We start from the raw sequence: 72,089 nt of genomic DNA on the forward strand, positions 1-72,089 counted from the left end.
GACATGTTGTGATAATGTAGAAGTAAATCTATGATATTCAGGGAGGAGATGGGGCCACATGTAACCTAGACTTGAAGTAGGGAGGTGGGTTTATCATAGGGAATTTTACACTCTATGATATTCAGGGAGGAGGTGGGGTCACATGTAACCTAGACTTGAAGTAGGGAGGTGGGTTTATCATAGGGAATTTTACACTCTATGATATTCAGGGAGGAGGTGGGGTCACATGTAACCTAGACTCAAGTAGGGAGATGGGTTTATCATAGGGAAGTGTATACTCTATGGTAATCAGGGAGAAGGTGGGGGTCACATGTAACCTAGACTCAAAGAACAAAGTGGGGCATATCACAGGGAAGTTTACACTCACATTTCTTACATCATTGATAAAACTACAGTAGATGTATGTGGTTTTCATGCCAAATGTTGCCTAATTATTGGATATTAAGTACACATGTTATGGTATTGGGCTGAACACAAATGTAACTCTCTGATAACGAAATGTTTGTGCTTGAGGACACTAAAGTTTGGCATTTTTTGCTCAAAATGGAATGGATCAATTTTGATGTGTCAAATTTTGGTAGTTATCCATCCTTTGTGTTAAATTTTGGCACTTGTAGTTATATAATTGAGCTGTTAGTTTATTGTGCTTATGATAGGTTGTTACATATCAATTTCCAATTTTAGATAAGTAAATCCATACAAACATAAAGTATCCCAGTAACCCAGATACAGCTGTAATACACAGTAGAGAGGAAGTTGAAGACAAGAGGACCTGATAAAAAATTCAATTAAAATATGGTTTGTCACTGGTTTTAACAAAAAAATCTAAAAATAGATTTGGAAGTCATGCCATGTACATAGATGTACACATTGTTGAAAAGCTTGTGGCAAATTGACAGGATTTGATCATTGATAGCCTTTAATTGAAAAGGTTTTTATTGAGAACTTAGCAGTGTTATATAAACTAAGCTTCCATAAAGTCTTTGTATTTTTGTCTCACCTGGCTGTACAGGAAAAACATAAGTCACTGCTATACTTACCTTGTATATATATCGATCAATAGACTTACACTTGAGCACTGATATAACAATGAATATTATAAAATAGGAAATTTTATGACATATAGTTGAAAACATACCAGTATTGATGCATGATTTATCAAGTGTTTTAGACTTGATCCAAAGTTATAATATTCCAGCACAAATAACAAGTTAGTAATTAGTATGAGGAGGGAATTTGACACTAACAGTTGACACATTTTTACTGGACGTCTAAACCAGGAAGTTATACAATGTTGTTGCAACAACTTCTTCCATGAAATTTTGGAGTGTTTAATTTTGGTTCATTCACCAAAGTGGCAAAATGAACCAAAAAATCAAAATATCCCAAAGTTTAGTAGCTTGCTTATAACAAAAGAAATGATATGTACATACCTGGTATATGGGACAAGTTTTGGGGGTAAGTTGTCTGATCTGAGACCCATTCAACCACTTCAAAAATAATTTTTCTTTGTATGTACACTTGTATTTTTAACAAAGTCATTTTTTTAATTCTACCTAAACATACTTATATTTTCTTCTTTTCTCTGGGTTGGACACTGATTTTATTTCTAAATTCATGCATATATGGTCATCAGCTATCATACACACTCCACTGAGATTTTCATCCGTTAGAGGTATATTTGTTCTTACCTGGATAACTTAGACCATGAGTTTATATTTAGATTAAAATACATACTGTACATATTATACCCAAACTCCACACTGCACTGGTGTAAGGTGTTGGCTGGTTGAAACACCAGAATACACCAATATGACACTTTACACTCAGAGGGACTATTTCAGAGTACCACAACACTTGACACATAATGAGTTTATAGTAATTATCCTGTTTCATCAGCGGTCCAGTACCAGTACAGTTTACAGGTCAGGATACTTTTAAAATGTTACACTCTGTATTGCTGTCATACATGGGTTGCTCTAGTGTTTGTAGGGTTTATCACATGTCACATTTATACACAAGTTTACATGTAGTCAATATTTACCTAACGTTCCTTGTGAAAACCTCAAACTGCAGTGTTTAGTTTTAGAGTTTTCTCATTTTTTTTCCTGCAGTATTTAAGTAATACATGATTTGAGATATAAACACCGGGTAGACATTTCATGTATCAGTTTTCCCAGGACCTAACACTGTGTGAGAAGTTTTTATGAAACCTTACATGTTAGAAACAGGAAGTTAAAAACTTTTTATTTTGCTTGATATAACTTCATATAAAGTTTGTTGTATAATGTATGTCAGTCATTTCTGTTTTTACTGGATTGGACATCAGTTGTTGAGGAATACTGTCCCTAACAGTAAGTGTATAATCTTCAGTCAGCTACCTGAAAGTGTATGTGACTGAGATGTTTGATAAATTTTTTCAGATTTCTGATCCACTGTTAATCCAAAATCTGTATATGTGAAGTAAAGTTTATGTCATTCAAGTTAGAACATATACAGAATCTGTTTTCCACTTACAAATAAATGTAGTTAGAATACACTAATTGTCCGATTCAATTCATCAAAGAAATTACTAAACAAAAAATTGTTATAGCGTGACGCAATAATCCATTTTGCTTTAGCAGTATGCAATGTCAACCCATATTATGGGATAATTTTATTATATTAAGAAAGACATATGGACACTTGTGTGAAAATCAGTTTATCACTTGAGAAAACAAATCAGATCTGTTAAGTTACTTTTCTTGAACAAGTGAAAGATTTTAAAAAGGCAATACATGTTTTATTGTTGAACATTCAGGTGAATTCTGCATGTGATAAAACAGGGTGGGCTTATAACAAGATATTAGAATAGAATTAGTTTGATTAATAATTTTACTGAACAACATTAAATATAGGTGAGCTTAAGACCAGTCATTGGCTTCTTGATAGATAAATATATCACCTGGTCTAACATATTATACATTGTCAGATTCACCAATATCAAACCCTCTAAATTTTAACTTTTGTAGATGACGTGACCAGTGCCTTATGCATCACATAAGTCCTGTGAGGAGGACCCACTGCTGACTGGCCATGGAGAATATTATCAAGCAGGGCTACCTGAAGAAGGCCAAGCCTATCGCAGCAGACAGTCCACGCTCCAGCCTTTGCTCAAGTCTCCTTCAGGTAGAACTTGTACCAAATTCAAGAAAACCAAGAACCATTTAAGCGGGTTGACAATTTGGATGAGAAATATTCATTTTTGATATAAAGATGAACCTACTGATCTTATTTGCTTTCTATAACAAGCCTTGATGCAGTATTTTTGGGTCTGTGCATACAAACCTTTGCACGGCCGCCCCAACTTATTCCAGATATGCAGCCCAGATATTCTCCCATCATTCACCGATTAGTTTTCCATTATAAAACCACTAATTTTTGTGGGGATATTGTATTTAATTAATACTTAATGTTCATTGAAGAATATGTCAACAAAATCATAAACTGTTAAAACTGACATTAATTTTATCTCTGTTGAATTTAGTGAGAGCTGTTTATCCATCAAGTGCCAACTAAGCAGTGATCATTTTGGAAAACAAAAAATGGAAATATCTGATTGTACACCTGTAACACTAGTACCAATTTATAGCTAGTTCAGACTAGTCAGGTGACCAGTACATGCTTCCTAGTTCTTTTACACGTCCAAGGGTAAACAAAAGCTATACAGCTGTCATTGCAGTGGTAAAAATTGTAGCAAATGGCTGGCATCCAGTATCTTGCCTAGAATACCATTGGGCCATGTTGCTTTTTAAAACTTCAAGTATTTTGTAACGAACAGCATCAGAATGCTGTTCACTTGAGACCTATTAAGTTTTGCAAATTCTCCAATACTCTAGAAAATCAAAAATCAAACATTTTTTGTTGGTTTTGTTTTTTTAGCTTTTTGAATCAAGTCGATGGTACATGTTCATTGTGAGAAATGGCCGACCATTCCTGGAAATTTATGAGAAGGAGCAGAGCGCATTCTCAGGGCAACCTATGACATCATATGAACTAAGCTCATGCTACAAAATTACATACACCCTCGGAAGAACGAGTAAAGCTTGGACCTTCTGTTTGTTTCTAGAAGAACGGGTCTTGGAAATAACTGCAGAATCAAGGTATCAGTCAAGATGAAATAAAAATTTACCTGTCAGGCTTCTAGCTCAGGGCAAGAGTTTTTTTACAATTCAATACAGTCTATTTTCCAAATCTCTTAATAGATTTATTTTTTGTTTTACATTTAGATTGAATTAGAATTAATTTCTAATTTTGCATTATAACCTTCTACTATTAGTTGCTGAGTGTATTAATCATGCCAAATTCTGTCAGTAGATACTCCATCCTCAGGTAAAGATCTGTTATGTGTGGTTCAAGAATCCCATCCTCAGGTAAAGATCTGAGGTATGGGGTTCAAGGATCCCATCCCCAGGTGAAGATCTGTGGTGTGGGGTTCGAGGATCCCATCCTCAGGTGAAGATCTGTTGTGTGGGGTTCAAGGATCCCATCCCCAGGTGAAGATCTGTTGTGTGGGGTTCAAGGATCCCATCCCCAGGTGAAGATCTGTGGTGTGGGGTTCAAGGATCCCATCCCCAGGTAAAGATCTGTGGTGTGGGGCTCAAGGATCCTATCCTCAGGTAAAGATCTGTGGTTCTGAGTTCAAGGATCCCATCCCCAGGTAAAGATCTGTTGTGTGGGGTTTGAGGATCCCATCCCCGGGTAAAGATCTGTGGTGTGGGGTTCAAGGATCCCATCCTCAGGTGAAGATCTGTTGTGTGGGGTTCAAGGATCTCATCCCCAGGTGAAGATCTGAGGTATGGGGTTCGGATCCTCCAGGTGAAGATCTGAGGTATGGGGTTCGGATCCTCCAGGTGAAGACCTGAGGTATGGGGTTCAAGGATCCCATCCTCAGGTTAATATTTGTAGTTGATCGCTTCCTTGGGCAAGACACTATAAATTGATTAAACAACTAAGTCACAGTCAGTTTAAGATTTTTCCAGCTATATCAAATGTTTTGTAATATTGCAGGGACCAGATGTTGGATTGGTGCCGAAATTTAGAAAGGACTTTGGTGCATTATGGAAAAATTGTAAGTTATTGGAAGAGGAGAATTTCTCATTGACTCAGTTGCACATTGAACAAATATACATATATCTATTAAAAATACCCTAGCTGTCAAGACATTTAAAAGGGAATCTTTGTATTTGATTCAAAAATACAAATGTACAGTATTTTGAAATGTCAGTACATCAGCTTATGTCATTATGAGGAGCCTTAGATTGCACTCTGTTGAATTTTCATTTGAATTTTACTACAATCCATAGCAGTTTAAAGAACTTTGACATTTAGTGAAATCTTCTATAGAACAATTAAGGAATCTTTGATATTATGAGAATAATAAAGACTAGAAAATAATGAAGGAAAAACACCAAAGTTTTGTAGAGTGTGTTAGACGGAAATGATTAAGGACCCAAAGTAGCTTAGCTGATAGGAATTTAATCTTCATGCCAGATTAGATTCAGTGATATTCACATTATATCAATTTTATTTGGCAATAACCTTATACAGTAATAAGCCCTTCTCCTGATTTTCAGTCAAAAGTAATGTCTTAGCCTATGGGTCTGTTGCAAGATAAATTCTGTAAATGAAAGTCATAGTTCCCCAGGTTGTGGGAGGTGTGGGATCTCATAGTTTCCCTGGTAGTAGGAGGTGTGGGACCTTATAGTTTCCCTGGTAGTAGGAGGTGTGGGACCTTATAGTTTCCCTGGTAGTGGGAGGTGTGGGATCTCATAGTTTCCCTGGTAGTAGGAGGTGTGGGACCTTATAGTTCCCCAGGTAGTGGGAGGTGTGGGACCTCATAGTTTCCCTGGTAGTAGGAGGTGTGGGACCTTATAGTTTCCCTGGTAGTAGGAGGTGTGGGATCTCATAGTTTCCCTGTTAGTAGGAGGTGTGGGACCTTATAGTTTCCCTGGTAGTAGGAGGTGTGGGATCTCATAGTTTCCCTGGTAGTAGGAGGTGTGGGACCTTATAGTTTCCCTGGTAGTAGGAGGTGTGGGATCTCATAGTTTCCCTGGTAGTAGGAGGTGTGGGATCTCATAGTTTCCCTGGTAGTAGGAGGTGTGGGATCTCATAGTTTCCCTGTTAGTAGGAGGTGTGGGACCTTATAGTTTCCCTGGTAGTAGGAGGTGTGGGATCTCATAGTTTCCCTGGTAGTAGGAGGTGTGGGATCTCATAGTTTCCCTGGTAGTAGGAGGTGTGGGATCTCATAGTTTCCCTGGTAGTGGGAGGTGTGGGATCTCATAATTCCCCTTGTAGTGGGAATTGAGGGATCTCATAGTTTCTCGAGTAGTGGGAGATGTGGGCTGTCATAACTTCCCTGGTAGTAGGAGGTGTGGGACCTTATAGTTTCCCTGGTAGTGGGAGGTGTGGGCTCTCACAGTTTACCTTGTAATGGGAGATGTGGAATCTCATAGCTTCCCTGGTATGGTAGTGGGAGGTATGAGATCTCAAAGTTTCCCTGGTAGTGGGAGATGTGGAATCTCATTGTTCCCCTGGTAGTGGGAGGTGTCAGATCCACAAGGTCATAGTTCCCATGTTGTTAGTAATTGTGGGGTCCAATATGTGAAACAGTGAATTTCTTAATTGATCCTGAACTTATTTGTTCCTCTAGATTCTTAGGGTGAGACTAGATCTACATGCCTTAATCCAGCAACTCTGCCCTATCCTGCAATCTTCCCCATCCCAACCAATCAAGTACAGTACCAGGTACTAACTTCATGTGATAATTTGGAATAAAGAATCCCTTGGCTGTAGTTCTACAGGACAAAACAAAAGGGTACAAGAAGGATAAATGTTGATAGCAATAGCTGTTTTCTGAAGTAAAACATTTAAACCTAATTTATAGAGCATCTTTGGGTCAATGGGAGGTGAGTAGAGCCAGGATTCAGGGCAAATTGTCAAAACACGTACTGTATTTATTCTCCACTATGCCCAAATAGGCCACACGTAACCTATGACACATTGTTATGGTTGGGTTATTTCTGGGAGGTTCAATTGATTTTGTTTGCAATTCTGTTAAATGATAATATGTAGATTTATGTGGAATTATTAACAACCATCCCTTTATTACTGGGTAAAAATAGCAGTGAAAACTAAAGAAAATGAAAGTTGATTCAGAATTTTGGATCATTAATTGTAATTAATCTAAGCCTTTCATTTGCCATTGTGCTTCGTCTGTTGTTGTCCACCATGCGCCATCCACCATCCGCCATGCCCATCAGCCATCCGCCATCCACCATGCATTAACTTTTGACATTTCAAGCTTCATCTCAAGTTCCACCAGTGCGATTGAGCTCCAACTTGCATGAAATGATCCTGAAAAACATATTTTAGATTTCTCCACCAGTTCCACTGGCACCATTGAGCGATAAATTGGTAGATATGTTCAGGAAAGGTAGCCAACAAAGTGTTGTTATTTTTCAACCCTGTCAAAACTTCAACAGAGCAGCTAATCCTGGTTTTCCTGTGCAACACTTATTTCAAACTTCTTAAGTTTCACCAGTTGGATTGAGCTCCATCTTCATTGTCAAATAAAACATAACATTTGTTACAGTTACCTACTCCTCACTAAAACTACCATCTGCATCATGGAAAACAGCTTCTTAGTAAGATTTCATTCAAAATAGAAAAAAATAACTCTTCTCCCTGCTGAAAGTTTTTGTAGTCAGATGACTGTTAAGGCCCATGGGCCTCTTGTCTTGACTTATTATACATTTTCAATGTATTTTTATCCTACTGTGAAATCATATATTTTTATGGGACACAATTTTTGAAAAAAAAATTTTCATAGAAACTTGATTTCCCTGAGAAACATAGTTCAGTAAAACCATTTTACTAATTTTTTGAACAGTTTGTTCACCAATGAATTTATGGATAAAGGAATACCCACAAAATCAACTAAAATAAATTCTCAACGAATATTTTTACAGCTGTGGAATTCAGTCAAGACAAGGCAGGCTTTTCTGTCTCTTTATCAATGGGCTCACCACAGATACAGAGCAATTTAATACAGATGCAATTTAAGATGATGCATTATAAAAAAATTGGCAGAATGTGAGTTCGATAGTACAATAGCTGGTAATACAATCAGAATGTAAAAAAAGACACACAGATGAATAGCACTTTTACTACAAATTTAGAATAAGATCACAGTAGAGTCAATAATAAATAAAACTGCATCTTAAAGCCATCTTGTTATTGTAAGTGCATGACGCTAAGAGCCTAACTTTTGAAACCTAGAAAGGGACTGAGTGAAATTTAAAAAAATCAAATTGAATATCAAAGTGGGGTGGGGCAGCTACAACAGCTTTATGACAATTGTGTCATAATATATTTTTGGTTTTCATTACAGAAACAGAGCACGGACCATGTGTATGTGGAATATCCAGTCCGGTATACACCAAAAAAAACGGGTCTGGAACAGGAAGCAGCATTAGAAGCTGGTGCATCAGCTTCAGTTCAAGATCCACAGAACCCTCAGAACCATACTGGAATACCTGAACCTACTGAGGAAGATTACCAAGACTTTCTGGAATTGATTGATCACATGAGTGATGATGATGATGATGTAGATGTTGATAGTGAAGAAACCAATTTGAAGACTGAAGCATCTAGAAACATTCCCAGTCCTCAAAGTCCTGAAGTTCCAACCAAACTTAAAGGTATCACAATTGTTCTGTTTTTTTCTGGTAAGAAATTAAAGCCATGCTTAGTGATAAGCCCACATATATGTCTCCTGCATTTCAGTGGCATCATCAAAAAAGATTATTTTATTGTCTGACTTTGAGTTTGAGTTTATGTTTTGGACAAAGGGTTAACTGTGGTTGAATAGGGGACCTTGTGAAAGATGCAGATCCCTAAAGTAATCTGGTTATCTGGCTGTCTGTCCAACCTCACTCAAGTATACTTGTTGGTTACACTCAGTTAAAGGTCTCATGTACACTTGTAGTGTGAGTCATTTTTCATAAATCACTATTCCATTTAAATTTATTTCCTAGAGCAATGAAATAAATCTTCTTCAAATTTGGTTTCATCTACAATTCTGAATTGGACCTCAATGTATAAATGCTTTTTTTAGTGACAGAATGAGCAAAAAATTGATGAATTTGAAGAATTCAAATATGAATGGACAAAAGATTGCACACCACAAGTGAAGTTCTGTTGGGTCAATTGCACTCAAACTTTACCCAATGTTACATCAAAGGAAGTGCTTGTGTGGGAGTGATTTTGGATTCTGAGGTCAAAGGTCAAGGTCACTATGAACACCGATAGAGAAATTGATTTCTTCAAAATATCTTCAGTTCTGTTTGATTGATTCCGTTCAGACTTTCTCCATTACTTCTTCACCAGAAGTGAAAGCTTTCAATCTTTTCATCTTCAGAAGTCAAAAGTCAAGATGACCCTACAGAGGTGTCCAATTCGGAATTTTTTCCACTAGCCCAAGGGCTAGTGAACCATTTTTTCTTACTAGACCTGATCAAAACCATTACCCCTACTTTTGGAATTTTTCAATTAACTCTAAATGCTGTTTTATCTTTAATAGACCATTTTCTCAACAGAATTAATTACATCTGTGTTGTTCAATAAAGCATTAAACATATATGAGTTATACTGTTTGTCTAGTTTCTGTGCAATAAGTTGACAATTAACATGAAAGAAATTAATTGATATACATTGTACATGTATACCACAGGTAAAGCGAGTCACCCTGAACTTCTACTTCTTAGATGAGTGCAGTTTATTCTTTCTCATTTTGAGTGGGTAAACCTTAAGGCAGCAAATTATACATTGGATCTGAACTATTGGTGCTAATATCAATGAAATTGTTACTCTTCTATTTCTCATAGGGAAATATATGTATTTTTATTTATATATTTCCAATATTTGAAGTATAGAGCAGACAAAACTACTGAGAAAGGTATATTTCAGAAGACAATGTTGTAAACATCTGTCAAGTATACACATCTTGTGTGATGTAACACCTATCAAAGCAGTAGCACTAAGCATGAATGATCTTGTTTCAATTTCAACAGCACCAGAATTTTTTTAATTTATAATTTAGAACCATATATCCAACAATCAGTGACATGTTCACGTACTGTCCCTTAATATATAATAAAACAAATCCAAATTATCCCTGCATATCAGTAAACTAGCACTTACATCTGGGTCACTCCTAGGCTTGAATTCTTAAATCCATCTATGACATAACCAAGCATTTGATATGACTAGATGAAGGTATTCTTTATGTTTGAGAATCTTGATGGACCAATGGAAACCACCTGTGATTGTAAAATTTTAATACTCTGACCAATGTGTACAGAAACAGTTTGGCTTGTAACACAGATTACAGATAAATTTCACTAGCCCACTGGCTAGTCAGTGTCATGGAACATCTAGCCCTCACCTGATAATCACCAGCCCGGGTGTCCGGATAGTTGAATTGAACACCCTGCCCTACTATAAAGAGGATTGGAATAATAAAAATTACACCATAATGGAATATTATTGGTGAATATTATCTATGGCACAATACAGCATAACCGACTGAAACCAGATGAGAAGTCACCTGATCAAAGGCCAAATCACTGGGCTAAAGGTCAAGGTCAAATTTGAATTATCTTCCTGGCAGCTTTTTTGATATAATGAAACAATATTGACTGAAATCAAATGAGAAAATGGCCAATAACTTGTCAGGGTCATCATGTAAAAGGGGAACACTAATTATGATACATTTCAAGCACAAATATTAATGGTCAAATGTCAACGTCAAAGACATATTTTTTTACTAAATATCTTGTTATAACTAAATGAAATGTGATTAATTGAAATCAAATGAGAAGTCACCCAAATAAAGGTCAAGGTCACTAAGTCAAAGGTGAATGTCAAATTAAAATGTTTTGTTTATATTTCAAATGAGTTAATCTGATAAGATTATTTGCTAATTCTGAATAATTAAAATTTTTCCATAGAAATATCAGAATATCACAAACCTTAGTTGTTAAGCCTCAGTTGCCATAGTGAGAGAATAGACACAAGACTAAGGTGGTTCATACATGATGGTACTGATACCAATCAAAGAAATACATATTATTTATTAAAAAACAAAGCATTTATCCACCCTAAATCTACCAATTATTCAAAAGTACAATAAAAGTAAGGAGTTTTATTTTGCTGCTTTTTAATGTGGCAATTCCCATATTCTTGTTACATTCTTTAAGAAAATTGATTATCCAAGAATGTTTTATACTTTCAGATTATGTTCAAAGTGCCCAGGGGGCTGAGGGTGGTAGCTCAGTAACTGCTGATAAAGACAGTAGTGACAATGAAATGGATACGTCGGAGGATGATTTTGTTACCCCAGACTTCTGGTTGTCCAATAAACTTCCTCCAGTACCTCGGAGATCAGACTCGCACCAATTCCACACTTCTACTAGACCATTGTCAGAACAAATCCATGCTATGACATCATCTGTACCACCTTTACCAGCCAGAGGTAGATCTTACATAGAGAAAGGACCCACATTTATCAGTAGTGCTGTTGTAAATGTTGATTCTGATTTAAGAGCACCGCCTCGAAGAAAATACCAGGAAAGTAATTTACTGGTTAAAGGATTAAATAAAACTGCATCAAAATCAGTGAGTGAAGATAATGTTTCTGTGCGTTCTCCTCTTGTCACTTCTAATGCTGATGATATAGAGGACTTGGATGATGGGTATGATAATGTTGTCGAACTTAGGAAGTCAAATTCAGATAGTGCAGCCACTGACCCTTGGGTTCGCAGCTTGGAAAACAATGATGTAAACAGTAGAAAATCTACTCTAAAAGCATACGATGATGCACAGTTGTTTGTTCATTTGCCGAGTAAGGGTGATGATTATGAGGACAATTATAGTCTTAGCACGCCTACTCCAGAAGACAACTTCAACTTTGATTGTACACAAAAGCCTGCATCACACACTTCCTCAGGTGATGAGGAGAGTGTCCTTAAAGGTAACAAACCAGATTTAGATTCTGCTGCAACTGGTGTTAAACAGATGACTTTAGGTGGGAAAGATGAAAATTATAATTTATGTGATAAAAATGCTCATGGGAAAAGTGCTTCCCCAGATGAACTAATCGCTTCAAATCTTTATGACTTTGGTAAAAGTTATGTAGTCCAAGAACCTATCAATGTAAGGGCGGAAAACATCTATGACTTTGCCCGATCTGAGAACACCCTTGTCCACACTCCAATTCCCACCTCCTCACAGTCTAGTCAGCGGTCTAATATGGTTGTCCATCCACCAACATTTCCTACTTGTGGTCGGACAGAATTCAGTGAGTTTGACTCATTGTATTCCATTCCTAAGTCTGCCAAGCCTGTAGCTGGCCTTTCAACAGAGGAAGTATTGCGTCCTGTTCGACCACCAAGACGAGTTACTCCAGAATCTGCGCCAACTTTGTATTCAGCTCCACAGAAACGAACGTCAAAGTCTCATAGTAGTTCGTCCATGGCTGATGCTGAACCTCCTGTAGCCTTGTATTCTGTACCTCAGAAAAAAGCTTCAAAGTCTCACAGTAGCTCTTCCATGGAGAATTCATGTGAAAATTCAAAGTCTTCTACAACACCTAAGACGAAATCTATGGATTCCTTCCTAGCACCAAAACCTCCATCTCTGGATACTTTACCGAGCCAAAAACCCCCTTCATTAGAAAGGGTGACCTGTCCAGTGCCACCTTCTTTAGAAACTCTACATTCTCAAAAACAGACGTCTGTGACTTCACCTAATCGGCGTAGCCCAATTTCTATGCGACCATTGCCTTCATTACCAACAAACTTTGATAGTAGTAACGATATGCAAAATAAACTGCTCTCATCAACAAAAGCAGAAAGAGCAACTTCTCCATCGCATGATGGATTTACTTTTAATTTCGTACCTGATGCTGAAACCAACTCAAAAAGCAGCACAAGTTCTTCATCTGGATCTGGTGAATCAAAGGAGGAGGATGCTGAACCGGTTTATGAGGATGCAACTGGAAGGAATTCAAACCCTCCACTGCCTCCAAAGAGAAGTTTAAGAAGGAATGCGAACCGTTCTGTTAGTGTTTACATTCCAGGCAAATCAGGCGGCACACAAACTACGAGGCTAGATCCTCCACAGAGGTCGGAGTCTGTCGACGACCAAGCCATATCTCGTCCTACAGGTATGAGATTTTTCTTTGATCATCTAGCATGCTTGAAATATGATCATGTTCGGATGATGCAGTGATAATGTATTCATCTTTCACTTAACATGGTTGTATTCCCCAGGACATGAAAAGGTAATAAGGTCACCTAGCAAACTATTGGTTTTCCTTTGGATGATTGGTTCCCCCTATAGTAAGACCTATTGAGCACTTCCATCTGGGCCAACAAGATTGCTTAGTATAAGATGAACACATTGTTTCCCAATTAGTCAAATGGGGTCATGAGGAAGTTAAAGTAAGTCTGTGAAGGCCTGTTTATAATGCATCATCCTTCATAAGAATTTCCCTATTGCTGTTCCTGTTAGTAGACCAAAAAGTCTAGTGTATAGATGGAGGGCAAACATGTATTTCTGATAACTTTGATGATTTAGTTTGATTTTCACAAAATTTGTTTACATATTTCTGGTAATTAATATGAAGTGAGAGTGTGACCCTTTTTTTGGAGCAAAGAGGCTCTTGGGTAGGAAAACTTAGTGTAGTGAAATCTAGGGGAGTTATCTCCCTTACAGCCAGACATCTGATGATATAGCAAAATAGCAGATTTTAATTTCGGGGGAAAGTTTGTCAACCACATGAAGTAAACAGAAAATAGTTCCACAACAATATTATTGTCTTATTTTATTTTAGTAAGATCTTTATAAATGTTTTTATTTCCATTCACTTATTGCTTGACTTTTCTAGTTCATACAAAATGAGTTCATAAATTCAAAAAATTACTGCATTGTACAGAGATCAAGCTTCCTTTGCACCGAACTTGACATTTACCGAATTATAAACATAGATTTTTTTGGTAAGGCCAGACAGTGAATACACATCGGGAATGTAAATAATGATGAAGAAAATGGACAGTCTGTAAGAAATCTTATCAAGAGTGAAAATGATGTCCACAGACAGATAGATATTACTACATGTTCTGCTAGTTATCACATTTCCTCCTGGTAAGTAGAATGTGATATTAAGCGGGTTTCACTGATCATCTTCTGTTGTGGTTTTTTTCTTAGACAACACAGTTACAACTGTACTGTCTTTGGATGGCATGTATGGGCCTCCCATCAGTTGCTTAGTGAAGTAGCAACCAGCTACTACATTGTCTAAGGATAACATTGACTGTTGATAACAGATTGAAAGATATCAATCAGATAAAGAGGAAGAAGTCTATTTTAAAATTTCTTCATGAGATGCAAAGATGTAATCACATCACCTTACATGGTGTCACCTGATAAACATTCAAAGTTTTCAACTAATTTAAAGCCTGTGGTACTTTTCAGTGGGAAGGCAAATGTCCCTTACAGAAAGGCAGCAGATTCGACAGTCTTCAGCTGCCATTGTTGTAGTACCTTTAAAGCAGAGTCAAGTGGATTTGCTAAATGAAGAGCAAAAATTACATGGAGTAGGACTTGATATAAGTCCAAAATCAGCACATGCAATTGCACTTATTGAAATGTTCAATGGAGTCTGGTACGTATGTATAGGTCCATTCAACTACATAATATATTGATGTCACAATAGTTTCATGTCTAATAAGGCCAAGGAAAAAATATTTCTGTTGTCTGGTAACCCGACATCAGATTTTGAGGCAATTTTTTAAAGTGGCACTGTCTAAAGCAAAATCTCTTTCAATATTAACCACATAAAATTATTTGTTAAAATGACAAAATTTGCCTTTCTACATACCTGCCCTAAATGTTTTCCAAGATGTTATAGTAAATACATATGATTTTTTGGTTAGGCAGAAATGCTTGTCAGCTAAGCGAACCCCTCAACATTGAGTATTATATCTAAGCACCTTCAGTTCACTACAGGGTAAATACAATGCGAATGTAGGATGTATAATTGGAAGCATTTGATGGAGTTTCGTTTTCAACATCTGTTTTTTTTTTTTTTCTTTTTCACTGTATTGTTCAGTTTATCCCACAGTATAAATAGTACAGACTCCTGACTTTTTTGTTTTAATATTAATCATTTGTGCCAAATGTACAGGATTGCTGGCTGGGATGGACGTCGTTTTCCAAGACTTGCTGAAAAGATCCACATTGGGGACCAGTTGATATCAGTGGAAGATGTGAGAGTGACCAGTTCAGTCCAAGCATCTAAGTTATTGAAACAGACTCAATCTCAACGTGTCACTTTTGTGGTCAAACGTCTCCCTTATGCTACCATTTTGGCTATTCGTAGGAATCACGATAGGGAGAATCTCGGTATTACCAGAGAAGGAGGTACAGCAGAGGTAAGACATCTATAAGATAAATGTCTGTATGATAAACCATAGTTCTGGTGTGTGAGGTATGTCTGTATGATAAACCATAGTTCTGGTGTGTGAGGTATGTCTGTATGATAAACCATATTTCTGGTGTGTGAGGTATGTCTGTATGATAAACCATAGTTCTGGTGTGTTTGGTATTGTCTGTATGATAAGACCATAGTTCTGGTGTGTGAGGTATATCTGTATGATAAACCATAGTTCTGTTGTGTTTGGTATTGTCTGTATGATAAACCATAGGCCTGGTGTATGATGTATTGTCTGTATGATAAACCATAGTTCTGGTGTGTTTGGTTTTGTCTGTATGATAAACCATAGTTCTGGTGTGTGAGGTACAGTTTATACGGAATTGAGACCCAAGCTTCACCCAAAGATGTCTCAGCCCAGTTCTGAACAAAATACTGTCATGCCAAGAATTGAAGAAGATTTCCAAGATTTTTCCTCTTGTGTTCCACCCCATAGGCCCTTGAAGACCCAGACCCAACATTTATGCAAAATTTGTTTGCCTTCATGCAAGGATGCTTCTGACCAAATTTGTTAATAACACCTTCTTTTCTTTGGACTGGTGATATGAAAATTGCTACATGCTTTGGAAAAGAAAATAGAGGAGGTTTATTGAAGAGGGGTTGGGGAGGATATTTTAGAATGAAAACAGCTTATTTTGTATGATTGGTTTATGTTATATACATAGATCACCTATGTGGATCCGAATGGCCTTGTGGCTAGATGTGGTCTTCCAAAGCGAGCCAAGATGGTGGATGGCGTTGGTGAATGTAACTGGATGCTTACGGAAATAAATAGTAGATCACTCAACTTCACATATAAAGGGGAGGAGGTATGTCTGAAATTCTTGAAATATGGAAAGTTTTGATAAAAAAAAAAGAACAAAGTTTTGGATAGATTTTCTGGAATTATTTCGCCCCTTTTTTCGGAATTTAAAGATATTTTAAAGCTTTTTCTATATAACTACACTGTGTGAAATTCCCAGCCTGATAAAAACAGAAATGTCTTGATGTGGTGCACTAGTATACTTTAAAGGATCGATACTTGCTCTTCTGTCATTTTGTAGAAATAGCAGATTGCTGATTGATAGTTTCTTAATTTTTTAGGTAGGTTAAACATTTTGTAAATAATGCTAGCTGAGACGTAGTGTATTATGTGTATTATTTCTCTGTGGCTGAACATTATGACATAGTACAAAAGGCACACAAGTGAATAGCACCTTTTGATACAAATATAGAGCTAGATACAGCAGAGCCAAACAATGAATTAAACTGCATCGTACAGCTGTTTTGTCCTTCAAGGACTCGTCAGTGATGCTAAGAGCCTAAATGTTAAAGCCTAGGAGCTATACTGTACGAGGAGATATAGTGACATATTGTTCAGAATGCACACATATACTTAACATATTCTTCTGAAATTACCAAATTTAGGAAAATTAAGTAATTGATTGAAATACTGTGTAGTAGGTAATATTTGTGGGAGATTATATTTTATTCAGTCATCAAAGATAGCGTGAAATTAAATACTTAGCAAACATCTGACATCAACAAAATATAAGGAAATCTGTGTTTTATGACTGTTAACATGTATACCAATGTATAGACATGTGCAAAATTCAATAAATGTGAACTAGCACAAACTGGGACAACTGCAAAATATGAGGACGCAAAATGTGAGTCAGATATTGATTAAATGAAACAACAACACACTGTGTGCTGCTATAGCCCCTCCCTATCTAGATTTTGACATTTCTTTTGATCAATTTTAATCTTGTTTAGTTGCCTTTAAGGTTTTAAAATGGAGGCGTCTAGCATCACTGATAAGTCTAAGAAAAAAAACACAGGTGTATGGCACAGTTTAAATCATTGTTTGGCTCTTCTGCATTAAGTTCTAAATATGTAATGAAATGTGCTGTTCACCTGTGTGTCTTCTGTACAATCTTCTATAACCTTTTATGTATCAATAGCAATATATTTTTTTGGCAGATTGAGAGATTGCTGAATGCTGTTGGGAGAGACATCTCGATTGTAGTACAACCTGTGGACTTTGTGAAACAAATGAAAAAACAGCTAAAAAAACTGAAGAACTACAAAGATTATCTCTACTGATTCTTCAGACTTCCTCTACAAAACCTGACATTGCAGAACCAGGAATGAAATACATACAATAGCAACTAAAAAGTGGAAACTTCACAAAGATTGCATTTTAATTGTCTTCACACCATTTCTGATGTATATCAGTAAGATTCATGCAAGTTTTTTCAGGAAGAGATTGAAGAATTTTAACTACTGACTCTTTTTATTTATATTGAATCTTTGAGCTGTTTTTGGAATTAACTTTTATGAAAGACTTCCAGGAGTAACTGACAATCTTTCAGAAGTACAAAGATTATTCTCTGGTAGTGGTCATAGTTAAATCTACAATGGAAGTTTTAAGTTAAATGTTATGTGTTGCCATAGTCAATGAAATGTGAGATAGGTTTTGTTTAAATGTTGTCTTTGAAGGTAAGAAATTATTAGAAAAAAAAGCTATATGTGAGCGACTCATCAGTCATATACTATAGATTTTGATTTGTTATATTTGAAGTGTTAAATTTATGCAAAATGTTTAAAATGCATTGTTTTTATTGACAAGATATTACCCTGTCTATGCTTTATGATAAAAAGTATTGTCAGGGCTAGTGTTTCAATACTAATTGGCTTGAGTCACAAATATTACATTTAATTGTAATTAACTCATTGAAAGATAATGATTTGAAGTTAAAGGATTCATTTAGCATTTTCAAATAGAAATGAAATTCAGAATTTGAATTCATTTAAAAGAATCTATGTGGATCGGAACTACACAATGACCAGGCTTAAAAATTACAGTATTGTATCAAATCTTGTTCATGAATATTTTAAGCTGATCATGTGACCAGTCCAGATTATATGCTGGTTTTATATGCCCATCAAAGTTCTACAGGGTGTATTATTATATATATGGAATGGTTTGTAAAATGTAATTTCATCGTTTTGATTTTGCTTTTTATTAGATGTACAACATATTGTTTGTGACTTGATAAGGCAAGAAATTATTTGGAAATAAAAGTTAATGTGGAAATATTGTTTAGCATTGGTGAAACGTACATAATATACATTCTTCATACTATAAATCTCATGTTAATGATTTGCTTTAAAGAACCTAAAACTGTTTAACTAATATGGTGTTAAAATCGATTTTAGAAGTTAATCATATTCCGATAAATCTATGAGAAGCAGAATTATAAATTCTGGTTCCCAGATTTGAAGTTCATTTTGCAGGTTGACATCATAATCTACTTCCAATAAATACTTGTGACATGTAATGTTAAAACTGAATTCAACTTGAAAATTGTAGTTCAATATGGACAGTCATTACCCATGGATGGTGTGGTAATGTAAATTTGATTTGATTAATCTTATAGATGAAAGCCACAGAAACACAATATGATAAAACACAATATTATACATGTACAGTTTTGGAGACAATATCAAGATGCTTTAATAAATGTTTAATTGAAACCATGCTAATTAAAAAGCTTTAAATGTAGTTTTGATGTTCAATTAAAAATATATTTTTTATGAATCTTTGATATAGGAGAAAGGAATGTCCTAATTTTTGTTTTTGTATTGATTTTTTTTCTTGCTTTTTGTTCTTTAGTAAGCAGAAGCATAATATGTAGATATACTGTTCTTGTAAATCATCAGCTGTTTGGTTTTTTCAAAAATTTCGATTTTCACAGCCCTCTACATAAGAACAGCTTTATAGAGTACGATATATTCCAATGTTCAGTAAGTGCCTTGTGCATTTGAAAAATGAAGTGTTGAGGCACTTATCACAAATATTTATTGGAATCTGTTTCTTTCTTCTTACCTCAAGTTGGCAGGTTTGCCTGACCATGGCCATATGAAACCAAACATTCCAACTTAAATTTTTTCTGCTTTGTTGCTTTATCTCTCATTTTCCTGTCTTTACATCTAAACTTGCACCACTTGTTTTACTATCTATTTATCAAACATCTTAGCCAGCATTTAAAAAGCATATTTATTACAACATGTATACACCATCCAAATTCTGGTGGGTTTACTAAACCACAAATACTAATAATACCAAGAAACCAGGGAAGAAATTTTCCATTAATAATTTTGTTGATGTTGTTTATTGAGAAGTTGCCCTTTGAGATGTTTTCTTGGTTTCATCATTAAAAGCAAACCCAAATTAATGGTATAAAGAGATTTTTTACATACTTTTAAACCTTTAAAGCTGATACCATTTTTATTAAACATATAAACTATTACATTAACAAATTTCCTAATTAGAGAATTATGGTATCTTTACTCAAAGAATATCATATATCTTATTTCCGAAGGACAATGACAGTAAACTGAATATATAAAAAAAATACTTTGCTGTGATTTCTTTTGCTTAAATATTATCTAAGACTGGAATTAGTCTCATTATCATCACCTGTTTTGTAACATCCTCTCTCTGGACTAGGACTAAAGATAGTCTCATTATCATACCTGTTTTGTTTTCCTCTCGCTGAGCTAGGACTAAAGATAGTCTCATTATCATATCTGTTTTATATTGTCCTATCTCTGAACTAGGGATATCTATAGTCTTATTATCATACCTGTTTTGTTTTCCTCTCTCTGAGCTAGGGCTATCTATAGTCTCATTATCATATCTGTTTTGTATTGTCCTATCTCTGAACTAGGGCTATCTATAGTCTCATTATCATATCTGTTTTGTATTGTCCTTTCTCTGAACTAGGGCTATCTATAGTCTTATTATCATACCTGTTTTGTTTTCCTCTCTCTGAGCTAGGGCTATCTATAGTCTCATTATCATATCTGTTTTGTATTGTCCTATCTCTGAACTAGGGCTATCTATAGTCTCATTATCATATCTGTTTTGTATTGTCCTATCTCTGAACTAGGGCTATCTATAGTCTCATTATCATATCTGTTTTGTATTGTCCTTTCTCTGAACTAGGGATATCTATAGTCTTATTATCATACCTGTTTTGTATTGTCCTATCTCTGAACTAGGGCTATCTATAGTCTCATTATCATATCTGTTTTGTATTGTCCTATCTCTGAACTAGGGATATCTATAGTCTTATTATCATACCTGTTTTGTATTGTCCTATCTCTGAACTAGGGCTATCTATAGTCTCATTATCATATCTGTTTTGTATTGTCCTATCTCTGAACTAGGGATATCTATAGTCTCATTATCATACCTGTTTTGTTTTCCTCTATCTGAGCTAGGGCTATCTATAGTCTTATTATCATACCTGTTTTGTATTGTCCTATTTCTGAGCTAGGACTAACAATAGTATTATCACCATATCTGTTTTGTATTGTCCTCTCTCTGAGCTAGGACTGTGTAATTTTGTTCTCTATTGATTGTTATGATAGCCTGAATAGAAATAGAATTATGAGACTTGGCATTAGTTCAGAATTCATACAGGTTTTTAACTTTTTATCCCGTAATACAGAATTTCTGACTCCTGCTATGTGACTTCATAATTTCAAAACATTCCAAAATAATAACTCAGAACTTTTCTTAATCTTCATTTGTAGAATCCTACTTATAAACCCACTTAACATGAGAACTCTGTTTATATGTAGATCAAGTTAAAAACTGCATTAAAATAAACTGTTAATCTAAGTTGAGATCAGATCCATGGATTCTCTTTTGGATAACTTCAATATCACATTCTTTCTCATGGCTGCTCTTCTCCTCAAATTTTATTTGAATTTTCTAGATCAGCATGATTATCATGATTATGAAATATGTTTGGTATGAAATAGGGCCGTTATTTACATGCTGTATTTACATGAAATATTCCTTGTGTATATGAATTGGATTTGTAGAATTGATGCTTAACTTTAAATATCCTTTGATAAAGGTATTTTCTTTCTATGATAAAATGAAATATTACAGCCATTTGTATGCTTGGTTTCAGTGTTAAAAGGCATTCCTGATTGTATTCATGTTAGCTCTTAAGTGTTGAAACATTCCTTTTGTCCAAGGATGAATGGTTTTTTAAAAGAAAATGCTTATTGAAACACAAATACAGATGAAATTTTAAAACCAAAATAATGAATTGTTCATCTTTTACTTGATCCTTGTTCTTTTTTAAAATTGATATTGCTTATGTTGTCAATATCTGTGGAATGTAATGAAAATATGGGATGCAACATTCTTGTTGACAATCATGCATAATCTAACTGAATGTTTAGTATAACAAAATATTGTGAGTTATTGTGAGGAAAATGTACATAAGCATTTCATTTCAATTTGAATTGCAGAAAACTGTGTATGTACTTTAATTTTTTTCAATCTGTCTCAAACCGAATTTTGTCAAAGGATTACATTCTGGCAACACTAATGTTTTCTTTTGGCATATATAAGTGATATCACTGCCATTTGGATTTTAGGAACAGTTTTGCCTTTAGCTTTTATTGCTTGGAATGTTTATCTGATAAAACAATGTATCATGAATTTGTATTGGTGTGTAATGGAACATGCTATTAATTACAATTATCAAAAGTGTTTTCTTTTCATATTTAAAAGCAAATAACTTTCATTTATGAAATTATGATTTTTTTTTAAAAAATATCTCCATTATAGAAACATTCATTGTTGATTGGCAATAAATCGCTCTGTGAACCACAAATCAATTTACTGAGGCATTCATAGTAAATGCCTGAAGAAATTGTAGTTGTGATATTGTGGCAGTGTTATGCTAATGTAATTACATTGTATGCTGTGGCATTCATAGGTCATGTCATTCATAAACCTATGAATGCCTAAAGAATTTTGTGGCAGTAAATTTTTGACAGTGCCATGCTTATATAATTATGAAGATTATATAAATGACTGTATTACACATATTTTTTGTGTGTTATTACTTGACATAGCAGTATCTTGAGCTACCAGTATATGCCATATTGAATTTATAATTGGAGTGTCAGAGATACATAGAGCTTACAGTATTATTTACTAGAATATAAGATTATAATCTCCCATTGCAGATTGGCAATAGATAAAATACTTTTATAGAGTAAATTGAAAATTATAAGAGTATTTGTTCATCCAGTTTTCAACAATTTTGAAAATTTACTTCCTATGCGTTTGTGTTTACTATTTAGAATATCTTACCGCCCTGTTTAGCTTTAGTTGGAAGTTAGAATATCTTACAGCCTCTGTTTAGCTTAAGCTAGTATAGATCAAACAAGCTAAAATGCATTGTGCTTTAATTCATTTAAATATGTTCAGTTTGGATTTTAGAGTATTTCCCTGAAGTTAGATATTTGAGACAGGATTACGAGCCTATTTCCCTGTATTTAGAGACATTAGACAAGATTACAATCTTATTTTCCTGTATTTAGAGACATCAGACAGGATTACGAGCCTATTTCCCTGTATTTAGAGACATCAGACAAGATTACAAGCCTATTTCCCTGTATTTAGAGATATCAGACAGGATTATGAGCCTATTTCCCTGTATTTAGAGATATCAGACAGGATTACGAGCCTATTTCCCTGTATTTAGAGATATCAGACAAGATTACGAGCCTATTTCCCTGTATTTAGAGATATCAGACAAGATTACAATCTTATTTCCCTGTATTTAGAGATATCAGACAGGATTACGAGCCTATTTCCCTGTATTTAGAGATATCAGACAAGATTACAAGCCTATTTCCCTGTATTTAGAGATATCAGACAAGATTACGAGCCTATTTCCCTGTATTTAGAGACATCAGACAAGATTACAAGCCTATTTCCCTGTATTTAGAGATATCAGACAGGATTACAAGCCTATTTCCCTGTATTTAGAGATATCAGACAGGATTACGAGCCTATTTCCCTGTATTTAGAGATATCAGACAAGATTACAATCTTATTTTCCTGTATTTAGAGATATCAGAAAGGATTACAAGCCTATTCCCTGTATTTAGAGATATCAGACAGGATTACAAGCCTATTTCCCTGTATTTAGAGACATCAGACAGGATTACAAGCCTATTTCCCTGTATTTAGAGATATCAGACAAGATTACAAGCCTATTTCCCTGTATTTAGAGACATCAGACAGGATTAAGAGGCTGTTTTGTTGTAGTTAGATATACAGCTTTTGGGAATTTTTTCTGTTTTATATATCAGAAAAGATTAAGAGACTTTTTGCTTAGGTACCAAGCAAGATTAAGTAACTATTTCCCTGTAGTAAAATAGATCAAACAAGATTAAGTAACTATTTCCCTGTAGTAAAATAGATCAAACAAGATTAAGTAACTATTTCCCTGTAGTAAAATAGATCAAACAAATATAAGTGACTATTTCCCTATAGTAAAATAGATCAAACAAGATTAAGTAACTATTTCCCTGTAGTAAAATAGATCAAACAAGATTAAGTAACTATTTCCCTGTAGTAAAATAGATCAAACAAATATAAGTGACTATTTCCCTGTAGTAAAAAATATCAAACAAATATAAGTAACTATTTCCCTGTAGTTAAATAGATCAGACCAGATTTAGTGGCTATTTCCCTTCAAAGCAAGGCTAAGACAATACACATCAGATAAGATATTTCTTAATATTGCACTAAAATTCTTTAGGGGAAGAAAGAAATTAAAGCAGATTCAAGCACCTGTGAGCTTTAAATAGTAATAATCAGTGATGATTCTTTGTTCTTTTAGTGAAATGTATATACAAAATGTGTATACATGTATGTATATGATTATACTGGTATACTTACAACTGTTTAGATTACTGTAAAGTCACAAATTTTTGTGGGGGATTTATTTTTGCTGATTTTGTTGTTGCTGTCAATACACAAATACACACGATATTTAAAATAGGTAAAATATTATATATAGAGGTGTATGTTTCAACAAAATTAAATGCCCATGAAAAAGCCATCTTTGAAAATACCACAAAAATTGAGCCCCTCAAAAATATATGAGTTAACAGTATATAAACTATCATTGAAGTTGGAGAGAGGGAAATCTTTCAAATTTGGATGCTTGACTTTCTTAATTGAATCCATGCCAGGGATAGCTTTATTTTCTCAATCATCCTTGAATTTTAGAATATCTTTCAGTTTTAGGACCAAATTAATTAAGGTATGCAACAGGCATCTATAAAGTCATATATAAAAGCTTGGTACAGAAAAACATGAATTCTTAAAATATTTTTCAAGTTATTACATGTATATATAAATATATATCATTAAAAATTATATCCTAAAACTTGAAAGTTCTCTGAAGGTTTATGTATGATTGTGAAATATCTGTTTGTTGTTTGTTATTTGTAAATAAGATTATACCAGAAGCCTGAGTAGTGCATCACCCCAAGTCGTGCCAATTTTTGTACAAAGACGCCTAGATGTATGTAATATTTTTATCTAGCTCTTCAATGTAAGTACTTTATGATATATATCTGCTGAGTAGACCAAAACATATTTTGAAGATTTCTAACGGTATTTGCTTAGCAGAACATGTTTTGTGGATGTACATTTGTTGCCAGTGTTATTCTATATCACATTAAGGATAATATCTTTGTTTATTACAAACATGATCACGAGTGATGAAAAAAACTTTTGTTAAGACTTACGAAGATACCTGATAACTTGAGGTCAACACATAGTTTTGTTGTTATCAACTTCAGGAAATATCTGTTAACTTTCTTGGATTGATAAAGCAGGACATTTTGAAAAATACTAATTTGAGTCTGTATTAGCATCTTGATTTTTTACCCATCAGTGGTTGCCCTGCTTTTTTTAGATGGCAAAAAATATGGTGACTTCTTTGTATTATTGTTATTACTATAACTTGATTTTTATAGTGACTGCTAAAATATGCTTATTTTGTTGATGATGGTGCACTGTTACTTTAGCAATATAATGGCTGTTACGACAAACAGTACAGTGTGCTAAAATCTTACTAGAATGGTAGTGATCGTGACTCATGAGATTTATGAATTTCATTGCTTTACATGGTATGCAGTGTTAAGTTATGCCCATACTTATTTTCAGGCATAAGTAGAAAGTTTTATATCAAAGCTGAATATAGGAAATGTGTTTTTTGTATATAAGCATTGAAATGCTCTATTTAGTGTGAGGAGAAATAAACAATACAAAAAATGGGCAAATTTTTACCTGTGTACAACAGATAAGGGTACTGAAAATAATTACATGTACACACTGTACTGATAATAACAATGGCGTGTGCTTTCTAAAAATATGTTTGCTGCTAGTACTCCAGTCTAACAAGCTCCACCATATTAATTTTTTGATACATTTTCTTTATAAAGATTAGTTCTACTATGGACTTAGATACAGATAAATGTACATCTAAGTCCATGGTTCTACCTGATATTTTTTATTAGGATATAGAAGGTAGAATCAAGTAGAGTTAAAGATACACCTTGTAGATGAAATGATTATAGAAGATGTTAGTCCAGGTCTTTGCAAAAAAACAAACTTTTTGTTAACCTTTAAAAATTTGAACTACTTAAAATTAATCCCAACCTTTGCAGTATATTAGTATATTACAGTATGATAATAACAAGATGAAGACAAACTACAAATATTGGGGAAAATATAGACATGAAAACATGTCAGGAAGAGAAAATTATTGTGTTAAAGGTGCTTGTAGTGATATTGTATATTTCAAAGAAAAATTTTAACCATACTGAGTGCATGGTAAAATGTTACACAAATATATACTTTGCATGGAATTTTGAAAATGACCTTAATGCTACGACCAATATAAAAGAATTGAATAATGAAAAACTAGAGTGCTGATTAATATGTTACAATGCTAAAGCCTATTAATTATAAATATATCTGGAGGAGTTTTGATATCAAAGTTTGTTTATATTTGTTTGGTATTGTTTACCTAGTCAGCATCAATCCTAAGCTAGATAAAATAGATCTATAGTCTTGAAAAACTGAGCTAATACTAAGCTACTATTTTTTATAGAAAATCTTAAACAAAGTGAAAATTAGCCGATTCCGAGAAGTGTAAAACAAATCCTAAGCTCTGTTGAGCCAATTGTGAATGGAATGTGTTGTGCCATGGGAGGAGCACATTGGAAGGTAACTATCGCATGTAACAGAAATGTCTGTATTTGCTTATTGCTATGGTTTTTGAAGCGTCCTGGAAAGAATCCTATTTATTGAATGTCATCTCGCAAAACACTGACTTGAATTTTTTTTTTTTTAATTTGAATATATGTCTTAAAAGACTACTTGTCCTTCATGAAATCCTTCAACTATGACAGATTTTTAATTGTTAGGACATCAAGTTCCTTCCATGTCTCAGTCAGATTATCATATCTTTTACTGGTCTTGTAAAGCTAATAGCAAAAACACATAGAATTTACTAGGGAAAACAAAAACTGGCTTCAACCAGGAATTTTACTGTTAGATATCAAAACACACTAGCCAATATCATACATCAAAACGCACTAGCCGATATCATATGTATATCAAAACACACTAGCAGATATCATATGTATATCAAAACACACTAGCCGATATCATATGTATATCAAAACACACTAGCCGATATCATATATCAAAACACACTAGCCGATATCATATATCAAAACACACTAGCCGATATCATATATCAAAACACACTAGCCGATATCATATATCAAAACACACTAGCCGATATAATATGTATATCAAAACACACTAGCCGATATCATATATCAAAACACACTAGCCGATATCATATATCAAAACACACTAGCCGATATCATATATCAAAACACACTAGCCGATATCATATATCAAAACACACTAGCCGATATCATATATCAAAACAATCTATCAGATATCATATATCAAAACAATCTATCAGATATCAAAACAATCAGATTCATTGTCTTCAATAATACTACCCTTACCCAGATTTGAAAATATGAAGACTAAAGAAGAGTTGTCAACCATGGTCAGATGGTTTCATGTGTCATGCTACTGTGTTACAATCATGACAATGCAAATGAAGGCAATATGGGTGACCTTCACAATCTGTAAACCTCTTACAAATATCACAAACCAGCAAAAAATACCATTTGTTTACATCTTAGCCTGCATTAGCTAATATTTTAATCAGAAACAGCTAAAGTTGACCTGTGTTATATTTACAATTTCAGTTGTGATAGTTATTGTATGTAGAGTCTATTTAATAGAAAAATAAGTGGTCTTTTTAAAGTTAGATTCAACTTTTCTGCAACTGGATAAATGAGACATACAACAATAAACATGATTTTTTTCAAATCTCTTACTTGAATCAGTGTATAAAGGAGATGTGTTTTAGCCATTACTGTTGGAATTGGAAAATTGATAATGATTTATGCTCTGGGTTATCATAAATGTTGATATGCAGGGTCTATGGTAAACAAAAAATACTGAAATACTGATGTGCAGGGTCTATGGTTTACCATAAAAACTGATATGCAGGGTCTATGGTAGGTCATAAATACTGATATGCAGGGTCTATGGTTTACCATAAATACTGATATGCAGGGTCTATGGTTTACCATAAATACTGACATGCAGGGTCTATGGTTTATCATAAATACTGATATGCAGGGTCTATGGTTTACCATAAATACTGATATGCAGGGTCTATGGTTTACCATAAATACTGATATGCAGGGTCTATGGTTTACCATAAATACTGATATGCAGGGTCTTTTATACCATAAAACTGAAATGCAGGGATTATATAATTATTTGACATCCAATGTCATTTTACATATGCAAAAATACTACATGAGAGATAGTTTCATATTGATTTTATATGTACCGCAAACATGAAAATCACTTAAAATAATTATCTGCGAAGAAATTAAAACCTATTCATCTAATGCAAAAAAATGTGGTCAACACCTTCAGAAACTATGGTGGTATGCTTTAAGTGGCATACAAATATATATTAAGCTAATTTGTATAATATAGTGTTAAAGATGCTTAAGGTTTATAGCAGAATATATTCTCATTGAAATAACATAGCATTCATAGAACTATAAATGAACCAACATTCATGTTTAAATATCAATTATTTCCTCCCTTGGATGATAATGTTATGAGTCACAGATTTTTTATCAAGGTATATGTATTGATGCTTTTCAGGTGTACTTTTCATTGAAATATTTATCACCTTCATAGTCACAAAAACTGTTACATTATATGATTACATTTGTATGAAATGTTTCCTTCATTTTATTTCATATGTACATAGCATACACATACATACCTACACAAACTTTTCATTCAAATATTAGTCCACCGAGAGTCCCCTGAGTAAAAAAACAAAATAAAAAAAAAAATCAGGTGTGTATTTGTATACTTTTGTGTTTGTAGTTGTTATTTGTAGATTTTTTGTTAATATGTTTTGTCGGCAGGTACGACTGTAAGATATGTTATTGGTTTTTATTCAAAGAATATATAATACAGCTGTATTTTTTAAATTCTATTTAGTTTTGGTTCTTGTATCATGTAGATATTTTAAAGCCTGTTTTGATATGTTCATCTCTCTCTATTAAAGAATATCATAGTAAAAATTGTTAGTTTTCATTGTGATGTATGAAAGCATATATAGCCATCTCACACCTGTAGTGTACTGACAAACTTCATATAGTCTGACAGGTGACTCGGTAACATACACATCTGTAAAAGGAATCATAAGCCCACTTTCTCACAAAAAAAAGATAATGAAAAAAGGATGTTAATAACAATAATGGAAACTAATTTGTGTAGATGATTTTGTGGCTAAGATTCTTTAACAAAGAAGCTTTTTTCATATATTTTCCACATCAAAATGTTTTGTGAAAACAATCAACAGCCACAATGATTCCATACTTCACACTTTTTTCTGCACCAAATACAAATCACTCAGTCTTACATTATACCTGTAATTACTGTGACCTCTCCACCACGATGTTGTTGATGTTTATGTGAAATATGCTGATCTGAAGAATTACACTGAACAATACAAAATAAATTGGTCTTAGTATTTCTTTGAAAGAAGATCATTGAGGACTGTATCACAGTTGATCCCAGAGACAGGAGACCTTGTGTCAATATCATTCATTTGAATATATCTTTTAGCCCTTATATTAAGCATAAAAGAACTATTATCATGACTCTGGGACTTTCATTAGATCAGAAGAAGTGATTGAACAGTATAATACATTTGATCCCTGTGACCTTGAAAGTAACCCGAAATCATTCATTTGTACAAACATATAGGTGGTCCTTTTGCTTTTTAGATAGAATTTTGTTGAAAAATTGAAACTGGGTTGAGGTCAGCCTCTTAAACCAACTTGATAGTCCTTCATCCCAGCAGGCTACTTTCAAAAAAGCCTTACCCTTCTGTCAGGGTGAATGAAGAATTGGTATGGCAATTTGGAGATAATTGAACACGGTGACCTTGAAAATATCACAAGGTCATTCATTTTAACAAACCTATTAACTCACATTATTCTATGTATTGGTCCAATATCATAATTCTAGTTCTTTCAAATATTTGGAAAAAGAGTCATTTGTTTCTCAACACAAATATATTTATTCTAATAAATGACAGAGGTATCCTTGCCCTCCACAGAAGTGATGAAATGAAATAAAAGTTCATTCCAAATATTGAATACACATGTTTCTGTACCACTGAGTGTACATTGTAGTTACCAAGTATTAAATACACATGTTTCTGTACCACTGAGTGTACATTGTAGTTACCAAGTGTGGATCTGAGATAGCTAAGAAAGCTGAAATATTAAAAAGAAATGAAGAAATATCCTTACTAGTAAGATCACTGATCATATAAAGTAATGAGTTTGAAACTGAAATATTTTGAATAATTCATATTTGATAAAAATACAAAATATTCTAGTTCAAAATCGTACCACTTTTCATTAAGAATTAAGCCAGATCGCACAACTGAGCAACATAACCTTACAGATGTTTGTACACACAATCTGCCGATTATGGACGATGTACTTAAGATATTTGAATGTGTTTTGTAATCCCATAACTATGATCATTGTCAGGAGCTATATCTGACATTAACAACACTTTTGAATAGTGTATAGTTATGAGAACGAAACTTTCAATTGTCGGCGTTGACAGCTTAAGTACAGCACTCAGAATCTTCACATTTCTTTCAGTCACGATGACCGTCGTTTACAAACTCTCAGTGTCGCGATTTCAAACAATTTCAGACACAAAATACATATATCCTTTCAGTAACAAGTTTCTGAAACTGTTTTACTGTGGTTTGGTAATTTACATTCCGGAGACCCGGTGTCAATTAACGATAGAAACATCCTGGGAAAGTCGTCAATTTGGGGATTCCGTACTTTTTCCCCCGAGATGGTGCTATCTATTCCACTTCGACATAATTTGACCAACATTGGACTAACGTTAAGCGTTTTGAAGGAAGTTTGTCGTAATGTTACAGAAGGTTTGCCTCTGTAATTTGACAGATTTGTGATCAAGATGACTACGCTACGATTACATAGTGATTCGAGAAAGCTAAACCGAAGAACTAAGGACAACGATTGTTACAATCAATTGTAATTAGTATTTTTCATCATTTTGTAAATGAACCGATATCGATGAAATTTATGTATCGGTATTTTCCCGGAAAATTATATATAAAACTACCGTTAGCTAATAGGAACAAGGGATCCCATAGAGAACTTAGCGTCAACTATTACTCGGTCTTTACCAAGTTATTTTAAATTGTATTTTCCCCTGGAGTTTTCTATTATTTCCTCAGTTTTGCTCTTACATATATGAGATTTGAAAAGAAATTCTCTGAAGAAATATAGTGATAATTATTTTTCACTGCTAAATCAAAGATGATCACCTGTCGGCCATTTTGTTTCCTAATTAGTCCCTAAATGATAAGGGTATACCTTGGGACCAAGTAAACACGTGAAATTTGAGAAATGTCGATAACAAACTTTAATAGTCAATATCCAAAATGGCCACTTGTCTGTCATTTTGTTTTCCCAAACATTTTAAATTTTAGTCATGGACCCATGTGAACTTACTCCAAGATGACCGCCTGTTAGTTACTATGTTTTTCTAATAAGTTCTAAAATAGAAAAGAAAAAAAAGTGCAACTAGGGCCCAAGGGGAACCTATAGGTGAAATTTAAGAAAGTCCAAGCAGCACCCTCAACATATAGTGATAACAAATTTTCCTTGTCAAATTCCAAGATGGCTACCTGTCAGCCATTTTGCTTTTTTATCAATCCCAAAATCAAAAGAGCGCAAAACTAGGGGCTAAGGAGAACCTATATTTGAAATTTGAGAAATATCTGTCCAGTTCTTCTCAAGAAATAGCGATAACAAATTGATAGCCAAAATCTGTGCAGAATAGTTGATTACGTATATGACAATGGAGTAATGTGTTACAGTTTGTATGAATTTTAAGATACAAAATATAACAAAACTATGTAAGGACCTCACCACTCATAAGCCTGGCATGTTGAGTTTGGTTCACATGAGTCTATAAAGTGCCATCACAAGAGATGTGGCTATTCAGATATTTTTACTTCCGATGTGAATAATGAGGTAACTGTTGCTCCCCCGTACTTTGGGAATGAGTAAGTCCTGAGATACAGCCGAGCGTTATATATTCATATCAGACACCCTGACATAAGTCAGATGAAGTTCCTCCCAGGGGCACCTTGAGGGTGTTCTGAAAATCACGATAAAAGAAGAGCAATCCGTATTTATTTTGAATCCTCTGGTCTTCATCTTTACTTTAATATTATTTCTTACAAATATGGAAACATAATTTCAAACGTCTTTATTTATAAAGTGAAAAGCAAAAGTAAATTGCCACAGGTCGTGTTTACCTGGCCCTCTTGAGTGCCCCTTGTGCCAAATCTCTTCACTACATACTCTGTAAACACCTCATGCACTAGGCCCCCTCCTTGGGAAAAGTATAGAGTTACACTCAGCTGGTATATCCTAACTTCGTTTCGGAACTAATGGTACCGCTGACCAGGTCAACGTAAGCACAAGAGAAAAACGAATCCTTTGTTTCGCCAAACTTTTCTTTCTGAATCTCAACTAGTAGGATTATCATGGGGGTTTGGTTGAGATATTTTGCAGTGTTATGTCTTTGTGCTGCGTCATGGGCTGCGGAAGATTGTGGCGAGTGTAATAGGAACGCATGTCCAGTCCTGGACACGTCAAAATGTCTGGCCAGTTTTAAAAGGGATCGTTGCGACTGTTGTCTGGTATGTCTACAGCACGAGCTACAACCGTGTGACTTACCAAACCAGCCCTACCAGTACGGCGAATGCGGGGACTACCTCACGTGCACTAAAGGTGCAGGGAACGCAGGGCAGTGTACCTGTGTCAACCAAGAAGTGATCTGCGGTTCTGACGGCGTCACATACGATAATCTGTGTCAGCTCCATCAAGAGAATTCCCAGCGGGAGGAAGTGGTCATCGTCAAATCGTTCGGAAAGTGCAAAACAGAATTTCCGGGTATGTATACCCTTTATTATTATTATTATTATTATTATTATTTATCTGTACTTCAAGCTTGAAGAAAAATATTCGTGTTTAGGTGTTTTCACCAAAAAGCTCACCAAGCATGTTAAGACAACTGAAGTGTTGTGCAGATTCATATGTGTTAATCGTATTTATATGTAACTCTGATTATTATTTGTCACGTGATGTAAAACACATTAAAGTGATATAAACAACATTGCAGACTAAGTAATATGATATGATGGATGTAGTCTTCTGTTATACGTCCCTGGCTTGATCAAGTCTTTACCGCCATAACCTATAAATGTTGTATACTTTTATCATTATATTACTATACGACATCTTTTAATATAGACAGAAAATTAAATACACAAGATTGATAAAGGAAACAAACAAAAAACAGGGGAAAATCCATATTTATTTGCGATATTTACGTATATAATCACATAGCTGGGACTGGTGGTCTACCAATGCCAACTTTGTAACTTCGTAGTTTTGTGACTATAAGAATACAGACTTGTGTATTTATTTTAGAACTTTTTTAAAAATATGATAGGAGACTTTGTGTGATGCGATTCAAAGTTTTTGATTACAAAACGTTTTGTCACCTGATCATAAGCTCCCGATGTCTTGTTTTTGCTTTTTTTTTGGCTTGTCGCACGAGCTAGTATAGCTTATCTCTCTTGTCAATCAATTCAGATAACGTATTTCTTGAATTAGCGGAGGTCTGGCGAGGAGCTTGTGGGAAGCAGTAGAATAATATCCTTATCTTATCTACGATTACGTACCTACTTACTGTGAGATACGAAAGGTATTAAGGCACACTTAATACTTTTGACGACCACTTGAAAAAATTTGGGCGTAGAGGGGCCTCACCAGCGGGGATTATGACTGCAGCAACTGTTTGACCAATCAAACACATGTTTGCATGTTGTGTATTTATGTGATTAACACGTCAAATAAAGTCTTAAACATTGAGGGCGAAGCATGGGCTGGAATCACAGAGAATTAAGTACATATAATCTATTCCAACAGTTGTATTAAATTCGAGTATAAGTGTGATAGGTAATTCAAATAGGGAACCGTCGGATCAATATACAGTGACGTATTTGATGGATTGTGTTCTATTTTGTGTCCTGTTCAGGCCTCGAACTCACGATTTACGGCACCAAATCGCCAAACCAACTGTTTCTGGTGTATTTAGTTTAAACAATACTTTTATTCAATTTTCAACAATTTTACATGTAGATTATAAAAGGGATTTACACCGCATATATATCGGAATGGAAATACCAATGAAAGTCGTACCAGAATTGAAAATTTAGGACAGTGGTACTGTACATGTGTAACATGAGGAGGAAAATGCACTACCGGAAAGTGGTTCGAACCCGTGACCCTTCGAAATCTACCTGGTCGCCGACGATCGACCACCGTCCAGTTTAGTTCAATTACCTTATAACAGTTACACAAAAACAAGCGAGTAAAACCTGCCGAAAACTCTATCGTCTTACACTTGAAGTCACAGTTAGTACGTAGATTCCACGTAGACATTCAAACCACAGAGCTTCAGTTTCGGGATTTGGCGTGATGTATGACATAAGTAAATAACCACAACACTAAACAACAGTTTTAAAAGCATTCCGAAACCTTATAAAACGTTGTGGTATCGATGCTCAGTTTCGGGATTTTCTTTTTACATATCGATACCCCCAATTATTTTAAAAGGTTTCAGAATGTGTGTAAATTATAGGGGTTTCTCACACATCGTATTTAACTGATTAAAAAAGTAAAATCATCACTTAAAAATCAACTTTTAACTGTAAGGAAATGTTAAATCTGTTTCAACAAAGTTAAAATTCCCCCCTACTCTCTCTCAAGCTAACAAATCATTTAAGACGGATTTGCCTCGTCATCAACATGTGGTTTTCTACTTATAAACACACATCTATCGTCTATGATCCTGCATGGACATATGTATGACTCACAGAAGAACGCTATACCGTAGACGCTTGCTAATTTATGTATATATATATATACGTGTATTGAAGAAGTTAATTGTACGAGTAAATAGTAATACATGTACTTGTACCAAGAACACAGGGATTTGTCTCGATGAGTTAATGAATGACTATGCGGATCTGACGCCCCTCCCCCTTCCTGTCTCTTCCTCATAGTCAATTGATAATTCACTCATCTAGACAAGCCCCTGTGCCACAAAGAACGTAAAACATGTTGAATTTTCTTTATGAGTTTTCTTCTCCTATCTATTTTGGACGAAAGCAGAAGCTAAGCATAACATTATTGTACTCATATCCGCAGTATCCGGATGTATGCGTAGTGTAGAGCTCGCGTGTACCGGAAGTGCACGCGTCGTCTGCTGACACTTCCAGCAGTGTTATTGTAAATGATATATTACAGATGTCTGGAGTTAGAAACACGGGAGGTCGGTACCAACTCACAAGTAAGGAGTTTGTCTCAATAACAGTATTTCTTGAACTTACTTGTATACTCGCTAAATATTTATAAACAGCACCTCTCCATCGTATTTTCTGGTCGGGAAGCTGATAGAACACTGGATACTGATAGGTCTCCGATCGTTGAATCCTGGTGTAGCCTGTGTCGGTTTATGATTCTAAGGAAGCTGAGAAACAATCAGTCTGTGCTATGATGGTTTTGTCCTTGGACGGTTTATTCCAATGGCTCTGATTGAAATGCGAGAGTCCTCCCCTCCTAGGGCATACCTCAGAGAACTAGTGCCTAGCTACTACAAGAATACCCCGCATCAAAAAGAATGTTTAGGGGCGATAAACAGACAAGACACACAAACAAACAAACAAATCTCCGACAGCGATATTTTTGTAAATATGTTTGAAAATTAAGATTGATTTCCAGATGGATCGTGAGACCATTTTAGATCTATTTTACCGACGTTGGTATATAATGTTGATAGTATGACCACTCCACACAATCTGAATATATGTATATTATTTCCACACATACGGTCCTCAGAAGAAAACACACTTCTTCCTATGATTTAAGGTGAAGCTCTGAAGAAGAAGAAGATAATAATACCGTATAAAAGAACTTGTCCAGTGATTAAACATCTTTTCTGGAAGTTAGTGATGAATGAATTTTTAATCTACTTCTCTAACATGTAATTAAAACAATGTTTTATTGTTTTAGCTTCGGCACCTGTTATCACTAGCGGACCCCCGGATATTGCGAATGGAACCGGAAGTAACATTGCTATGATATGCGAGGCAACAGGAAGTCCGATCCCGTATATCTTTTGGCTCTTCACAAGGGCTGGTGGAACCGTCTTCAATATGCCTGGTAATACTGTAATACTGCATAGTTGGAAAATGAAAATGAATTTGGAAAGTTTATCAGCGGTGATCTAACACGTTTTGTAAATTTTATGTGAAAAGAACACAACTTAGAATCATGTACTTTGCATTCAGTATTCATATTACAACTCTTCTACTATGGACATTTTACGTTAACAAATACTTCCGTTAAGCTATTTCCGGTTTATAATTTCAGGAGCTGACAAAGACATATCCATGAACCTTCGTGGGGGACCAGAAGAGAACCAAGTAACGGGCTGGCTTCAGATAATGAACATCGCTAAAATACACGAAGGAGATTACAAATGTGTTGCTAAGAACACCGAAGGTTCTGATGACGCTTCTGCAAGACTCAAGGTCATCGAAACTATTGGTAAGAATGCGTAGGGCGCACAAGGGGCTTGGTACGAATGTTTAACCTATGTTCCTGGCAAGTTCCTGATCATCGATACTCCATAGGTTACGCTCACTATCGCTCTCTGCACCTCTGAAATATTTCCTGCTAAAATTGAATTTGATTGATCTAAAACGGATTTCAGGTGAGAAAAACTAAACCAATCACAGACTGATACGCTCCTTGAAGATTGCAAGGGAACGACACACAACTTAAAATCCAGTAAAACAAACCGTTATGCGACCTCGTCACTTCGTTTGATATATATCAAAGAGTCAAACTAGTCTTCTCGTCTTACCCTTAAGGTGTCGCACATGGAACCTTCAATTTTGACATGTGATGCTCCAGAGGTACAGAGAGCAATAGTGAAAGTTGAGTGTCGAGGATGCCAGTCTTCGTGGCGTGTTCAGAAATAATAGGTAAAGGTACCATTACGGATTTTCCGTGATATTGATAGGGGTATCTTCCCCTCTGCTAACACTGGTTTGAACATGTATCCAGATTTATAATTACTCAATCACGTTTATTTTGGATTTTATTCAATGACTTGTATGTTGCGATCAACCCTTGTGGTCACTTCAGAAAATGAAACTGTTAGGTTTTTGAAGTCTTAACAGAAATGCGGTGATGAAAATAAGACATTATGTTTCAGAAGGACGCAAATTTTAATTTTAGCTTACTACCATCAGATGGTGGGCTATTCAAATCGTCCTACGTCAGTGGTCCGTCGTCCGTCCGTCCTTAAAAAATATGAAATCGCTATTTCAAAATGACCTAGAGGTATTTTGCCGAGTAATGGTTATTATCCACATTTCTTAAGAAGTACTGAATGGATCTCTCTCAAATTTCATACGTATGTTCCTTTTGGTCTCCACTTGTGCACGTTGATTTTTGGACTAATAAAAAACATAATGACTTCCAGGCGACCTATTTGGATTTCGCCATTTATACAAAGGAATGTTTAAATTTCTTATCATTAAGAGCATTATGCAAGGTCACAAAGGCAAATACATATTGCCAATCGGTGTCCATATTTGCACTTCAGGAACGTCTTGTTAGATGTCTAAGGGAAATTGGGCGGGTTGCTGATAGACCTAGGTCTTGGCGTCCGCGCGTGACGTCACAACATCAGGACTGATTTATTCGTCTCGCGCATTTGCGCAATCGGCACCTTACTGCCTCTGAATCTTAGGTACTCATAACTGTCCGATCCATGCAAAAACTAAGGAAACGATTGCGGGAAGTTGGTTTGCTGGCACGTCACTCGTTTGTAAGTCTGCCCTTTACCGCTGCTTGTCGCATGCGTCGTATGACTTGGGTGGCAGCACATGCCCCAAGGATATTCAAATTGCGGATGAGACCCAGTTCACCTTGTATCGAATTGACTTTTGCGTAGTAAAGACCGATGGGTTTGGAGGTGGATCGGCTATGGTTTGGGGAGGAATCTGACATTGATTTAATCATCACTGGTTGTGGTAGCGGGTAATTTAATTGGCGAAATGTATAGAGATGAAATCCTCCGACCCCATGTTGTCCCATTATTACAGCAAAACAGCCTCACATTCCAGCAGGATAATGTTCGGCCCCATGTAGCGATGATCTGTCGCTAACTTTAATATCCACCCACTGGACAGTCCGCCATACAGCCCCGACTCATCCCCTATTGATCCCTTGTGGGACCAGTTGGATAGACAGGTTCGACGATGCCAGCCTCCCCCTATTTCTCTAGCCCAACTGAGAGCATTCCTTTTGGAAGAATGGGCCAACATCCCAATGAGGAGGATAACTCCATGCCTACGAGAATCCGGGCTTTGGAGAGAGCGAATGGGGGACATACCCTGTATTGACTAGCCAGCTCCACAATTAGTTTCGATTTCAGGTTATAGAATTCTCTTTCAATTCCCTTTAATTGCTCCTAAAAAAACTTACCAGATACATGTCGTTGAGTTTGCAGTATGTTCTGTATGGATTAATCTTCATTCTTACTTAAAGCACTGAACATTAGAATCATCATCAAAGTTTACCCCTTAAGTATATATTAAAAACAGAAAAGTATGTGTTCATTATGCGATTCAGATAATTGATAAATCTATGAAAGTTCAAGCGACCCGACTGTGTTGCATTTCTTTACTTTATTCTTAATCTCTTAAAATTTTCACACACAATATTATAAAGTGCTCACGGTAAATAAGAGATAGAATTAAATTTCCGTTGAATATCCTATCATTATTGAACTGGAAAATAGTTAAAAGGTGCTTCAAGAGTTAGGCTGAAACTCTTGTTTGGAAAATGGAGATTGTCACTAAATTAAAGAAAGAAACATTTTAATTCCTTTTCGACGACCAACGTAATCCTGGAATTACAGTCCAGTTATTGGATTTCTTTGCTACCAGTGGTATCTAAAAATAGATTTCGAGGTTGCTCTGACACAATGTATTCTCACAAAGTGGCAATTTCTTTCAATCCGTTACATTAACCACACATTTCATATTTTCAGACATACCTGAGGAGACAGGCGATGGGATCTAAACATGTGATAGCCTAAAGCAGGGGAGCTGTGACGTCATTAGATGCATGATGACGGCAGAGATGGCGTAAAAAAGGACCCCGTCAGTCTTTCTTACTTCATTCATTAGTTCTTCGGTAGATTTTTTTCGCGCAATTTTAACATTTTGTTATTTTCATTCTGCTGGTATTAAACATGTTATATTCTAATGTGTGTTTCCATGGAGACGAGGATGATGGTAACCGATGGAATTTCTGTTTTCGACCTGAAAGTGTCATAGAGATGGAGCGAAGATTGCTCTTCACAGACCTGTACTGAACATGTTTCTAGATATGGGATCGGTTTTGATGGCAATATAAAATCTGTTTTATTATTTCCGCTGGACATGCAAAGAGTTGTCGTTCCTGAAATAAGAGGAACGACAACTATAGAAGAGAATGTCAGGTGTTTATTTAAGTCTAAAACCTAGATAACATTGAAATGATGTTTGATTGATGGAATATTTAAATGATAAAGAGGAAATTGTGCACGTATACCATAAAGAATTAGCTTGAAAGACAGGTTTTAAACTGAAGGGGGAACGCGTCATTTTATGTGAATGCTATATTTTTCTAATTCAGAAATGCTTCTTAGATTTTGATAACAATGAACAAAATTTTTAGAACTTAAAATATTTTTTAAGTTCATCCAACTGATATATCACGCCTCGTTTCTTTTTCACCTGAAAAAATCACGAAAACGAAAGCTCTCCAAATTCGTGACGAAATCTACATAGACATTCATGTCTTGGTGTTGCTTTATGTAACTAAGGGAAAATAACATCGTTAGCCATTTCAGTGTTTAAATAACTCTTATATCTATATATAGTTCGCCTATGAAACTTGAAAATGTTATTGACATTCGTTAATATTCCAAAATGAAAGGATCTGATTTTAAAAAGCAAGAAATCGAAATCGGCTGATGGAATAATGAAAATTATAGGTTATCAATGGAGATCGGCATGCTCGGTCTGTTACGAACTGCTTATTTTGATGTCTAAATGTTTTCAGCGTCAGGTGTTAGAGTTGTTTTACATACATGTATTATTTTGTCTTTTGCTAGAATTGATATTGTCTGTAGTTATTTTTTGTCTTTGATGTGCTATACGCATTTGTTCGACAACAAAACGTCGCAAGTCTTCCATAGCAGTACATGTACAGAAACCTGTACATGCGATAGAGAACCAAAGTCAGAAATAAACCATTATAAATGATAAAGACTGACTTTGTTTATTGACACTTATTTTCTCAGTTTTCCAGCTTGCGTTGCAGTACACTGTATGGTAGAAGATTAACCGATCATTTTCTCCAAGATTTCGTCAATCTTTTCCAGTTCACGCCATTACAAGATTCCGTTGAAAAACGTGTTTGTGTCGGATATGAATGTATTTAATTTAATTATTTTTCTGTTTTGCTATTTGTATCATTATCTGGAAAATGACTACATTAGTTTATATGGTCATAAAAGTTATGGATTAAATCGCGGAAGATTAAGTATTGAGTAGTCATCAACCGTCGTGTTTACATTTCGTACTTCTCTTTTCATCTACATACACTGTGACATCAGTGATAATTGAGATGGTAATCTGGCTGCAATAATGGCACAATATCTTTTCCGAAATCGATGATCCATGCCATATGAAAAAGTCTACAGTTGTGTCCTTCTTTTTTGCCCGACATCAAACTTTGACCGTGGCCACGAGGTCAATTATTGGTAGTCCGTGAGCCGATAACTGTGGTAGAGATTGATGCCTCGTAAGTTACTTCCAGAGTGCCCTGCGTTTGCTGTGATTGTAAGGAACGATAACTGTGGTAGAGATGGATGCCTCGTAAGTTATCTCCAGAATGCCTTGCGTATATTGTGATTGTAAGGAACGATAACTGTGGAAGAGATTGATGCCTGGTAAATGACCTCCGGTGTGCCTTGCGTGTATTGTGATTGTAAAGAACGGTAACTCTGGTAGATATTGATGTCTCGGAAGTTACCTCCAGTGTGCCTTGCGTGTATTGTGATTGGCCTACTGTACCTTATTTTAAAAGACAAAGCTCGATTTGATCTGATTGTTAGGCTTATGCAAAGTGTAAATATTATGTTGTACACGATATGTAGAAAAAAGTTTGAACTCTTGTAAATCGAAAAAATGCAGACGATAACAGAGAAGAACTCGATAAGATCGATTTATATACGTCACACCACGGTATTAACTCGACATTTTAAAGCTAGCAACGCCTCAATATTGCAATGCCGCTCCGATGTCCTTGGGTTCTGCTTCAGGTGAGAGGGTCCCATTACAACCCTGGGTACATTGTAGGTCACATCGTTGCTTTTTATCACACTGGATTAACCTATTTACAATGGAACTCTAGAAGGCAAAAAGATCTTTCATTGGTCAAGATCAAAGTCAAACGAAGGGAAGTAACTCTGATATATCGAACGGGAGTTAATTTTTTCCGAATTAATCTTGGCCAAAGTCAAACATAGAAAGCGTGAAAGGTGATATCTTAACCCAGAGAAAATATTGGAATAAAACTATGATGTATGCCATCAAATCTATCTAAAATAGAAATTATTTTTATTTAACTTACTTTCCTTGATTGTTTCACGGACTATTCCTTTATACCTATTTGTTATATCGGAATATAGAACAGCTGATATTAAAAGGAAAAAGTTCGTGTTGCCAGTGTTATATTATTCCGGCATTCGGGAATTTTCGTTAAATTGCTCTCTCGGTAGCGGAAAGACTCGACCCGGTTTATATGTATTTGATTGTATCAGCAATTTCGCTAAATATGTTAAAAGACAAAATATGTTCATTTTGAAAACATCTGTACACTTTCTTCATATAACCAACACGGTTCTTTATGTTCCAAAATTGAAACTGAAATATTTGTTTCACAATGCATTAGGTTTTGCCATACTATTAATGTTTCATTTTTAATATGTTGTCGTTGAAAATTAGCTGCATTAATTATTGATACATTAATATATGTACTATGTAAGTTTTCTGGTAAAAGATTGAACGAAAGCATATCTATGCAGCATACTTAAATAATTCATTAATATGACAAGAAAAGCATGTTCATGTTGTTATGACCTCGTCCCATTCTATGCGCAAAACAATCTGGTGTAACGTATTCATACATTTAACCAGTTACACCTTTGACAAACATGTATTTAAAAGGGATGTATTAAGGAGTTAACAAAAACTTAAAACAAGCTACAAACAAAAAGAAAACTAAACTGAAAAAAATACAACACAAACATTTTATCATCATTATCATTTCGATAAACATATTTACTTAAATATATCAATAACGACAAAAAGTATACAAAGAAAAGATCGATTTCACACATACGAGATCTGGATACTAAAAGTACATCTCATACAGAATGGGATTTCGAATATATAAATGGATTTGCTAATACCACATATGATGAACTCTCATTATAATGAGATCTGATAATCTTGATTACGCTCTTTAGACTCTTTATTATGTGCATTTTAGACACATTTTCCAAAATTTTTTGACATTGCATAAAAACCTCTTTCGACGAAATTTCAGGAGCATATCATACACCACATTTCTTTATGGTGTTAATGGATTATCGTAATTCCTAGTCGCGAGCACATCATAATTTCATCAACACAACTTCAGCTTGGATTTCTATACAATTACTCGCAAAATCTTTTAACAAAAAATCCACAAAGTAACATTAAATATTCAGCGGCAAATTTGAAATAATAAAACAAACAATACAAAAAACGGCATTGTAATCACGGAATCCATATTGACATTTCGAAGACGTTGCCATAGAAGCCAGAAGAGTATTCAGCCAAGCCAGTTGAAGAACCCGTTATTTCCTGTGAAAGAAGAAACAATCATGGTTGTATAGAATTTTGATATAGGAAGGATGTCTAGATGTTCGACTTTTACATTGTACTGACACCTGATAAAGGACATTGTTGAATTCTACAGTAAAACTTGACTTTAACGATAATCTGTTGTTACACAGCGAAGCCTGATTTTAGCGACAACCTGTAACACAGTGAAACCTGAGTTTAGAGTCATCTTGTTCCGACTTCAGTAACCTAACGTAATATATCAAGACTTGACTTCAACAACCTCACGTTATAGAGTGAAGCCTGACTTCAGCAACCTCACGTGATAGAGTGAAACGTGACTTCAGGAACCTCACGTAAAACAGTAAAACTTGACTTCAACAACCTCACGGGATAAGAGTGAAATTTGACTTCAGCAACCTCACGTGATAAAGTGAAACGTGACTTCAACAACCTCACGTGATAAAGTGAAACGTGACTTCAACAACCTCACGTGATAAAGTGAAACGTGACTTCAGCAACCTCGCGTGATAAAGTGAAACGTGACTTCAGCAACCTCACGTGATAAAGTGAAACGTAACTTCAGCAACCTCACGTGATAAAGTGAAACGTGACTTCAACAACCTCACGTGATAAAAGTGAAACGTGACTTCAGCAACCTCGCGTGATAAAGTGAAACGTGACTTCAGCAACCTCACGTAATAAAGTGAAACGTAACTTCAGCAACCTAACGTGATAAAGTGAAACGTGACTTCAACAACCTCACGTGATAAAAGTGAAACGTGACTTCAGCAACCTCGCGTGATAAAGTGAAACGTGACTTCAGCAACCTCACGTAATAAAGTGAAACGTAACTTCAGCAACCTAACGTGATAAAGTGAAACTTGACTTCAGCAACCTCACGTAAAACAGTAAAACTTGACTTCAACAACCTCACGTAAAACAGTAAAACTTGACTTCAACAACCTCACGTAAAACAGTAAAACTTGACTTCAAAACCTCACGTTATGGAGTGAAGCCTAACTTCAGCAACCTCACGTGATAGAGTGAAACTTGACCACAGCAACCTCACGTAAAACAGTAAAACCTGACTTCAGCAACCTCACATAATACTGTGAAACTTTTACAACATTCTGTAATGCAGTACATCGGTTCTTTACCATGTAATACTGAAAATCTGACATTATTAACATCCTGTAATACAATGACATAAAGCCTTCCGGTATCTGAACATGTTGACATGCAATGCAATAGAGCTGAAACACCTGTATTGTTAACGAGGTTTGTTTATACTGATTTTATAATAAATAGATAGATAAATAAACACAAGAGGAGAAATATGACAAACTTTTTTCATGTCGTCCGACTGGTTTGTTTGGTTTATCGCTGCTTTACGTTCTATTAACAGCAAGGTCATTAAGGATGAGCCGGGTTTGGATGGTGGAGGAAAGCCGGAGTTCTCTGTTAGGTCAGACTAAACAGAGTCGAGAATGGAATTTCCTGGACAGCCCCTGGAATTGCCATGTTCATGGCCCGACATGTTTATATATATATATATAGACAATCGACATACTTACCTCTATGTGTTGTTTGTTCTGTGATGTTGTAGGTCGCCTCCATGCCCATATTTATGTGATCATTGAGGTGACAGTGAAGAATCCACACCCCTGGGTTATCCGTCTTCATTTCAATAGTTTCGTAAGTTCCGGGGAATACCTCAATTACATCTCCTCTATGAACGACGTTATCACGATGAAGGAATGTCTGACCATGGAAATGGACAGTGTGGATATCAAACGAGGACCCCAAGCCAAGAATATACCAAGCAATTGTCTCGTCAATTTCCATATTTAAACCGTGTAAATTTCCGTAAATCTTTCCGTTTATCATGTTCATTTCATTGCTTAGTTTGAATTGCGTATCATTTAAGTTGGTTTCATTTGACCCATATTTTTGTATATTTTCTGATAGCAGCCAGCTTTCGTTTTCATCCATAACGTTAAATAAAAGGGCAAATTCTCGGTCGACGTCACGTCGTGTCGTATCACCATCAACTAAAGTGCCTCGTCGGCAGACCACAAGCGGTCCAACTAAGCCAGTGTTCATGTCTTTGATAGTATCTACACCAGAGTAATATATCCAGGTAACACAGTTCGGTTCTCTGTAGTCTTTTGCTGGACCTGCCCTCCGAGGTACTCGCCACGTGTAAGTATGTGTTCTCCCAGGATACACCTGATCTCCGTTTCCGGTTCCGTCATTAACAGTGTTTTCGGCGTCGTCGCTAGGTTTACCTTGTAATACCCCATCGTCGTTCTGGTCATAATATACACCATGTGCGTGAATTGAATAAGGACGACCGGCGAAGTTACGAAACGTGACGATAATCGTGTCCCAAATTTCCGCTTTGATCACTGGTCCCAGAATTCCCAAGTGTTCCTCTTCCGGTGTTCTTACTTTCATGGTAGAGAATGTTTCGTCGGTATACTCTCTGTAAACAACTTTTTCACGAGTACTTCCCAGAAATCCATTATCTGTCCTAACAAATAGGTGACCATTGCTAGAAAAAGAAAAAGACATATTTTATGTAATTGGGATAATTAAACTTCATTTTTATAATCATTTTAACAAGTCGTCATACTTTTACACTAAGCTAAGGCTATTTACTGATTTGTTGTTTATGTGACGGTTTTCAAATAAATTTTGTGGTCCTCTTAAAGTTGTAGGAACAGTAAGTCCATTTGTAACACAGCACCATATCACGATCGTAATTGTTGCTTGATCAACAGTATTCGGTTAAAGGCTGAACCGGTGGACGGGTACGAATGGACAAAACAACAATTGTGTAACAGGAACATAGAGTTGTACTTTGTTGAATAAAGGATATTACAAATTGTATGTTTACTTATATTTAAAATATATAGCACGGATTCTGATAACGCCACATGCCCAGCAAAAAGCCTTGATGCTATTACTATGTATTCATGTACCAAATAGCAGCCATCATATGACGTAATAAGAAGAATAATTTAAAGGACGAAATCAATTTGTGCTTACATGTTCGGGTCGCTAAGGTTATGGCTGGTTATAAGATCCATGTTTCCTGGTGCATAATCCCATGTGATATTCACTGCTGCAATGTAGTAATGTCTTGTGGCACCTCTCCAGTAAGCGTCATTAATGACGTCATGATATCCATTGCAGTCATGTACATGATATTGAACACGCATGCCTGTCCGGAAGTGAAAGTTAGTTCTACACACGATCTGCCAATCTCCTGTTAAATAGTTAAATAACGATTGCTCAGTTTCCATTTTAAACAAACTGTATGTCTAGAAGTCTTGTTTAAAGACTCCACAGTGTTTATCAATTTTCGGGTAATCTGACTGCTGCTTTGGTATATATCGATACTATCTTATATAATATCACTGCTTTAGATAAAGTTACAATTGTTTTGAATAAAACACCACGTTTATATACAGCTATCGCCATTAATCCTATACAATAGAGCATCGATTTAATGGCCTTCGTTTACACAGTAAAATGTATCGTGAATCCCGTCTAGGAAAAATACTACCCTTCATTTCTATGCAGAAGGAAAGACTCCAAGTAATGGCCTATTTTAGACACGGCAAATCTTCGATATAATGACCTTCCTTTATATACAGTATTAAAACCTCGATGTAATGACCTTCCTTTATATACAGTAAAACCTCGATATGATGACCTCGTTCAGACATAGTAAAACCTCGATATGATGACCTCGTTCAGACATAGTAAAACTCGATTTAATGACCTCGTTCAGACAAAGTAAAACCTTAATATAACGACCACCATTTAGAGACAGTTAAACTTTAATATAACGACCTCAGTACATTTACAAAAAAAAACTTCGAATTAAGGACCTCGTTCAAACACAGTAAAACCTCGATATAATGACCTCATTCAGACATAATAAAACCTCAATATAACGACCACCGTTTAGAGACAGTAAAACTTTAATATAACGACCTCAGTATATCTACAATAAATCTTCGATTTAATGACCTCGTTCAAACACAGTAAAACCTCGATATAATGACCTCGTTAAAACACAGTAAAACCTCGATATAATGACCTCGTTAAAGACACAGTAAAACCTCGATTTAATTACCTTCGTTTAGACAGTAAATATCGATTATGTTAAACCTCAAGATCAAAAGTAAACGACAGTTACCCGAACTAGACACTAACAAATCCCAAATATAAACCTCCCTCCCCAGCTGCCCCCTCCCTCACCTTAAAATGAGTTAAGAAATAGGAAAGAATAAATAAAAGATTTTGTCCAAAGAAATAATTTCAATGTATTCCGATGTTTTAAAAATGAAAACCAAAAAGAAATCAAAAGTCCAGTTTCTGTTCTCCGGAAAAAATCTGTTAAAAAAATAATGAAAAACTAAAGATTTCATTAATCCTCTATTAAGATTAAAATTTAACATTTTAAAACCTTGCCTGCGTTATCGGGAGTCATTTCGCCAGTAAAACTGGATCCAGGTATAACGACCTTTGACGCTCTGTTTGAACCATCGATCTTCATTGTGTTGCCATGGAAATAAGTGCCATGCATACTGACAAAGTCACCCACTGAAGCGACATGCCATGTGACGTCATCACCGACGCACATGTCCAATCCTTTTAAGTTTCCATACATACGACCGTTGATTGCTGAAGTTTTTTAAAAGCATTCTGTTTTCAATATTTCTGGGATATTTATACATACAATTGCTATGCTTAAAAAAGTAATTTTAACGAATGCATCTTTAGAACAGGGAAATTTATAGAAACTTGTTTTTAAAAAAAGGCGACAAACCGGCGAATAAATGAAACGGACTACTACAGAGACATGTGAAGGTCTCCAATTAAATGTGTGAATGTAACTTTTCAAAACCATGATATTGTCATAAGTACTTCTGATTAAAAGAGAAGCCGTGTACCCATAATAATATATAGTTATATATTTAAGGTGGGTGGATGACGTGACTTACAATGCATTCTATTGGATGCTACAAATTCCGGATCTTCTTTGTTGACACTGCCGGGATCTTCGGTATGTACCCGGATGTTGTCGTCAATGTACCAAGATTTGTTTTCGTCAATCGTCAGGTAGAATATTGCAAAATCTTTTTCCACGTGTTTCTAAATGTTTTGATTTCAAAAAAGTAAGTTTCAGTTTTGATCACAACTTTGTATAAATTTCGTCAGATAAAAACCTACCAGAAATATACATATATATATCCAGTATTTTCGGAAACTCAGAGCAAAAGTTCGTCTTCATGTATAGGTTGATCTGTTTACTAAGCATTGCGTTTGGAAATATGGCAAGCAAAATGCAATATATATATACGACAGTACAAACATTTCGAACTGGAAATATGTTGCAGTGTAAACGTTGTTGTTATTTCACATGTACATGTAACTTATCCTTCATATCGCCCTTCAGTTTCAATATCTACGATCACACATTGTTTTATAATATTTATCAATTGAGATCGATATCTCATACTATTGACATGAGGTAACGGAAAGAGATCGATAGCTCATACCACTGACATGAGGTAACGGATAGAGATCGATAGCTCATACCATTGACATGAGGTAACGGATAGAGATCGATATCTCATACCATTGACATGAGGTAACGGATAGAGATCGATAGCTCATACCATTGACATGAGGTAACGGATAGAGATCGATATCTCATACCATTGACATGAGGTAACGGATAGAGATCGATATCTCATACCATTGACATGAGGTAACGGATAGTTTCAGAAGTCCCGACTGGCGATTTCCGTTACGTAATTGCAGAAACGGCTACAGTCGGAAAAAGCAGGACACTATGGAAATGCTAGGTAAGTCAGTCGATTAAAGCTAATATTTCATTTATTTCTTAAGGAATGAAACGTTGACCATTCAGAATGTATCAACATGATTTTCAAAAGTGCTCTCAAAGCTAGCTTAGCTACTGAATAAGTCATGACGATAAAAAAAATTCATAGTAAAAATTATTTCTTAAATCGCAACATCGAATTATCTTTTTAACCCTTTATGAGCCCCTGTGCTTTTTATTGCCGAGTTAACCTCAGTTACGATAACTTCAGAAAAGATAAACATCTTAATTTTGATAAATTATGATTTAAAGATATGCTTCGCAAGTTCATATCGTGATTAATAACGTTTACTATAGGATATTAATTTTTTGTCGGACCTCGAAGTCATTCCTTTCCACGTGGTGTCGTACCTGTCTGCCATGTTTGTCCAAACTCCATGCTTTACACACCAACAATGGCCCCATCAGTCCTGAGTGTATATCCCTAACTGGGTCCACAGCGGAGTGATACACGTAGGTATTACACATGGGGTCATCACCGGTCGGAGACACTGACCATGGCACGGTGAATGTGTAAGTCACAGTTTCCCCAGGAGCAGCAAATTTGCCGGTCAGATCGGTTGCTAAAATCGAAAATGGCACATGCTTGTACATGTGTTATTTTTAGATTAATTTATCCCGACGCAGTCAATCTGATTTGAACTTTGAACGCATTTTCTGCCATTTCATTGTTAAAACAAAAGTTTTTTTTGAGTACTCCAGTTGTACGATTTTAGAATATCCGATTATAAAATATAATTGAAAGCACACTGAACTCATTCCTTTGAGTTGTCAATTCATACAGGTATAGGTAAATATGATACCTCACTATTATGACCACCATGGCGATGGGCAAAAGTGGTCTTCATTTAGTTTCTTAGTATACAAATTTTATATTGTGTAGTAGTATTTAACCGAGAAAAACAACGATGTTTTGATTATGGAAATAGAATTACACGTTTAAAGCGTTTGCACAACCAAGATCAAATACTTACATAACGGACTTCCTCTGTATAAAGCGCCCTCCTGATCCTTATCTAGTTGTACACCGTGTGGTAAAAAAGAATAGTTTCGGGAGGCTAGGTTCCGGAAAGTCACTTGTATTTTTTGTCCAACAGCAACACGTAACATAGGTCCTAGAACACCGAGGTGTTCCGAATCAGAAGAAGGTTTCATTTTTGTCTGAAATTTACAGTCAGTATATTGTACGTATCGCACCTTTTTGTAAATTCCACCGATGAACTTTGGACCCTTTTTGAAGTATCTTTTCGAAAAACTGCAAAATGAACATAACCTTAATTTTAACGTGACTATTAAACCCTTTTCAAGAAAATGTGTAAAATGTTACATGAAAGTATACGCACACATATAATTCTATAGTAAGACTGTTGTTGTGTATCATGTTTTATATGGGTAAATTACATAATTACATGGTCTAGGGGAGATAATATCGCTCCAATTGCATATGAGTTATCGCCCTTCATTGTAACAATCGAGAGTTCAAATATGCTGCTAGTTATTTATATCCGTCACGCACCTATTGAAATCAGTATTCAACTTTTATGCGATTGGTGGCGCTTCACCTCACCTGCCATTTGCTAACAAGTCAGTTCCATCAATGGTATCCGTTCCAGTAGGCCCATAATCCCAATCACTTTCTTCGGCTGCCAGAAAGAACTTCTGATCTATCTTTGGTCTCCTACGCTTTTGGTACAAGTAACGTCGATAATTTTGCACCACAGTGAAAAAAGCCTGCATTCCACCTATGAAATAAGAGGATGGATACGTTATCTAGAAAAATCAGGAAGGACAATTTAGGAGGATAAGAGGTGTAAAACACTATAACATTATTACGAAAATAGACACACCATTGGGAATGAACCATCAGACATTTTGATGATGTAATGATGTAACAAGTGTGTTACTTTGGGAACAAAGAATCTCACCTTCGTATTCATTTGTTGTTCTGGATTGGAGCAGCCATCGTCCAGGGGAGGTAACTTTCATAATAGCAGAGACAAACGTTGCAGGAAAAATACTAATAGTATCCAGTCTAAAAATAAAGTAATTTTAATTCATCGTATATGTATATTGAAAAAATATATTGTTCGTTGTCGTTATATTTATAAGTATTGGAAGCGTATTAACCGAAAAAAAATGCAAATACCTTTTTCGACGATAAGAGAAAGTTTGGCCATTGATTGTAACACCGCGCATGCCCTCATTCATGCCCATAAAATGCCATGCAACCGTGTCGCCTTCTCGTGCTGATAAATCTGGCAAATTTCCAAACATGTAACCATTGATGGCGGGCATGCGGTTACTTCCGATAAAACCAGACTCTTTTAATTGATGTAGTTCCAGGCAGTTTGAAGTATTGTCACATTTGTTTAGATTTTCTAATATTTTCCAACTTTCGTTTTCATCAACGATTTCGGTGTAGATAACAAAATCTTTGTCCACATCTTTTCGGAATCCTCGTTTATTTAGAATTCCTGTAACAAAATTACATGTATATGTTTATTTTGAACATTAAAATAGAACATTATTACGAGGCTGATAAATATTTATTTACAGAAAAATACTTACACTAAATAACATTTTTTATTCATTAAAAGACTAAGTACTTGTGAAAATTACCCTCAAAATAGTTTCAACAATATCATTTTGATTAATAGGAGGTTTCCGTTAAACTACCGCGAGAAGATGATTTTTTTTGAAGTTCGAACCTTGTCGGCATGTGAGAAGACATCCAACCAATCCCGTGTTGATATCCTTTACGGAGCTGACGTGTGAATGGTAAGCCCACGACACACAGTTTTCGTCATATGCGGTGGGTCCGAAGTTTTTTGTGATTTCCCATGTATATATATGACTTCCGTTTGGCGGCACACCGTCATCCAACTTATGCGTTTGATTGGTACCGTCCACATATAAAGCGCCTGAAATATGTTTACATAGACTTAAAAGAGACCTTAATTATGGATAATCATATATTTAAGTTACCACATCATGAATATTTTTGGTGTTCTACTTTTTAACCCAAAACTGAACTTTAAATTAAACTCCAGGTCCTAATGTCAGTGCAAAATATTTACTTCATTGACCCTGCCATTTCATGAAATGACAAATAGACACTGCTTGAAGAAAATTAATTGGGATCTGCATGCCAACCATTTCTTTTAAATATTTACATATTCATATACATATACTCCTTAAACGTTAATGGTGAATGTAAGCATAAAACCAGTTTAAAACATACTTCCAAATCTATTTTCAAAAATGCTCCAGTGCAATCATTTACCTTCAGAAAGCTTATCATATAAGACACCGTGAGGATGCATGCTGTAGTTTCGACCGGAAGCCAGGTTCTTAAAGTGAATTTCAAGAGTGTCTCCTATTTCCGCTCGCATGATTGGACCAAGATAACCCATGTATGGAGGGGAGGAAATCTCATTTTCGAAACTCTCGTCCGTAAACTGTCTGTATATAACTTTCCTATAAACTGCTCCGATTCTATCTTCACTGTGATTCAGCTTTGTCGCCGCGACACTGGAAAATGAAGGGAGGTTATCCTCATATCGGTGAAACCTGGGACGGACGTATCATTTTAGAATTATATGTTAGAATTTTAGAATTATACGTCACTGCTGAGACGAGTTAACATCGAAAGCAATTAAAAGTTATCAACCTCGGGTGTGTAATTGATACAATTATTCACTGTTTCTGATAATTCGCTTGGGTCATTGCTAAACCTGAGAACAGGTCATGTGTTAGGAACGGGAACCTGAGAGCAGGTCATGTGTTAGGAACGGAAACCTGAGAACAGGTCATGTGTTAGGAGCGGGAACCTGAGAACAGGTCATGTGTTAGTAACGGTAATCTGAGAGCAGGTCATGTGTTAGGAACGGGAACCTGGGAACAGGTCATGTGTTAGGAACGGGAACCTGAGAACATGTTACGTGTTAAGAACGGGAACCTGAGAACAGGTCATGTGTTAGGAACGGGGACCTGAGAGCAGGTCATGTGTTGGGAACGGCGACCTGAGAACAAGTTACGTGTTAGGAACGGGAACCTGAGAACAGGTCATGTGTTAGGAACGGGGACCTGAGAACAGATCATGTGTAAGGAACGGCGACCTGAGAACAGGTCATGTTTTAGGAACGGGAACATGAGAACAGGGCATGTGTTAGAAACGGGAACATGAGAACAGGTCATGTGTTAGGAACGGGAACATGAGAACAGGTCATGTGTTAGGAACGGGGACCTGAGAACAGGTCATGTGTTAGGAACGGGAACCTGGGAACAGGGCATGTGTTAGGAACGGGGACCTGAGAACAGATCATGTGTTGGGAACGGGAACATGAGAACAGGGCATGTGTTAGGAACTGGGGCCTGAGAACAGGTCATGTGTTAGGAACGGCGACCTGAGAACAGGTCATGTGTTAGAAACGGGGACCTGAGAACAGGTCATGTGTTAGGAACGGGAACCTGGGAACAGGTCATGTGTTAGGAACGGGGACCTGAGAACAGGTCATGTGTTAGGAACGGCGACCTCAGAACAGGTCATGTGTTGAAAACGGGGACCTGAGAACAGGTCATGTGTTAAGAACGGGGACCTGAGAGCAGGTCATGTGTTAGGAACGGCGACCTGAGAGCAGGTCATGTGTTAGAAACGGGGACCTGAGAACAGGTCATGTGTTAGGAACGGGAACCTGAGAACAAGTCATGTGTTAAGAACGGGGACCTGAGAGCAGGTCATGTGTTAGGAACTGGGGCCTGAGAACAGGTCATGTGTTAGGAACGGGGACCTGAGAGCAGGTCATATGTTAGGAACGGGGACCTGAGAACAGGTCATGTGTTAGGAACGGGAACCTGGGAACAGGGCATGTGTTAGGAACGGGGACCTGAGAACAGGTCATGTGTTAGGAACGGCGACCTCAGAACAGGTCATGTGTTGAAAACGGGGACCTGAGAACAGGTCATGTGTTAAGAACGGGGACCTGAGAGCAGGTCATGTGTTAAGAACGGGGACCTGAGAGCAGGTCATGTGTTAGGAACGGGAACCTGAGAACAGGTCATGTGTTAAGAACGGGGACCTGAGAGCAGGTCATGTGTTAGGAACGGGAACCTGAGAACAGGTCATGTGTTAAGAACGGGGACCTGAGAGCAGGTCATGTGTTAGGAAAGGGGACCTGAGAACAGGTATATTTAGGTTCTTCCCGACGTGTTTCAAGGGACATGACGATAAAAACATTAATTTTGGTGTCGATTGACCGTGTTTTATAAATCTTTAGTTATTTTTTATGCTTTCCTGATATTCACGGTGAATTTCCAATACCTAGTTTGACCACTAATTTAGCGCTAATAACGTTACGTTTTTAAAATCTTTAGTTATTTTTTATTTTTGTAATATATATATATATATATATATAAATATATAAATATATTTTTACAAAAATAATGCGCCTCGTTTTATATATATATATATATATATATATATTTTAACAACAACAGATACCATCCTCACAGAGCGAGTTCACTCAGAAATGCCTTTTTGTTAGTGATCTAATGATTCCGCGTTTTTGTGAAAAGTTTTTCTTTATTTAGTTTTTGGCCTGTGTGAAATTCGAGTACATTAACTACACAGGTATTTCTAATAATAATGAAAAAAGAAAAAACGAGAGAAACATAGTGAATATATAATTGCTTCGGATGTTCCTTCACTGACACACCCAAATTTCCATTTTATTTCGCTCCAATTACCACGCTGATGGTCATTTGAGAAAACGAAATCGACTCTTTTGGTCAATTGTCATGTTAATGTGCCGGATCTCTATATCCGTATACATTATATCTAATCTTACCTTTTAACACGTACAGAATCACTCTTAAATCATAATCACTAAAAATAGACTCGGGTCTAAATTGGACAATTGTAAGTAACCCATTAGATCCTAGAAATACACTGGACGTTGTGGATAAAATTTGGTAATTTGAATATAAAATTTCCGTATGCAGTTCCGACATTTCGTAATAATAAGTTGTCTGTTATGATGGGAACATCTTTATCATTATGTCATAAATTGTGAGAAAATTGTATAAATTGTCACGTAAACTAATGACATAACAACACTGACCTCTTACAGCAAATGACTCTTCATTTCGTAGCAGATTGTGTTACTGTACACAATATACACGCACGATATACTTTTTTATAGCAAGATAACATTTTCATAACAGAATTATATTTTACTGGTACGATACCTCTGCCAACCTTACACACAAACTCACACTCACGTAGCATTAGATAAAAAAGTCACTTCTAAATGTTTATTTGCTTTCCCCTAATGTCTTCAATCATGATTGGTCCTACTATGTAACACATTACCATTATGACCAATATTGTGACGTCAGAGATTATTATGACATGACGTCACACACAATTCGCATCATGACGTCATAAAGCACGGCAAAGAAAAACACGGTTTCTTCAAGTTATTTGCATATGTAATCAATCGAATCTGAAACTCGTTTCTTTCTTATAAAACCCGTCTCAAACTTTCAATTTAACTTTTCTAAATACAAAGTTATTTGACTCGAAATGAAAAACTCAGACACGCCACCGTTACAATTGATTTGTATAGTCTCGTTATAAAGATATCCATCGGACAAGTTAGCGGTACAAGAAAGTGCCACACAAGATAATAGCAAATATTCCCTTAAACAGACCAAGATTCTTTTTAGCAAAGGTACATACAAGCAGGCGTCGAATAATCTAACATTACAAAAGATAATACATTTTTCAATATGAACATGATAACAACTACTAAACTTTCTTTGAGTCGTCACTAAGCGGAATCTATCGACAACCTGAGCGGCATGTTTTACAATCAGTTGTTGAAATCTACCACGACAATCATAATACCGAGAACAAACCATAGATACCAAACAATTGCATTACATCAATACCAGAAGTTGGAAAAGTAGGCATGTTATTGTACATAAAATGAAAATTCAATATACTGAAGTAGAGATCACCACACTAAATATAAAGCTTAGTATCGTATGCTTCGTTTCTGTACTTTCGATAGACTCAAAATTGATAAAGAAATTCAACTAGATTTTTGGATGATTGAAATTATAACCAATTTGACCGATTAGATTGTACAACGGCAATAGTTTATAGGATTATCTATATCCTGTGATATATTTGTCTGCATCAGGGGTAATATTGAGGAAAAGTGATAGCAATGTATAAATACCTGATATCTTCCGTCACAAGATTGAATCCATCAGGTGCGTAATTCCAATCCACTTCTACGGCAGCAATGTAATATCGTCTCGTTTTCCCCGATCTCCAAAATACACTGTGCGCTAAAATGAAAAACTCGCACAAAACCAAACAAATAAAAAGTTTCTTTTCCATCTTGTTTTCTTAACAAAATATTAAAACAGTATCGCTCTTGTAGTTTTAAAACCACTATAAACTATAGGTATAAGATATGCTTATATATACGAACAATGTATCTGGATTGACCAATAAAAAGGGAATGTACAATACGTATGATTTGCTATTAAATATTGTCAAATACCGGATACCTTCTTTCCGGGAATGGGTCAGGTTTTAGGTAGATTTTACGATTGCGTTACCTTCAGGATGTACCTGTAATAGACTCAAATCTATCGAGAGTAAACATGAACCAGGATTTCGGTTGAACCTCTCCATGACGAAATGATCAACGCGTGATTCTATTTGTGATTTTGAGTTATCTTCCTGGTCTATGTTTGTACGTGTGTTTATTTAGATTTTCTGTATTTAATTACAATATGGCGACATACTTTACATTAATCATCTAATACCTGCATCATATTTTAAAAGATGATTAAACAACCAGTTCCTAGAATAATGGTGGCTCATTTATAATTAAGTTTTACAACTCATTTATGAAATAAATAAAATAAATAAATTTCATTAATGTAAAATTTTGATTTGAACGAGATTTCCATTCTGTGCCCCTATGAATTTGTTTGTATTTGGAATTGGTGTCTTTGTCGGAGCATATTAAACACTTAAGGACAATTAATGCAACACAAATATTAAAAGTTAGTTCCTTCAGAGATACATTGAAAACTATGGATGTATATAAATTATCTACGACACTAATCTTGTGTTCAATAATTATGAAAAGGAGTTGGTGAGGGTCGTCTTTCAGAATCTCTATATTTGTGTGTATATTCATATACCTATATATAATCAATGAATAACGACAGCTCGGGCAAGCGAATTGTCAAATTTTCGAGGCAACCCACCCCTTTGTCAAGACACAAATATTACATAAGTTACATTACATACATAGAACATAAAACAAATATAAAGTTGTAAGCTGAATCGAGAGTGGTGGTGTAAATTTAGGTATCTTGAAACTCCATCCAGCCGATAGACCCCGAAGGCCCTTTATAACGGACAAAAACTGTCGTAAGTTGTTGTATAGAAGGTGTTGCTTAAAATATATAAAAAAATATATAAAACATGTTTATATCAATCTCGGTGTATTTTGCACTGTAGACACTGAGCGTATATGTGACCGAGGAAAGTAGTCTATCCAATTGTTTTCGTTGCGATCACATACACGCTCAGTGTCTACAGTGCAAAACATACCTACATCAGGTGTCGGTAAACTCAGGGTGTCGGTAAACTCAGGTGTCGGTAAACTTAGCATAAAGAGTTCACTAGATGTTCGTCGGAAATATGTCGCTAAACCCAATTGTCAATACACTGAGGTGTCGATAAAAGCAGGTGTTTGTAAACCGAGGATACAGCGGTGTAATATATGTTGGATCAATTTTGCTGTACAGCTGGCGGTAAACTTAAGTTGCAGTAAACTGCAACCTCTGAAAAATTGTCATCATTTTTATGAAAGGTGTACGAGTTAATGTGTGGCGTTTCAGGTCATACCCTCACCACAAACGACGTATGTGAAAATACATGTTGGTCAGGTGTCGTAATATCTGTGGCTTAATCAAGAATAAACCGGATTTTGGTCTCAACTCGGAACAAACAATATAGAAAAAATCTGCTGAAGTATAAGATAATTACGAACAAATAAAATGCCTGTTGCCTGATCCTTACAAATTCCATTGTACAAATAGAGACTGTTTACCTTATCCGTGAAATATGACCACAATAAACACATCGTGTCTATAAACACGCCCACGAACTCAGTTTAAACGTCGGTAAGGTCAGTCCCACAAAGTTGGTAAAACCATGTAACGAAGAAAGTTTTATAATACGGACACATGCAAATTTAAAATCCTCACTTGTTTGATCCTTACTGATACAGCGATAATTATCAAAGCCATTTATCAAAAATCACGCTGTATCCTAAGCGATGCGAGGACCATCATTTATACCGACTTTAATTTACATATCAAACAATAATTGAATCATGTTAATGTGCTTGGTAAGAAATGCAATGCGTTTAAATGACATCAAAATCAAATGAACATAATTCTTAACTATTTACTCGTACTTGGATTGTTCGGTCATTCATAAAAAACCATCCCGGACTTTATGTAGACCAGTGAAGTACCTCGTGTTTGCTGACACGAGGTTGATATATTCCTTTACACGGTTATTGTACTACGTGTCTCTAATCATGTATGCGAGATACATCTCTCATATGAAAATTGATTTACAGTGTGTATTTTACAGGTGCAAAGGTAGACTATATACCTGCTTTCAAATTTTATCAAGAATTGTTCTTCTAAATTCTTGCATTAGCTTATCCACACCCCTTAGTTTGGAAATTCTAGCATGATAAAGCTCAATTTTTATTTTTCAGATATTCTATAGACAGGGGGTTCGTCCGACAAGTAGGTGTGTTCTCTGAATAATTAAATTTGACCATCCAGCACTAAATTAGATATAAAAACAATAAATAATCACATTTGACGATTTATCGCTGTACAACACAAAGCAACACTAAAACCTGAAATTATTTTTTATCCGGAAAAAGAAGACCAAAGGAATTGAAACAAAGAAAAAAAAACACTTATAATTTTGTAGACTAGGAATATGATTAATTTTGTTCTCTTCAGCCAATTTAAGTACCGAGAAACCTACTACACCACGATTACACATATCATGTTCTATCATATCCTATGTTGTTACATTTATTGTTATACGATTAATTTTACATTATATCATGGTGGACAAATATTACTAAAATTATTTTGATAGATTCATAGTTATTTCAAGGTTTGAACGATCTAGCTCTTTACACTTAATTGCATTTGGACGTATGTCATGATATTTTGGGACTTCTGTGTCGTTTGTGTCACGATGAAGGCAATTTCATTTTGGTGTCCTACATCATTCCACCAGTTAAATTCCACTATGTATTTACTGTTACTTGTTCTAAATACAGAGTAAGGTACTTGCATTATTGTTTTATATTATCAAAGTGTTTTTAAAAACAGTTTGGAAATTCTAGAATCAGACACATCTGAGAGGTGAAAATAGCAAACTGGTACCGGAAGATTAAGAATTATCACTATTACAAGTTTGTAAGACACAGGTGTAGAAGCTGCTTAATATTAACTGTGAGGAGCTCTTAAAAGCGCAGGATGAAAAGGGGATAAACGATCAGTTATATGAGTTACCTCCCTTGGCATGCATCTCTGCACACAGTCAAAGGTTGATACGGCTCATTTCAAAACAGTGGTATTTTCTTCTTCTATACCTCATCAGTTTAACTTTTTAAATGGTTTTAACATGTTCAATGTATACTGTTTATCAATACAGGTTTATAACGAGGTAGTAATGCTTGACTAACGACAGGTTTGCCATTCCAATGGCTTCTTTTTGAGTGATTTGTGTTTGTATCCACTTTTTTTAAAAATTCCGGCAGCACAGCAGGTAACGCACTGGTCTTTCATAAAACCAACTGGTGTTCGATCCTCCGACTGTCGGTCACGTTGAATTTTCTGTTGGTGTTCCCTTATACCTATCAAAATTTGTATAGATGCGCGCTTCCGTCCGGGCTATCGTGAGAGATTGATGCACACCGAATCACCAGTTTTCACAATGGTTTTGACGCAAGTAGATAGTTTATTATTAGGAAAATTTAACTAAAATATAAATATTGATATTTTAGTAAAAGTGGTTTTCTGTATATGATTCTGTTTTCAAAATTAATATAAAAGGAATGAAATATATTACCTGCTACCAGGAGACTGCTATATTAAAGCTGTCAGAGACTACTACTGACGCAAATAACAGGTAAAGATATATTGTTATCAAAAAGTAAGTATTCAATATTTTGGTAATATTCTGAATCGTTTTCAAGCTTACATATTATATGTCGCATTTTAATTTTAGCCACTGTCAAAACATGCCTCGTCATACATTATTATACCTGTCAGAGTTGTCTTTCTTTGCTTGCTATCATTCGTTAGTGCGTTACCCTTTTAATATTTATTTACACTCAAAGCTTTATCAATAATATTATATGTAAAAATGTTGCTTTCTTTTTTATCCATTGATTGAGTTATTATTGTGTAGAATTAAATCACTAGATTTTATGTAAAAATATCTTAGAATAATACACATTTCCAAAAATTGTCACCAAATTGTCCGAAAAAAATATTGTACCCCAAATACAATACGGTCACTGATTCGTTACATCAATATCTTTTTCTTTAAAACAAAATTTACCAGATTCGGAGATTCCAAAACCGGAAGTTGAATACATGAAACTTTCACGAAACAATATTTTCTCTCCATTCCTCCAACATGAACAGTCTTACTTTCGATTCAACAATCGCGGTAACCATGGTGACGGGAATTGATTTTATATGAATGACATTTGCATCTAAAAGTGGGTAAGATTCTTCACGGATGTGACAAGAGTAAATAGGCAATGCTGCCTTAAGATGTACAAATAGTGTTTTTATGGAATTAAAGTGATTACCCGTATCTAGTAGCCGGCCTTGTATCCCTAAAGAGAGGGACAACCATTTATAATTAGTAAATTGTACACACCATACAACGACATGCACATGCACTTGGCGCGATTTGCGTGGCTTGGCATGGTACACGTGCACCTCACGTGCGCCCAATATAACCCCTAATCTCTGACAAGATGTCACGTGGATATATCGTGTCAACCGTTGAATAATACATATCAAAATTACAAAATGCTTGACGTATTTTTTTCTGCGAATGTTTCAATTTCGTGAAATCGTTCTATTATTAAAAAACAAATGTTCATGATTTTATTTCTTATTTACTAAGTGACGGAATAAAATAGCATTAATATATCGTAGGATACTGATACTAACATCGTTTTCGGGGATATTTATTATTGCGATTGTGCACACGGATTTGAATACAAAATTATTAGGACATCTTGAACCATAAACAAAAAAAAGTTTGATATCATATGTCATAGTCGGCTTGGTGCAAGCAATTCGTCTTCATGTATAATGTTCATTCAACATTCCCTTCAAGTATCGAAAAAACATAGTGTAAACCGAGAGTCTTTTGATATAGCTCTAGAAAAGTTAAGTGAAGCAAAACCCGAAATAAAAACATGACCTGCGTCACATTACATAGCTAAAATCCAAATTTTCACTTTAATATCTCCATCCAACAAAAGTCAGATACAGAATGGCGGAGTCTATCTGATGTGAACATTAACGTAAAAAAATATTTACAAATATCGTAAAATGTGTTCCTCCGTTCCCGCCCCTTTTTTAGTGTCTCGTAATAAATGTTCGAGTTGTATTAAGCTCACTTTCCAATAAAGCTGAAATGAAAGTATGATTTATATAAAAAAAAAACCCCGTTTTTCAACACATTATTAAGGACGATAGAACTGACGAGACCGTTATATCTGCTTCAATAACAACGATATACATCGTGTAGAAAGTTAATTTATAAGTGTTTGAAATTTAAGACAATCGAGTTCGGGGCGAAAACGATAAAAGCAGATAATCGCTTAAAATCCGTTTATAGTGTATGATAAATAGCGCGGAACACTCGGTGTTTATCAGTTAGCACTCTAGTTACACGCCTGTCCTTTAGGTGTTAAGTACATGCATATCAACATATCACACGTCATTTTTCTTTCCTCGTAAATGTCCTACATACTCCTCGTTTTAACACTGCCAGATGATATGAAGGAAAAAAGAGAACATTATTGCATAAAAATAGTAGTGTAATCTTAAGTTTTAAGGCGAAAATAGAAGCGGTGTAAATGTCTTGTGTTCCGGTAAATTTTCTTTCATTTGTATTACAATTATATATCCATGTAAGTAAGATACTAATTTGAACATCCTACTGCGTGCCCAGAGTGTGACGAAAGTCACGTGCGCCATATGTCTTGTTTTAATAATTTTTTTTGTTTATAACAAAATGATTGGACACGAGTTATATCAGCTCATTTACTTTTCTCCTAAATGAATACATACAGGATTATTTTACACTGGAATCATGTGAAAACATCAGAATTTGTAAATTAATGATGAAGAGTGAGTATTGCAAATACAATGTATTGTGGATGGGAGAAGAAAATAGGAAAGAGGATGATTTGGATAAAGAGGTGAAACAGAGACAGGAAAAGAGAAGATGTAGACAATATGTACATATATAAACTGCTGTCCAACACTTTATCTGTTAACCTATTTCTTCCAGTCTGTAGTAGAAAAATATGTTACTATATGACATTCATCAACAGATGAAACGTCTGAGCGGAAAGAGCATTTTTTAAATTTTTTTTCCTCATAGTGTCCAGAATCGGCACTAACTTAAAAAACTGTCTATTTTACACACTTTGCAAATAATCCTTTTCAATGATCAATTTTAAACAGAATCTGATACACAGCCTTCCAGCGACCTTTCCACTATACCTTTCCACTATACCTTCCCATGATACCTTCCCACGATACCTCCTCACGATACCTCCTCACAATACCTTCCCACGATACCTCCTCACGATACCTTCCCACGATACCTTCCCACGATACCTCCTCACGATACCTTCCTATGATACCTTTCCACGAACCTTCCCACGATACATTTCCACGATACCTTCCCACGATACCTTTCCACGATACCTTCCCATCCACGATACCTTCCCACGATACCTTCCCTCGATACCTTTCCACGATACCTTCCCACGATACCTTACCACCATACCTTCCCACTTCCCATGATACCTTACTACGATACCTACCCACTTCCCACGATACCTTCCCACTTCCCACGATACCTTCCCACTTCCCATGATACTTTTCTACGATACCTTCCCACGATACCTTCCCACGATACCTTTTCCACGATACCTTCCCTCGATACCTTCCCACGATACCTTCCTTCGATACCTTCCTACGATACCTTCCCTCGATACCTTCCACGATACCTTACCACGATACCTTCCCACTTCCCACGATACCTTCCCACTTCCAACGATACCTTCCCACTTCCCATGATACCTTTCCACGATACCTTTCCACGATACCTTCCCACGATACCTTCCCACGATACCTTCCCACGATACCTTCCCATGATACCTTCCCACGATACCTTCCCATGATACCTTCCCACTTCCCATTATGCCTTTCCACGATACCTTCCCACTTCCCACGATACCTTCTCACTTTCCATGATACCTTTCCACGATACCTTTCCACGATACCTTCCCACAATACCTTCCCACGATACCTTGCCATGATACCTTCCCATTTCCCATTATACCTTTCCACGATACCTTCCCATGATACCTTCCCACGATACCTTCCCATGATACCTTCCCACTTCCCACAATACCTTTCCACGATACCTTCCCACTTCCCACGATACCTTCCCACAATATCTTCCCATGATACCTTTCCACTTCCCACGATACCTTTCCACGATACCTTCCCACGATACCTTCCCACGATACCTTCCCATGATACCTTCCCACGATACCTTCCCACGATACCTTCTCACGATACCTTCTCACAATACCTTCCTATGATACCTTCCCATGATACCTTCCCACGAACCATCCTCACGATACCTCCTCACGATACCTTCCAATGATACCTCCTCACGATACCTTCCAATGATACCTCCTCACGATACCTTCCCACGATACCTTCCCACGATACCTCCTCACGATACCTTTCCACGATACCTCCTCACGATAACTCCTCACGATACCTTCCCACGATACCTTCCCACGATACCTTTCCACGATACCTTCCCATGATACCTTTCCACGAAAACTTCCCGTGATACCTTCCAACGATACCTTTCCACGATACCTTCCCACGATACCTTCCCACGATACCTTTCCATGATACCTATTCACGATACCTTCCCACGATACCTTCCCACGATACCTTCCCACGATACCTTCCCATGATACCTTCCCACTTCTCACGATACCTTTCCACGATACCTTTCCACGATACCTTCTCACAATACCTTTCTATGATACCTTCCCACGATACCTTCCAACTTCCCACGATACCTTCCCACGATACCTTCCCATGATACCTATTCACGATACCTTCCCATGATACCTTCCCATGATATCTATTCACGATACCTTCCCACGATACCTTCCCACGATACCTTCCCACGATACCTTCCCACGATACCTTCCCACAATATCTTCCCACGATACCTTCCCACTTCCCACGATACCTTCCCACGATACCTTCCCATGATTCCTTCCCACTTCCCACGATACCTTTCCACGATACATTCCCACGATACCTTTCCATGATACCTTTCCATGATACCTTTCCACGATACCTTCCAACGATACCATCCCATGATACCTTTCCACGATACTTTCCCACGATACCTTTCCACGATACCTTCCCATGATACCTTTCCATGATACCTTTCCATGATGCATTTGAAAACTAATAAAAAAGGCCTTTACTCTGTATAGATTTGTTGTGTGACACAATACCCGACCTGATATAGATGGCCATAGTCGGACCGTTTTTTAACATAACATTGTTATAATGCATTTATAGCAACTGTTCACGTTTGACAGAAAATTCACCTAAGAAGGATAATTTCTGTAAATGCTTCTATAAATCTTATTGTAATCAATATAGATTTTAATAGTAAACTTGAATTGAAAAGGGCATAAAAAATCCTTTTATATTTGATACGGCTGACTAACAGTAAATATATTGTTCTGTCAGCTGAAGTAACAAGAAGAAGCAATAACTCAACGACGCGAGAACTGTACGAGACTTAACGTGACACACGGCCATCTTTGTGACGAATGTCGCGTCAACCCTTCTGATGGTAACCGAATCCATTCCACGATTTTTATAGAGCAGAATTTGAATGTGCTATCAGATGTTATCGTAAGATGAGATAACTAACACGATCGTGTATATTTTATTCTTTATCATCTCAATCCTGTGTAGTGGTAACTGCATCACAATCGTCTGTGCATCACTGTTGCAGACCACGCTTTACGCCTCCATTTTTGAAAGAGCAGACGGCTTCATTAGTTTTTCTATATGTAACGCCAAATAACACGTGACTAATCATAAACAGTAAGACTTTTGATGTCACTATGAAATCTAATTTGACCGCAGAAGTTGTGGTGAGGTAGAGTTGAAAATCCACAATATATAGAGCGATCGCTAGTACAAGAAAATCAAATGAGCTCGATCATAGAACCATTCACAAAATGGCGTCAAAACTCAATGACAATGCATGCCATAACGTAAGAACATATGGACAAAATAAAACAAGGCATCAAAACGCGGGGACAAAATAAACCATAGCGTCAAAATACAGGATAAAAAATACCAAAGCGACAGAACACGGAAAAATACAACGTACAGCTGAACATGAGAATATTGGGACAGTAGTTACCAAAGCTTCAAAATACGAACAATAAACGCCACAACGTCAAAACATAGGGAAGCACATCAAACATCAGAATACAGGGACAAAATAAACAAAGGCGTCAGAAAGCAGCTATAAAATACATGATATTGTCAAAACACAGGGACCATTTACACCACTACGTCAAAACGCTGGGACCAAATGCACCACAGTGTCAAAACACTGTGACAAAACAAACCACAATAACACCTAGACAAAGTATATGACAGTGTCAAAGAACAGGAAAATGGGAACAAAATATGCGACAGGCTCAGAACACAGGGACAAATATATATCACAGAGTTAGAACAAAGGGACAAAATACACCACAGGGTTAGAACACAGGGACAAATTATACCGAAGAGTCGGAACACAGGGACAAATATATATCACAGAGTTAGAACAAAGGGACAAAATACACCACAGGGTTAGAACACAGGGACAAATTATACCGAAGAGTCGGAACACAGGGACAAATATATATCACAGAGTTAGAACAAAGGGACAAAATACACCACAGGGTCAGAACACAGGGACAAATTATACCGCAGAGTCGGAACACAGGGACAAAGTATATCACAGAGTTAGAACAAAGGGACAAAATGTGCCACAGTGTCAATAAATAGGGGCAAAATGCAACACAGCGTCAAAACACTGAGACAAAATATACCACAGTGTCAATAAACAGGGAAAAAATGCAACACAGCGTCAAAACACTGAGACAAAATATAGGAAAGCGTCAGAGACAAGGGACATGGGAACAAAATACGAATAGTGTCAGAACACAGGGACAATATACATCGCAGAGTCGGAACACCGCGACAAAACACGTCACAGGATCAGGCCACAGGGACAATATACATCGCAGAGTCGGAACACCGCGACAAAACACGTCACAGGATCAGGCCACAGGGACAAAGTACACCGCAGAGTCGGAACACAGGAACAAAATACACCGCAGAGTAGGAACACAGGGACAAAATACACCGCAGAGTCGGAACACCGCGACAAAATACGCCACAGGATCAGGTCACAGGGACAATATACACCGCAGAGTCGGAACACAGGGACAAAATACATCGCAGAGTCGGAACACCGCGACAAAATACGCCACAGGATCAGGTCACAGGGACAATATACACCGCAGAGTCGGAACACAGAGACAAAATACGCCACAGGAGCAGGTCACAGGGACAAAATACACCGCAGAGTCGGAACACAGAGACAAAATACGCCACAGGATCAGGCCACAGGGACAAAGTACACCGCAGAGTCGGAACACAGAGACAAAATACGTCATAGGATCAGGCCACAGGGACAATATACACCGCAGAGTCGGAACACATGGAAACTATACCATAGAGTCAGAACACAGTGACAAAATACTCCACAGAGTGGGAACACAGGGACAAACTACGTGACAACGTCAAAGCACATGAACAAAATACAATTAATCGTTAAAAAATGTACCAAATCATCAGAACACAGGAACCAACAAAGTACACAGCTTCAAACGATATGAAGTAACCATTTCTATATAATTGCAAAACATGGACTTCTTCAAAGTTTAAACTCAAACGATCGTTAAATAAGTGCCGATACATAGTCCATTGTTCTTATCAAAGAGGTCGGTTGTACAATATTTATATTACTAATGTTACGAATGAACTGAAGGAAAAATAGAAACAAATTAATCTGGACATCAAAAATTAGTAGTGACAAAGTTGAGGTCTCTGTAAGAGGATACGGCGTTAGCAATGTGAGAATGGCTTACACACTGTAATGGTCAATTTGAGAAATCAATGAGGCGTGAAGAGCTGGTGTGGTCTGCTGGAAACAGGACCCAGACCACTTATGGCTCCGTTACCTCCCAGAGATAGACGATATTTTCCATCAAATGATTTCAAGATACATCAAGCGTCTTGACTACTTAGCTCCCGCTGTCTGCTATCTATTGCAGCAAGTGTTTGTGAGACCTAGCTTTTACCGTCCATTATTATACGATAAAGATGGAATGGCTGTAGATATATACATTTGAAAAACAGTAATATTTTTTAACAAGGAACTTCAGGGTTTTCGAAAATATTGTCGAAAGACTATTGAACTATTTTTCTGTGACAAAAGCACCGTTGTAATCCAGTTTTTTTAGTAGAATATAGATGAATTGTTTGTAAATATTCATCGAAAGAATGATGAAATGTGAAATAATAATAATATTGTTCGTTGACTTATCGCCTCCATATAGTAGCTAGTGGAAACCGATGTTGACTTATCGCCTCGTCAAATGTCAAGGTCATTTTGTGGCGTGGTATCCTTATAGTAGCTAATGGAAACCGATGTTGGCTTACAGCCTCGTCAAATGTCAAGGTCATTTGGAGGTGATGTTTTCTTGTAGTAGCTAGTGGCTACTTCACTCTAAAGCTTACGAGAGGCCTGTCACAAGTTTCTTGCCCAAGGACACCGCTATGTCAGTATAAGGGACGCATACAACCGGGATATGGAGCGTCGAACCACACACCTCGGAACTTCACCTGAGGCTGAGGGGGCCAAAGTTCTATTAATTAAGGTATCGCGACCCCTTTGATGAAAGTATTATTGAAAGTCGGGTTTTTTCAGTTCGTATAGATAGTGTTGTTATTATTCTTTTTCTAAGGTATCGTCCAACACCACCCTTTAAAATAAGCTTTGATTCAAACTTAATGATGAAACGCCACTTTCGAATCCTTACCTTCCTTAAGTCGCCTTCTAGGATTCCAAATTAAGGCCTTTAGCATTTCAATGAGTCCTAGAACGACGAAACAACTGTATGATGCGGTTTCATTCATTATTTGGGTCTGCCATATTTAATTCTTTATATTGAAAGGCGCTTTTCCATCATGTACAAATTTTGACTTAGAGTTAGGGTTAGGTTAGTCAGGTATAGTTTCTGTCTCGAGATATACCCTAATTTCAGCTGGTGAAGCAACGCTCCTTGTGTTGATGTAGTATAAAGAAAGATTTTGAATTCTGTGACCCTTACAGTTACACTCTATCCTCGACCCTTGTGGAGGACTACTGTGATCTTTCCGTAGCTTGAGGGTGGGACAGATATTTTTCTGTTTATTCTATTTATGTTCTGTACGAGCAGGCTGTCTTACCCTGGCAAGATAGAGACACATCTTTTCTTACCCTCACCAGAAGTGTGGATATTTCTGTCCGATGGGATAGAGACCCTTGTCAGTTCTGCTAAGAAATTATAGATATGATAAGACAATCATGTTCTCTGAATTTCTTTTGTTTTCTTGCCGTTTTATTTTTGTGCTCCCTGAACTTCTGTTTTTGTCTTTCGAGTTGTGTATGTCTCTCCTGAACTTCTGTTTTTGTCTTTCGAGTTGTGTATGTCTCTCCTGAACGTCTGTTTTTGCTTTCCTATTTTTATGCGCGTCTCCTGACTGTCTGTGTTTGATTCCCTAATTTTTTGTGCTTTTTCTGAAATTCAACTTTTGTTTCTTTTCGTAATATTTTGTGCGTCTCCCGAACTTCTGTTTTTTGTTTTCCTAATTTTTGTACGTTTTCTGAACTTCTGTTTTTGTTTTCCTAATTTTTGTACGTTTTCTGAACTTCTGTTTTTGTTTTCCTAATTTTTGTACGTTTTCTGAACTTCTGTTTTTGTTTTCCCAATTCTTGTACGTTTTCTGAACTTCTGTTTTTGTTTTCCCAATTCTTGTACGTTTTCTGAACTTCTGTTTTTGTTTTCCTAATTTTTGTACGTTTTCTGAACTTCTGTTTTTTGTTTTCCTAATTTTTGTACGTTTTCTGAACTTCTCTTTTTGCTTACCTAATGTTTTGTGCGTCTCCTGAAGCTCTGTTGTTGTCTGTATCTCCGTTTGTTTTTGCGTTTCCTTATTTGCTGTTACTTCCCTATTTGTTTGTGAATCTGTTGAATGTTTTCATTACATTTGGTTTTTCTGAATTTCTGTTGCTGTTTTTATCTTTGTTTGTGCCCCTCCATTGCTACGTTTTTGTTTTTCCAGTTATTTTTTGTGATTCAAGATTTTCTGTTTGTCTATTTGCTTGTTCGTTCGCTGTATCTTTGTTGTCTTTCTGTTCGGCTTTTGCGTCCTTTTGACTGATGATGTTGGTTTTTACTTTGATTTTGCTTCTTTCCTCTCATTTGTTGTATTTCCTACCAAGTTTTGTCATTCTGTGTTGACGTTGATGTTATGACGAACTTTGTTGTTCTCAGTTGACATGTTACATTTTGTTGCTTTGTGTTCACATTATGAAAAATTTTACCGTTCGGCGTTCCCGATGTGATTGTATATGTAATGACGTTGAGCTGTATTTTATTCTGATCAGTTAACTCTGGAATTATGTTTCCGCATGGTGATGCTATTTAAGAGTTAGGACAATAAAGGGTTTTTCTTTTGAAGAGAGAAATTGAAAAAAAAGTCCTGACAATGACAAAACTAAGGAGAGGACTAAAAAGGTCACAGCAGAAAAGACATCGACGATCAAAATCAATAAGGCCAACAACCGAAGGAAATAATTTAAAAGACGCCAAAACTAAAGGAAAAACAGCATGATACACATAAAAGAATGAAGACCGAAACGACAAAATTAAAAGCAACAATTAAAAAAAAAAAAAAATCAGCGGCAGACGCTTCCACCACAGCTGCCGCCGCATCTATCACAGCCGCCGCCGCATCTCCCACAGCTGCCGCCGCCGTATCCATCACAGCCGCAGACGCTTCCACCACAGCTGCCGCCGCATTTCCCACAGCTGCCGCCGCCGCATCCATCACAGCTGCCGCCGCCGCATCCACCACATCTGCCGCTGCATCCACCACAGCCGCAGGCGCTTCCACCACAGCTGCCGCCGCATCTATCACAGCCGCCGCCGCTTCCCCCACAGCTGCCGCCGCCGTATCCATCACAGCCGCAGACGCTTCCACCACAGCTGCCGCCGCATCCACCACAGCCGCAGACACTTCCACCACAGCCGCCGCCGCATCCACCACAGCCGCAGACACTTCCACCACAGCTGCCGCCGCAGCAATAGCAGCAGAAACAACAACAACCACAGCGATGGGATTCAAAGAGACTTTAGAAATAAGGCAAATTTTCATAACAGTTTTTGAGAACAACACTAGAAATAGAAATGATACCATATGTCTGAGTAACGCATTTTTTTGGTCAAAAATGCAAACAACAACAGGAATTGATAAGAGGCCAAAACTAAAAGAAAACACCATGTGTTCCCTCAAAAAAACTTTTCAATTGTCCGTATATCCTGGTGTGGTATACAGGTGCGGGAATATGCTCCTCCGTTTATCAGTCAGAGTATCGCTCAAATAGTGTTTTCTTTTGATGGCAGCACAATCCAAGGCTACGGTCGCTGTGTCGTGGTCACAACGTGTATCAGGCAACTGATAAACCTCCAATTAACATATCTTCACATACACACCATCATTAAAATGCAATAAAATACTAAACCTAAAACCAATCGATACACTATTACTCTACAATTTATCTCGAGATGACTAAAGTTTGCGAAACGATACACCACACATTAAATAGTTGTGATCTATGTCCGCCACAAATGGTGCTCGTAAATTTGGGCGCAGGTTGCCCTACCCTATTCCCGGCCTTATCTGTAAAGGAAATACGCTTTAAGTCTGGCAAGTACCTTCTACATTCAAACCTTACTTTTAACATAGAGCTAAGAACGGGGTGTGACTGTGATCATTTTACATATAATTCTCTAAGATTTACCTGCTAATTAAAGAAATAAGGATATGACTTAAATGGAATATTACTCTTTAAAAATAGTGTGTGACATTTAAAGTGTTCATAAGCACTGTATATCGTCGTCATTTAACAGGAAACAATTACTACTATATTTGTATCCTCTATTGGTTTTGCGTAATTATGACAATTTAATGCGAAACGTGACCAACACAATCTACCAAATTGTTTAAATTTGTGTGCTTGGTTTATCGTCCCATGGACAGATAGTGCTAT

General features: G+C 36.2%; 3 protein-coding genes across 3 annotated transcripts; 2 read left to right on the forward strand and 1 right to left on the reverse strand.

Annotated features, from left to right (window-relative positions):
* Positions 1-3,075: 3,075 nt before the first annotated feature.
* On the forward strand, positions 3,076-17,680 carry LOC132548715 (uncharacterized). Its single transcript, XM_060212597.1, has 9 exons — positions 3,076-3,168; positions 3,922-4,142; positions 5,050-5,110; positions 8,432-8,741; positions 11,336-13,267; positions 14,578-14,767; positions 15,290-15,536; positions 16,261-16,404; positions 17,558-17,680. Exons 1-9 carry the CDS (start codon positions 3,076-3,078, stop codon positions 17,678-17,680), a joined length of 3,321 nt encoding a protein of 1,106 aa, XP_060068580.1.
* Positions 17,681-32,548: 14,868 nt separating this feature from the next.
* On the forward strand, positions 32,549-40,642 carry LOC132548279 (insulin-like growth factor-binding protein-related protein 1). The gene is made up of 4 exons (XM_060212135.1): positions 32,549-33,133; positions 36,323-36,472; positions 36,683-36,859; positions 39,378-40,642. Exons 1-4 carry the CDS (start codon positions 32,725-32,727, stop codon positions 39,407-39,409), a joined length of 768 nt encoding a protein of 255 aa, XP_060068118.1. The 5' UTR covers positions 32,549-32,724; the 3' UTR covers positions 39,410-40,642.
* Positions 40,643-42,747: 2,105 nt separating this feature from the next.
* On the reverse strand, positions 42,748-56,607 carry LOC132548390 (hephaestin-like protein). Its single transcript, XM_060212256.1, has 13 exons — positions 56,437-56,607; positions 52,476-52,723; positions 51,901-52,113; positions 51,339-51,666; positions 51,118-51,224; positions 50,760-50,934; positions 50,167-50,447; positions 49,544-49,755; positions 48,288-48,438; positions 47,755-47,967; positions 46,321-46,540; positions 44,844-45,823; positions 42,748-43,287 (listed from the first exon to the last, which is right to left on the reverse strand). The coding sequence occupies exons 1-13, from the start codon at positions 56,598-56,600 to the stop codon at positions 43,256-43,258; spliced, it is 3,324 nt and encodes a 1,107-aa protein (XP_060068239.1). The 5' UTR covers positions 56,601-56,607; the 3' UTR covers positions 42,748-43,255.
* Positions 56,608-72,089: the final 15,482 nt, after the last annotated feature.

This window comes from Ylistrum balloti, unplaced genomic scaffold (assembly GCF_031769215.1).
Source record: "Ylistrum balloti isolate Yb309-2 unplaced genomic scaffold, AGI_CSIRO_Ybal_v1 Utg369616, whole genome shotgun sequence".
Taxonomy (NCBI): Eukaryota; Metazoa; Mollusca; class Bivalvia; order Pectinida; family Pectinidae; genus Ylistrum; species Ylistrum balloti.

Coding starts and splice junctions, on each gene's coding strand:
- LOC132548715 (XM_060212597.1), top strand. CDS start 3,076: ATGGAGAATATTATCAAGCAGGGCTACCTGAAGAAGGCCAAGCCTATC. Junction 3,169..3,921: donor TTTGCTCAAGTCTCCTTCAG/GTAGAACTTGTA, acceptor TTGTTTTTTTAG/CTTTTTGAATCAAGTCGATG. Junction 16,405..17,557: donor TCACATATAAAGGGGAGGAG/GTATGTCTGAAA, acceptor TTTTTTTGGCAG/ATTGAGAGATTGCTGAATGC.
- LOC132548279 (XM_060212135.1), top strand. CDS start 32,725: ATGGGGGTTTGGTTGAGATATTTTGCAGTGTTATGTCTTTGTGCTGCG. Junction 33,134..36,322: donor GTGCAAAACAGAATTTCCGG/GTATGTATACCC, acceptor TTATTGTTTTAG/CTTCGGCACCTGTTATCACT. Junction 36,860..39,377: donor CAAGGTCATCGAAACTATTG/GTAAGAATGCGT, acceptor TCATATTTTCAG/ACATACCTGAGGAGACAGGC.
- LOC132548390 (XM_060212256.1), bottom strand. CDS start 56,600: ATGGAAAAGAAACTTTTTATTTGTTTGGTTTTGTGCGAGTTTTTCATT. Junction 52,724..56,436: donor CTTGTGACGGAAGATATCAG/GTATTTATACAT, acceptor TTCATTTTCCAG/TGTCGCGGCGACAAAGCTGA. Junction 50,448..50,759: donor GACTTGTTAGCAAATGGCAG/GTGAGGTGAAGC, acceptor TTCATTTTGCAG/TTTTTCGAAAAGATACTTCA.